This window comes from Narcine bancroftii, chromosome 3 (assembly GCF_036971445.1).
Source record: "Narcine bancroftii isolate sNarBan1 chromosome 3, sNarBan1.hap1, whole genome shotgun sequence".
Classification (NCBI taxonomy): Eukaryota; Metazoa; Chordata; class Chondrichthyes; order Torpediniformes; family Narcinidae; genus Narcine; species Narcine bancroftii.
Window position 1 is genome coordinate 183181383 of NC_091471.1, and position 72089 is coordinate 183253471.

Consider the following 72089-nt stretch of genomic DNA (forward strand, 5'->3'; position numbering starts at 1 on the left):
AGGATTGCAGGTACAACAGGTTATTAAGGAGGCAAATAGAATGTTGGCCTTCATCACTAGAGGAATTGAATTCAAGAGCAGGGAGGTCATGCTGAAACTGTACAAAGTACTGGTGAGGCCAAACCTGGAGTACTGTGTGCAGTTCTGGTCTTTATACGTGAGGAAGGATATACTGGCCTTGGAGGCAGCTCAGAAGAGGTTCACCTGGTTGATCCTGGAGATGAGGGGGTTGACCTTTGAGGAAAAATTAAATCATCTGGGATTATACTCACTCAAATTCAGAAGAATGAGAGGAAATCTTATAGAAACATAAAATTATGAAAGGGATGGAGAAGATAGAGGCAGGAAAATTGTTTTCACTGGTAGTTGAGACCAGAACTAGGGGACACAACCTCAAGATTCAGGGGAGTAGATTTAAGATGAAGATGAGGAAAAACTGTTTTTCCCAGAGAGTAGTGAATCTGTGGAAGTCTCGACCCAGGGAAGCGGTTGAGGTTATTTCATTAAACATATTGAAGATTCAGTTATATAGATTTTTACATAAAAATGAATTAAGGGATATGGGGAAAAGCCAGGTAGGTGGAGTTGAGTCAATGATCAGATCAGCCATGATCTTATTGAATGGTGGAGCAGGCTCGATGGGCCGGATGGCCTACTCTTGCTCCTATTTCTTATGTTCTTATGAAATCAGGAGAACACGAACAGTCCTCATCAAGGGATCAGCAGTGGATTAAGAGTTTTCAATTCCTGGGCGGGAACATTTCTGAAAATTTGTCAGGGGGCCTCCATGTCGCTGCAATCGTGCAGAAGACTCGCCATGGCTATACTGTGTTAAGATTTGGAGGAAATTTGGTACATCATCAAATACCATAGCAAATTTCTACAGATGTATCATGGTAACCTTCCTGACTGGTTGCATCAATTTCTGGAATGGAAGTACCAATTCACAGGACAGAGAGCTGTGAACTCAGCCAGTGCCATCATGGGCATCAGTCTTCTTTCCATTGAGGACATCTGCAAGAGGCAGTGTCTTAAGAAAGCAGCCTCTATCCTCAAGGACCCTAACCACCCAGGCCACGCCCTCTTCTCACTGCTACCATCAGGAATGAGGTACAAGAGTCTGAAGATGAACATCCAATGGTACAAGACAGCTCCTTCCTCTCTGCCTACGGGTTTTTGAATGGACAATGAACCACAGACAACCCCACTTCTCTTCTTTAATAATACTTTATTTATTTTTAAATGTAATTTATAGCAATATATTCACTGTAATGCTTCTGCAAAGCAACAAATTTCATGATGTATTCATGACAATAAATTCTGATTCTGTTCTCCACATGCACTATTCTCTCCTGCACTTCTCCCATCAACACTACTTTCTCCACACAGAACCCTTCTCAATGCTCCTCTTTCAACACTTCTCCCACTACTCTGCTCCCTTCCTCCATTCTACTGCCCCTTCCCCGTGATTCCATAATGCTAGCAGTTAGTGCAATGTTGCTCCAGCGCCAGTTATCAGGTTGGAATCTCACGCTGTCTGTAAGCAGTCTATATGTCCTCCCTGTGTCTGCCTGGGTTTCTTGGGGATTCCAGTTTCCTCCCACCATTTGAACTGTGCCAGGGGATTGTAGTTTAATTGGGTGTAATTGGGCAGCATGGGCTCATGGAGTGAAATGGCCTGTAACCATGCTATATGTCTAAAATTAAAATGAAAAAGAAATCCCTTTTACAGTTTCAGCAACATCATGATACACAAGGTAAACTATGTGTCTATTGTAAGCCTGAAGGCCATATGGTCTGCCCTTCCTTTGATTTGTATGCTCTTTCAAAGTTCTTACCTTCTCCACCCCCACCTCCTCAAAGCACAATCCATTATCCAACTCAATGTTTCCCATAATTACCAGTATTTGAAGTTCAAAGAATAAAAATGCCTTTGAACGTGTTTAAGCATGTAAAGCCTGTTGGTAATCTGCTCAATAGAATTTGTTGGATAAACATCAGAAGCTATCCCACTCCAAAATATTTCACACACATGGAACAATTTTTAGCTTGATAGGTTTAAATTAACAACAAATTAACTAATGAAAATACAGCTTTTTTGTCTCTTTGGGAAATTCCAAAAAAATTATCTTTTGTTAGGATGAGTTTGCTTGATGTAGCTTGTGTTATCAGTTCTAATCTTTGGCTTGGATTCGCGGATGAAGATTTATGGAGGGGGTAAATGTCCACGTCAGCTGCAGGCTCGTTTATGGCTGACAAGTCCGATGTGGGACAGGCAGACACGGTTGCAGCGGTTGCAGGGGAAAATTGGTTGGTTGGGGTTGGGTGTTGGGTTTTTCCTCCTTTGCCTTTTGTCAGTGAGGTGGGCTCTGCGGTCTTCTTCAAAGGAGGTTGCTGCCCGCTGAACTGTGAGGCGCCAAGATGCACGGTTTGAGGCGATATCAGCCCACTGGCGGTGGTCAATGTGGCAGGCACCAAGAGATTTCTTTAGGCAGTCCTTGTACCTTTTCTTTGGTGTACCTCTGTCACGGTGGCCAGTGGAGAGCTCGCCATATAACACGATCTTGGGAAGGCGATGGTCCTCCATTCTGGAGACGTGACACACCCAGCGCAGCTGGATCTTCAGCAGTGTGGACTCGATGCTGTCGACCTCTGCCATCTCAAGTACTTCGACGTTAGGGATGAAAGCGCTCCAATGAATGTTGAGGATGGAGCGGAGACAACGCTGGTGGAAGCGTTCTAGGAGCCGTAGGTGATGCCGGTAGAGGACCCATGATTCGGAGCCGAACAGGAAAGTGGGTATGACAACGGCTCTATATATGCTTATCTTTGTGAGGTTTTTCAGTTGGTTGTTTTTCCAGACTCTTTTGTGTAGTCTTCCAAAGGCGCTATTTGCCTTGGCGAGTCTGTTTTCTATCTCGTTGTCGATCCTTGCATCTGATGAAATGGTGCAGCCGAGATAGGTAAACTGGTTGACCGTTTTGAGTTTTGTGTGCCCGATGGAGATGTGGGGGGGCTGGTAGTCATGGTGGGGAGCTGGCTGATGGAGGACCTCAGTTTTTTTCAGGCTGACTTCCAGGCCAAATATTTTGGCAGTTTCCGCAAAACAGGACGTCAAGCGCTGAAGAGCTGGCTCTGAATGGGCAACTAAAGCGGCATCATCGGCAAACCTCAAAGCAAAGCTCGACGATGCAATCCGCCTCACGGACCCGTCCCCTGAAACCCTCTGGGATCAGTTGAAGACTACCATACTACAATCCACTGAAGAGGTACTGGGCTTCTCCTCCAGGAAAAACAAGGACTGGTTCAACGAAAACAGCCAGGAAATCCAGGAGCTGCTGGCAAAGAAGCGACCTGCCCACCAGGCTCACCTTACAAAGCCATCCTGTCCAGAGAAGAAACAAGCCTTCCGTCGTGCATGCAGCCATCTTCAGCGCAAACTCCGGGAGATCCAAAATGAGTGGTGGACTAGCCTCGCCAAGCGAACCCAGCTCAGTGCGGACATTGGCGACTTCAGGGGTTTCTACGAGGCTCTAAAGGCTGTGTACGGCCCCTCACCCCAAGTCCAAAGCCTGCTGCGCAGCTCAGATGGCAAAGTCCTCCTCAGCGACAAGATCTCCATCCTCAAACGATGGTCAGAACACTTCCAATCTCTTTTCAGTGCCAACCACTCAGTCCAAGATTCCGCCCTGCTCCAGCTCCCTCAACAGCCCCTAAGGCTAGAGCTGGATGAGGTCCTCACCCAGGATGAGACATATAAGGCAATTGAACAACTGAAAAGTGGCAAAGCAGCAGGTATGGATGGAATCCCCCCAGAGGTCTGGAAGGCTGGCGGCAAAACTCTGCATGTCAAACTGCATGAGTTTTTCAAGCTTTGTTGGGACCAAGGAAAATTGCCTCAGGACCTTCATGATGCCACCATCATCACCCTGTACAAAAACAAAGGCGAGAAATCAGACTGCTCAAACTACAGGGGAATCACGCTGCTCTCCATTGAAGGCAAAATCTTCGCTAGGATTCTCCTAAATAGAATAATACCTAGTGTCGCCGAGAATATTCTCCGAGAATCACAGTGCGGCTTTCGCGCAAACAGAGGAACTACTGACATGGTCTTTGCCCTCAGACAGCTCCAAGAAAAGTGCAGAGAACAAAACAAAGGACTCTACATCACCATTGTTGACCTCACCAAAGCCTTCGACACCGTGAGCAAATACTAGAGCACATCGGATGCCCCCCAAAGTTCCTCAACATGATTATTCAACTGCACGAAAACCAACAAGGTCGGGTCAGATACAGCAATGAGCTCTCTGAACCCTTCTCCATTAACAATGGTGTGAAGCAAGGCTGTGTTCTCGCACCAACCCACTTTTCAATCTTCTTCAGCATGATGCTGAACCAAGCCATGAAAGACCTCAACAATGAAGACGCTGTTTACATCCGGTACCGCACGGAGGGCAGTCTCTTCAATCTGAGGCGCCTGCAAGCTCACACCAAGACACAAGATAAGTTCTAATAACATTCTTTATATTATCATGCTTTTACATTAGAAATAATTGTCTGCAACAAACTTTTCTGAAAGATTCCAACATTTCCCAAACAATGAGCTTGTCTTAGTAACCAAATATACAATCCCACCCACCCCTCCTCCCCCTTCACCTTTTTGCCAGCTTTGTGTCTCTTTCTCTCCCTTTTCCCTCTATGTCCTTTCACTGAGCCAAAATCAATTAGCACCTTTTGGCTGTTGGGTCTGAACTCCTTCCCCTCCAATTCTTCCGAATTAATCTCCTGCCTTTAATTAAGATGCCTGGCTGTTTTAAGCCTACACCTTGAAGAAGGGCTCAGGCCTGAAACATTAGTACAGGAAGTCCCGAGGTTACGAACGAGATCAATTCCTTCATCGGTCTTTAAGTTGAATTTGTAGATAAATTGGAACAGATACATATGGGTCTTATTTAGCATCAGTCAAATGTTTGTCTTAGTATTGTAAAAAAAAATTAAAAAAACCGTTCTTAAAACAGTTTAGATTGAGAAAAAAGATAAAAGATCATGATTAAAAGTTAACATTTCCTCTCATTCCATCGATGTCTTCTTACAATGAGAACATAAATTGAAACAGGAGTAGGCGCTTGGACCTCTTGTGTCTGCTCTACTACTTAATAAGATCATGGCTGATCTTTTACCAGAGCCACTTTCCTGCATTTGTGAGGTAACATTATGCGCATGTGCGAATTGGGGACACAATTTGTTCGTAAGTACGAGTTGTCTGTAATTTGGACATTGGTAACCCAGGAACTGCCTGTAATATTCCTATCTAATGCTGGCCTGGGAAAGAGATGTTGGCTGTCCATCCTATCAATGCCTCTCATGATCCTATTCTCCTCTATTAAGTTGTCTCTCATCCTCCATTGCTCTAAAGAGAAAAGTCCTAGCTTGGTCAACCTTACTTGCAAAGTTGCACACTTTTACCATTTTTAATATACAATAGATGGGAGAACTGTTTCTTGCACTGGATTTTGACATTGCCTAATGTTTACACTATTCTCCAAAATTATGAGGTGCCTGCATAGAGTGGTTATCAGCTTGTGAAAGGACTGTGAAAGCAGCATTCAACATGTCCCCAGCACCTACCTGCACCTCCTTTCTCAGTTGGTTGATCTGTTAGTTTTAGCTATGTTTCTTGACATGCGCTAAAAACCACTCCCAGTTCAGCTCATGTTAAACAGCTGCTTATATTCAGAAATGGTGTGATGGAAATCAAAAGATAGAGTGGGCTCACTGAGGATGAAGGCCAAAACTAAGGTAGCCATTCCAAGGGAGGACATAGTCATAGGTTACCATATATAGACACTCACAGTATGTTTGCATTTGCTGTTTTTGCATGTTTAAATGTTTAATTCACACAGACTTGGAGAAACAACAAATGCAAACACACTGTATGTGTGTGTGTATGTATATATATATATATATATATATATATGAATGATCTGGTTGCTTTATTAGAGCAGGGAACTTATAGAATTCTTTATTAAATTGTATGAAACCTTTGTTTTGTGTGTTCTCTACAAAAGTCAACTCATTTAAGTATAGGAAGTAGTGGTGTAATGATTCAAATGACAGGGAAAAGTGAAGCTAAGAATGTGGGGAGTGGTATTATAAAAATAAAAGTGCAGGTTATAGAGAAAAGTAGAATTAGACAGTGCTGTGACATCATCTTTTATCAATGAGAGGTCTAATCAAGATTTTGACCACAACAGGAAAGAAATAGTCCTTGAACCTGGAGTTTGTATCAAACTCATGCATCTTCTGCCAGAGATAAGGGGATAAAAGAGAACACAATTGGGCTGGAATGGATCCTTTGATATATTAGCAGGTTTCCTGAGCCAGGTGGAGAGGAAAGTGGTTTACACTGTGTAATGGTATGGATTGCACATGCTAATTGGCTCAGGCTCCCCCCCCCCCCCCCCCCCCCCACCGATGACAATCTTACCTGGACTCCTACCCTTGGATCCAGGTTATAAAAGTTGGGCCAACTTTCCCTTCCCTGCACTTCCTAGTTTGGATCTGGGCCAGCTCAAGTCTTCTGTGCAATAAAGCCAACCGTTCCCCTCGAGTCTTTGTCATTGCAATTATTGGGGCAACTGATAGTGCCCAACTCACTGGCATTGTGTGAAAAAAAAAAATGATGAGTTGTTTAGCATCATATCATCCACCAGGAAGTTGACAATTTTCCAGGACATGTTTACATCCTGGAGCTCTGTTTCTCACTTATTGGCATAGATACTACTACAAATGGAAGAGTCAAAGGCAATAGTTGAACATGCTGGTTTCATAGGTTTTCAAAGAGATTTGATGCTTTGCATCCTGTTTGAAAAGAGAATCAGAAAGTATTTCTTCGATGATAAAGGATTCTCTTTTTCATGTTAAACAAATATGTATGAGATGCTGGTTGCAACTTAGAAACTGTAAAATTCAAATCCAAAAAGTATTTTGTATTTATGCTGTTTATTTTAGTTAGATTGGGAAATCAAGCTGAAATAATGTGACAATAGGATGGGTATATTTCATCAAAGTGAATGGAGCATTATACTGCACGCAAGTAAGTGTAGTTGTTTCTGTTATCTGGGCTTTAAAGGGAAAATTAAGGCAGATATGAGTTAATTTCCTGATCAGACACCCCATTAATAAACAACACACAGTTCTGCTCAGAAACTTGTGCATGTATGTTTGAGGACGTAAAATCAAGAGCTTTCTCTGCAAATTCCATTCCTCATTAATAAATTTAGTGCAGTGTACTTCAAAATTCTTCTTACAGCATTTTATACTTTTTTTTACAGGCCTATTCGCATCCTAGAATGTGTCGACTTTCCAAATGATCGAGCCTGCAGCTGTATTAGTGCATAAGATGATTCCATTTATTCTGATGGACATCCATCTTCTCTTGAAATAATTTTCTGGAAAACAATAATCCCCAATTGTATGATGTATTTTACGTGCACATTGATGTAATTGCCAATAAATTTCCTTTTGATGAATTGTGCTTGCTTATTCAACATTTCTAAAATTATATTTAAATAAAATCTGGACATATTTCTTTCATATTAATATAATTCTTGTTTAAAGGAGAATTCAGCAATCCCAGCTTCCCTTTAAAAAGCCATGCTCAAAAGAAACCCAAAAAAATTGAGGCACATTTCATGATCCCTTTATGGTTATGCACACAAATTACACATGATTTATTTCCTTTGTGTTCCCTGTAAAGGCACACACAGAGATACCACTAGGCCAGGTGCAAAAGGGAAGCAAAGGAGACTGACTTCAAAGATTTTGTGTCCGCGGATCCTACATCCTCCTCTAATATTTGCTGCCTCCTAATATCCTGAACATCCATAGCCACACAGTCTCCTGACTGTGAACCTGAGCTTGAGCTATCCAAGCCACACTCCATGATCCCTGGTTCCCCAATGGGATTAAGATTTTGACGGCTCTTTCCGAGATCTCTCTAAGCATCACTTGCTTGTTTCACTGACATTAACAATGCAAGACTTAAAATTGAGCACTTCTTATTGTTCTTCAAATTTCCCACACATTTGGACCAATAAGAGAGGCTGAAAATGAATCTCAAGTGCTAATGTTGCACAGGTAAGTGTAGGAAAGCACAGCATAACCCTTTCCTCTCTCCTCCACCAGAAAGTGCTTGCATCATCTCTAGCAGTGATTAATACTATGGCTTTGTGAATTAGAAATACTGTATACAGTGCATCTGGTCAATGAAAATGTCCTCATCACTACCAATGGTCTTATCATTAGATGCTGAAAGGGCATTTTATAGGGTGGAAAGGTGTTTTTTATAATTTAAAGTATTGTAAAAAAAAAACTTTGATTTGGACCAATGTTTATAAGTTGGATTAAGGCAATATATAAACAATATATAAGATAGAGTTGTGACAACTAGGCTTTTATCTAAATCTTTTAATTTAGAGAGATCTACTAGACAGGGTTGTCCTCTATCACCAGCATTATTTGCATTGGTGATTGAACCTTTATTGCAAATAATAAGATAGGGTAGGGATATAAAGACTATTGAGACAGAATTAGATGAATTTAAGATTAGTTTATTTGCGGATGATGTTTTGATATATTTAACGGAACCACAAGAGTCGTTAAAAGTTTTACAGGAGAAGTTTTTAAAATATGGAGAACTATCGGGGTATAAAGTGAATTGGAATAAAAGTGAACTTATACCATTGTCTGAAGCTGATTATTCTGTTTGTAGAGGAGTAGCACTGATCAAATTAAATATTTAGGTATTAAAATAAATAGATATATAAAGCATTTGTATGCTTTGAATTATTTACTGTTATTTTCCATAATTAAAGAGGATTTAATTAGATGGAAAGACTTGCCAATAACTTTAATTGGTAGAGTGAATTGTATAAAAAAGAATTTAATTCCTAGACTTGGGTATCTTTTTCAATCAATTCCTTGTAATATTACTAAAAAAGTTTTTAAAGAGTTGAATACAGTAGTTAGGAAATGTTTATGGAAAGGCAAAATGCCAAGAGTATCTATTCATAAGTTAACATGGAAATATGAATTAAAGGGATTACAACTTCCATGTTTTTAAAATTATTTTAAGGCCACTCAGCTAAAATTTATTAAGAGAATGTTCAATTGTAATAGTTCTTTGACTTGGGTGGATATAGAATTAAATTAAATTGGTGAGGATAGAATGGATCAATTTGTTTAGAAGTGGAATGTTAAATTGTTAAGTTCTTATAAGTCACCAATTTTATCTCATTTGATGGATATTTTGGATGGGATAAGTGATGAAATTGATACTCAAGGTAAAATATCTAGATGTACTCTTTTGTGTCAGAATAAACTTTTTCCTTTTATGGTTAATAATTATCTTCTTTAGATTTGGAATCAGAAAGGGATTAAGATAATAAAAAATTGCTATGAATTAAACTGATTTCTTTCATTCAAAAGAATGAAAGAAAGATATCAAGTAACAACTCAGACTCTTTTTTTTGTTATTATCAAATTAAATCGATGTATGATTCTTTTGGGAAGAATTTGTTTCTTTGCCGAAATTTGAAATGATAGTTCATGACAGAGGGAAGAAAGGATATCTATCTGAAATGTATAAATTAATGCAAAAGAAAATGTCTAAAATTGATTTGCAAAAAATAAAAGAATAAAGAGGAGAAAAAAAGCTAAACAAGAATTTTTTTTTTCTTTTCCAAAGGAATACAAGATCTTAATTCTGAATGCCATAAATCAAGACTAAAATAAGAGAAAGATTTGGAAGTTGATTTGGATAGAGATCATTGGAAAACTATTTGTAATGATAGTATGACAGAAATTATAATTGTCTGGTATAGACTTGTAAATTATAATTTTATACATCAATTATATTTAACTCCAGAATGTTTGAAAAGATGTAATTTAATTTTCTATGATTTGTGTTTTCGATGTAATAGATAGAGGGTACGTTTTTACATTCAGTATGGTCTTGTGATAACCATAACCATATAACCATTTACGGAGCGCAAACAGGCCATGTTGGCCTTTCGAGTCCGCACCAGTTCACTGATTTTTTGCGCCCTCTAATGTATACTGCACCATCCTATGTCTGGTGTTGAAGATTAAATCTTTTTGGTCTCGTGATAAGGATGGTTTCCAGGATGTTTTGAAAACCAAACTCTCTTTAGATTTAAATTTTTTAAAAATTGGTGATATAAGAGGAATTTGTTTGGTATATAGATTGGATAAATTTCAAATAGCTTTTCTGAGACCAGCATTAGCAGTGGTGAGGAAATGTATAGCAAGTACGTGGAAAGATCAGATAGAACTTAATTTACAGAGATGGCATTTAGAATTAAGATCTTGTATTCCTTTGGAAAAGATAATGTATAATTTGAGAGATAAACACTATATTTTTGGGAAGGTTTGGAGCTTTATCTGGATTATTTCAATTGGAAACTTTGAAGATTTTGATCTGATGTAGAGGGGTTCCCTTATTCCATGAGGTATTAATTCTTGTTTAACTTTTTTTCTCTTCTTTATTCTTTTATTTTTTCTATATCTTTATTCGGGCTTAGTTGGGGCAAGTAGGGGTGGAGATGGGAGGAGGAGTGTAGGGGTTAGGGGTGGATAGAGGGTCTTTTATTCATATATATATATATATATATATATATATATATACACACACATACATAAAGAATGTTTAATTTGAAGATATATAAGTATTATAACATTATTGGTGTCATGGTTGATTATATTTTAAATATATTCTGATGAGTTGGAACAAGTCAAAAGTCTATCTGGGTGTTAATTTTTTGAGCTGTTTCTGTGGAGAATTTAAAATTCAAGATTTCTTTTAAGTAAATTCAAAGAAAATCTGAAGATATTTTATAAATATGTAATGAAGAACAGGTAAGCAAAAGGAAGTGAGGTCCCATTAGGGACCAAAAGAGAAGATTTGTATGAAAACAAATGATATTATGTAGGCTGCTAGACTACACTATGCAGCTGCTTTCACTAATTGGCTGTTGTTGATGTTAGTTAAGGACATTTGTGAAATAATGGATGTGATTTACACAGCAGAACCATGGTGGTGGTGGGGGTGTAGTAATTAAATATATACTGTATATATTGTAAGGTCTGGATGAGGTCTTTCAAAGGCTATTAAAAGGAACAATGAACAAAAATGAATGAGCTGTAACTACAAATCGTCAATCGTCCCTGGGAAAAGGAATAATTACAAAAACTACTGATGCTGGAAACTTGAACCAACAATGAGAAGAAATTTAAAAGCCAAGGCAACATAAGTGAAGGGAAATAGTCAGTTAACATTCAAGGACCTGCACTCTGTGCATCTCAGCTAGAGCTCCTGGCAGCCAATTATTTATTTCAATTCCCAACATCATTCCCTTGACCTCATCCATTGCCAGACGGAGGCAAAATGTAAACCTATTCCTCATGGACAATCTTGAACCCAAAAGCCTAAACCAAATTTTTTTCATTTTAGGTAAGATCACCTCTTTTGGATTCCACTGTTTCCTTCTTTTCTTTACCTACTCCTGTTCTTACTTTGCTTTCTAAACTTCACCCCCTCCCCCACCCCCACCTCCGTCACCACGGTGGTGTCTCCTGTCACTTGACTCTCCAACTCTTCTACATTCTGACTAGTGCGTTATCACCTCAACCTCTCCACAACTTCTTAACCTTCCTCCACCCAATTTTATTTACCCCAGTACCCCAAGGTACTTTCATCTTTAATCTCGATAAAGGGTCCTGACACAAACATTGACTAGTCCCTACCATGGATGCTGCCTGAGCCATTGAATCCCTTCAGCTTCCCACTATTTTGTCAGTATGGGTGGTACCAGTGATCAGAGCACTGTTACGATGAGAACATAAATTGAAGCAGGAGTAGGAGCTTGGACCTCTTGTGTCTGCTCTACTACTTAATAAGATCATGGCTGATCTTTTACCAGAGCCACTTTCCTGCACCAACACCAACTTCCTTGATACCCAAAAGTCTGTATTCACACACTCAAAAATTCACAGATGCTAGAAGTTGAATTAGTCTCAGAGCAATGAGAATCATTTAAGAAGAAGCTTCAGAAGATGCAAGGTAAACTTGTTGCAATAAGAATTATAATATGACTGCCAATGTTGGAGTACTTGTAAATACTAAAATGAGTAGAAGGACGGAAAAAGAAATACTACATTCCCTGAACATAAGATATAGGTGCAGAAGGAAGGTCATTCAGTCCATTGTGACATCTCTGCCATTCCATTATGAGCTGTTCCATTCTCACGCTCAGCCCCAATACCCTTCCTTTTCCCCATAACCTTTGATACACAGATCATTCAAATACCTATCATTCTCTGCCTTAAATAGACACAACATGACCTGGCCTCCACAGCCGTCTGTGGTAACAAATTCCAAAGGTTTACCACTCTCCCACTAAAGAAATTCCTCTTCCTCTCTATTTTAAAATCATGCCCTTTAATCCTTAAATTGTGCCCTCTTGTCCTAGGCTCCCCTACCATGGGAAACAACCTTGCCATATCTACTCTGTCCAACCCTTTCAAAATTCAAAATGCTTCTATGAGGTCCCCTGCATTCTTCTGAACTCTAAGAGCCACCAAATTCCTCATATTCTAAACCCTTTATTCCAGGAATTATTTTTAAATAAGAAGCCCAAAACTGTACCCCATACTTCAAATGAGGCCTCACCAGTGCATTATAAAGCCTTAATATCACATCCCTGTTCTTGAATTCTATTCCTCTATATTTGAATGCCAACATTGTATTCTCCCTCTTCACCACTTACTCAACCTGGAGGTTAACCTTTAGGTATCCAGCCCGAAGACTCCCAAGTTCCCATTTGCACCTCTAAATTTTGAATTTTCTCAGCTGCCAAATAATAGTCTACCCTTTTATTCTTTCTTCCAAAGTGCATGACCAAACATTTCCAACATTGTATTTCATTTGGCCTTTTCTTTGCTCATTATCCTAATCCATCTAAGTCTCTGTGCAGCTTCCCCTTTCCTCCTCACTAGGTGCCCCTCCACCTAACATTGTATCGTCTGCCAACTCAACCACAAATCAAAATCATTAACATCGAAGGTAAAAAGAAGCAGCACTGCGGAACACCACTTGTCACTGGTAACCAGAATAGAATTCCTTTTTTCCCACTCTCTGTTTCCTGCCATTCAGCCAATGCTCTACCTAGTCCTGAATGTCCAACCCTAATTTTAAGACAGTGATCATCAATTCTTGATAGCTCAGTCAAGGAAAATCTTTTGCCTGCATCTTCTTTGTCAAACCCTATAAGAGTCTTAAATATTTCATTTGTCGAAACTCAAGGTTTGATCAGTTTAAATTTTCCTCAGATGACAATCTCCAAACAACGCTATAGACTGAAGTTGCAACCTTAAAAATAATCCAGCAGATTTGTCAAATATGGTTTCTGCTTCATGAATGCATACCAACTCTGCCCAAATCTATTCAAATTTTGTAAGTTTTTGTATGGTGGATTTGATTTTACCAGAGTTTAGGGGAGCGCGATAGTAACTGATTGTAAGATACAAGACCTGAGAAATAATGAGCAGAGGTGAAGACAACTTTTATTCTTGTGAGAGAATATAGAACTTCCAATCACTGTTTAAAAATAAGTTTTTCTGTTTCTGTGAGAGATGGGGAGGTGTTTTTTTTTTCTCTCTTAAAGAGACCGGTGTCTTAAGTAAGGCAATGGAAGCAGAGTATTTGAATATTTTCAGGCAGAGGTTAATGAATGACTGATAAGCAAGAGGTTGCCATTTAAAGAGTACTGCAAACTGAGTTAACTATCAGATCAGCCATGATCGTGTTGGATTGAATAGCCGGCTGGAAGGGCTCATGCTCCTACTTCTTAGGGTGGTGTATGGAGATAATACAGTGAAACCCCTACTATCCGGCACCAATAGGGATTGGTTGATGATGGATAAGTGAATTCTCTGGTTGCAAAAGATTGTGTGGTGTGTGATTGGTGGACTAATGGCGAGGCATGCCAATTTTAAACATCTGCATTTTGTACCTATTTATCTTCTGCGATTTCCCCCCTCCCCCAACCCACCCCCGATGCTTGAGGCCGCTAGTTGCTTGAATTCCAGATAACAAGGGTTTTACTGTAATTGGAATTGATAGAGAAGCAAGGGGTGGGACACATTGGAAAACTAAGTGAATCAAGGTCATTTGCCAAGAGTAGATTATGTCAACAATCAAATATATTATTGGTCTGTGAAGTTCTTAAAGAGGCTCTTAATCAATGATCTGTCTAAACAGCACACCAATTGAGTGCATTTGATCTTTTGTGACCACTCAACTTGAGTTTAGTTATTAAAACTAAGGAATGTGTGAGTTACCTGTTCTAAATCAAGCACCCTAAAATGTCAATTATGTGATCATCAGTGAATCTGTAATGAGAGTTCACCCCTTTTACTGTAACTTGGTTTCATTGAATGGCTGTTCTGTCTCGAGTGTGACTCTTGACAGTGGAAAGATAAATGATTGTGCAGGCTGTTGTTTTTAAGAGAATTGTCAGAGCTGTTTTTTAAGTTGAGTAGCAGGCTGGAGAGGATTTGCCAAGAGAGATTAAAAGTTCTAAAATAGTTATGGATTAAAAAAAAAACACTCTTTGAGCTATTACTAATTTATGCTGATTAATTCTGTCAATACTGGCTCAACCCACACTTTTACAATAACTGAGCGGCTTAAGAACTTCTGTTTGATTGGCCCACTTCTTTGCCCCATGATTGGCTAAAGTAAAAGATGCTTACGTACAGTTGTAGGAGGAGAATCCCAAGGGTATTTAATGCAGGATGATTGTGAAAGGGTGCCAATTCGGTCGTTGATTGTGTGTCAAATTAGAAATAGCCGCTTGAAGATGGTTTCTCTGATTAGTCTGCATCTTAGCTATAAAAGCAGGTTGAGACATGATGCAACAATGTGTGGTGAGTTGGTTTTGATTCAAATGTCAGTGAATTAGTTTGTTAATGCTATTATTTAATGAGAAACATCAAAATTACAGATGCTGGAATCTGAAAAAACAAATGAGAAACTGGAGGGATTGATTCAATGGGTTGGGCTACATCCATGGGTAGAACTGATCAGACAGTATTTTGGGATATTTCTTAAAGTCTCAATAAAGTGTTTCACCCAAAATATTAACTGCTCAGTTCTACGTATGGATGTACCTGCCCTGTTGAGTCCCTCCTGGTTCTCAGCACTATACATTTACAGGCTTCTACTTTGAACAATGATAACAGCCCCATCATACAATGCCTGAGTGGGGCAGAGGAGATTACATTTGGAATAATATGTGCATATCATTTTAGTTTCTGTGTTTGTATGTTCATAAGGGGATTAACATGCTAAAGAGCCTGTTATAAATATTGTTGCTGCACAGATAAATGTATCTACTTACATGACCAAGTAGGCAAGAGGTGACTAGCTACATAGTATTCCTTTACCCCAACTTTGCTTGTCCATTTCTCTTCTGTACTTATCTTTCTTCTTGCTCATTGTCTCTGTGGCAAACAGCAATTCAGCTCCACTTGAGATAGCCTGGAAGGGCTGACTTTGCTTGATTGTGTATGCTAATGGTCAGTAGGTTTCTTGTAACCCAGTGCGGTAACTCATGGTGTCCTCCGATCACCACCCCCACCCCCACCCCCACCTCCCCATGGACCTTGTCAAGTACCAGACCTTATAGATTTATTAGGAATGTTTTTTGTACTAAAGTTATTTGTAAATCATAATTCCCATATATCACTGAATGTAATGGGAATAGTAGTGAGATAAACAACTCGCAAAATTAAAATTCCACCTTTAAATTACAATATCAAAGTACAGCCGAAATGTATTTACATTTACATAGTTTCATGTGGTTGAGGTGAAAATTCAGTAAAACAATATAATTTGAAATAAAAATGCTTCAGAACAATATCAAAATTTTGTTGATTTTAATGTTAAACTTTATTGAAAATTTGACAAAAGCAGTGACTATAAAAACACCAGCAGTAACAAAAACAACAGTGCGTGCTTGTAATGGCAGCAGATGAAACCACGTGATTCAAAACGTCATTGTAATTGGGTAATAATGACAACTCTGACTGGAGCGCATTAGATGGTCCAAAAAGTAAATTAGCCTAGAGCTTTAGCCTTGTAGGTCTATTGAGGCATGTAGTCTGTGCTTTGCAAAAAATGTTTTTGTTGTTATAACTAACGAGAGGGATATTTTTATTAAAAATAATAAACTTCTGCTGAAACACTACACCTACATTTCATGGATAGTCATTTTGGGGTCACCCAGTGCAGTCCACACCCTGTGCAGCTCCCTAGTGATGCCAGTGCAGATGGTACTCTTCATTATTTCCAATGTTAATGTGTCTCTCCCTGTAAGCCAAATGTGCATAAATGCTTGGGTTAAAGACAAGAACATTTAACATATCAGAAGCAGAAAATTCTTATCACCCTATAATTGTTCATGGTGGATATCATGTTTAAATAGTTGGCAGTCAAATAATATTTAATGAGCATATGTACTAAATGAGAGTTTTCACCCTTTTAAAAATATATATACTTTATTGAGTTTGTATTAGCATTGAGTTACTACAGCTGACAAAGAAAGAATACCCTCACTCATTTCTTTCTGCCACCATGAAGTCGAATTTCTTTTACTATTCACTAGACACAACATTGCATTCTTCAACACCCCAAACACCAACTGGCTGAACTCCTCTGACCTTCTCATTGGCTCACCGCCACATGGGTGATCCTGACACTCTCACTCTTCTCCTCCTGCATCTGACATTAATCACCCGTATGCTGACACTTAACATACCTGCACATAAGCGCTATTACCCCCGCCCATTGCATCACTTGCATCATCACTGGTGGCCGGCCCTGCTCCTGACGAAGGTATGTATGTGACCGCAACAAGTTATGCTGAGAGAATACAGTTGAATCACTATTGAGAACATTAAATCATTTTGAAATGGTTATTTTTCACCTATCTTCTGTACAATCCAAGCTTCTCACATTAAAAAAAACTTGTTAATAGCTTATACTAACAATAATATCTAACTCTTTTCCATAGGTTTGGTTCTCCTTGGACTCATTGGTTTAAGTCTTGCAAACTCTGAAGTAGATGTCCCAAAAAAATGGAAAGGAAAAGGATCAACAACAAACTTGCAACAAATAATGATGGGGAGGTGCTTTGACTACCTTGAGATTGTAAATCCAAGCGCAGGGTATGTTGATATGTAATCCTCTGGCATGGCATCAAAGGCCATAATTATAAATTGTAATCTATAATTTTTCCAATGGCGTGCTCAACAATTTAGTTTTATCTAAAATAATACAAATATTCCGTTTCAAAATAAGTCTGTAAATCGTATACAGTCTGAGTCACAAACAGATATTGAAGTGCAAGTTAAACAAGAAGTCTGCACATGTCTGCACATGCAATTCACAAATAGGCTGGAGAAACTTGGCAGGTCACCCATTTATGGAGTTAAAGTAGAAAGTCTGTAGATGCACTTGACCCCAGAATTTGCAGACTTTCTTGTTGAACTCCACAATTGTTTTAGAAGTGAAAATTACCTTCTCAATTTGCTGAAGTATAATTAGATTTTTGCTTGTTGAAAACTTTCATTGCCTTCAAGCAAGCAAGATCCTGAAATGAGTGTAAACAAAGCCTTGAGATAGAGAGCAGACTGCAGTTGCTGCATTCTGAAGAGAGACAAACTTCTGGAAGAATTCAACAGGTTGAACAGCATCAGAGGGAGGAAAAAAATGGTTGATGTTTCGTGCTGAAACTCATTATAGATGGGAAAATGCGGGAGAGAAGCCTGTATAAAGAGGACAAGATGGGAGGAGTGGGACAGGGGTCTGATGTAGGACTGGTGAATCAGGTGGAGATGAAACGTACTGTACATAGGCAGTGAATTGACAAAGGGAGAGAGAGAGAGAGAGACAAGAAAGATAAGTCAGACAGGGTGGAGTGCATGATTGGAAGGCAAAGGCTGTCAGTGCTGGAATCTGCTGAAAAGATAACAATGGTGTTTCATAGAAACTCCAGGTGGAAGTAAGGTGGGGGTGAAAGAAAGGGCAGAAGAATCCAGTTGTGAGATGGTGGGGGTGGTGGTGAATGGAATCAAAGGATGATGAGACAAAAAGAAAGCGGATTCATTACCTGAAATTGTAAAAGTCTATGTTCTTAGCATTGGGTGTAGTCTACTTGGGTGGAATATAGTGTTCTTCCAGTTAACATTGGGCCTCACTCTGGAAGTGGAGACAACCCAGGACAGATAAGGGTGTGGGAATGGGAATGTCTCAACTGGTGCTCAGGCTAGCCATTGCAGATGCTTGTGGATGCTCTGTGAAATTAACCCAAACTAAGAGACATGGATATCTAATCGAGTGTGCAAATTTAGAGCATTAGTTGAGAAATGTCCCATTGTTTGATATGCATTCTGACTTTTAGGTACAATATTAAACAAGCCTTCAGGTCCTGGATCACGCAGGATCTGAACTCTGGAACTCCTCAATGATTAACTCTCGGCGGTTCCTTTGGTGGTAGACTCATGAAGGTATCTCATCATCACATTGTCAAGTGAAATCGGAGATGGGCAATAAATGTTGGCCATGCTAGAATTGTCCAAATTCCAAACATTAGTATGTATATTTAAGGAGTAAAACAAAGAAGTCTGCGAGGTTGAAGTAAAAACACAAAGCTGGAGAAACTCAGCAGGTCAAACAGTGTCCTTTATATAGGAAAGATAAAGATACATAACCAACTTTTCGGGCTTCATTAAGCCATGGACAAATGTCAAGAAGCATCTGAACAAAAAGGTGGGGGAGGAGTGGTGGGGATAGGACCACGGTCCCCAAGGCAGGAGATAACAGGTGGAGAAGGGAGGGAGGGCAAGCAGGGGGGTGGCTTAAATGTATATTTAAGAAAAATATATGTTTTTAAAGATGCTAAGGAACAAAATCGGCCAGAATTCTTCTGTTCCCATGCAACACTGTCATTAGACTATTTACATTCACATGAGGGGTCAGGGAGGATTTGTATCGAAAGGATAACTGATAATTTATTTTGATGCTGTTTTTAAAATCTTGCTGCTTGCAAATTGGATTCCATATTTCCCTGCCTTTGTTTTCAGAAAATATATTTGCTGTAAAGTATTTCAAGCTATTGTAAGGTAAATGTTGAATTTTGCAGGTGCATGAAAACAAGCTCAGATTGTCAGCATTAATGATGATTCTTAATCCTAACAGCAGTTTTTGTGTTTGGTTTTTTTCTGTCAGGAAGAAAGACTGTGTAAAGATTTGGGAAGAATTTCTCAAGGCATTTAGTGGCAAAGACCCATGCAATGTCAGAAAGGAGGATTATGAACAATTTTTGAAACTGACTGATCATGACATCCCAGTCAATCAGGTAAAAAAAAATATAATATAGAGTAGGAGTTCACGTTGGTAACCCAGAGTCAGATGCAGGAAAGCCACTGTAACTCCACCTTTTTAAAATGTTTTTTTTAATGATACAGCACACCAGAAAGAGCTTTCGGCCCATGAAATCTGTGCTGTCCATCTAATTATCCTACCAACCCCATATGTTTTTGGAGGGTGGGATAAAACTGGGGCACCTGGAGAAAACAAGCACTGGTCATGGGATGAATGGACAAACACTTCACAGACAGTGCCGGATTCAAACCAGGATTGCTGGTGTTGTAATAGCATTGTACTAACCTCCTCACCAATGTTTCTCAACCAGGGTTCTGCAAGAGGTTGCTAGGGTTTCCACAAGAAACAGTGATAAATAGGCTAATGCATCTATGAGTAATTTTTGTTTTATTTTATATTCGTAATTTTACTATGAACGGACGGCATATTGTTGGAAAATCCTTGGTTATTATAATAAGGGCTTCAACCTCTTATGTTATTTAAAATGAAAACCTTGGTGTGAGGTCTCATAAACGAGCAGTATGATTTTTTTTTGCATTGCCAATAAATTTGACAAAAAAGGGGTTAAATTTTCCTTAAACAAGTTATCCTAAAAAATATATTTACCACGTGAACCAAAAAAATATAAAAGAAATAGATATTAATAATGGTATATAATAATTTTTATGCAGGGGTTCCCTGAGACATGAAAACTATTTCAAGGGTTCCGCAAGGGTAAAAAGGTTGAGAAACACTGCTCTACGGTAACTGTATTGCCCTTCTGCATTTTCTGCTGCATTGTAATTTCTAAAACATTAAAAGTGGGTGGAGAAGGGTTCAGTGATGTGATTTTAAAGCCACGCACTTGCACTTTAGGACTGAGATTTCAAATGACAATTTAGTTCAACATTTATTTTTATTTGTACTAGTGCTGGGAGAAAAAGGCACGCTGTGGCAAATTGTTACAAATAAGTGTTTGATCATGTTCTTGTAAGGGGAAAAAAATCTATAATGCATGTGGTCTTGCAATACATCAGTAATATATAATCCAATCAGTTATCAGGCCAACTAGTTGGCATGTGTTTTTTATGGCCTTGTGAAATCTTGTAGTGTAACACTGAATTTGGTTAAAGAGCAGTAGTCAGCAGGTATGTAATAGTTTGTGCTACTCTTCAGCTATAGACTTTTAAACTGTTAGGCTTGACACAGGTCTTTCTCCGTCTGGTAAACCAAAAGCTGACAACATTTATGGTGCAGACTTCACATCGCGTTCTGAGACATAATATAGAAATGACAAATAATGTTTGAAGGAAAAATAACTTAAAATGCATACATTTCACTAACTGAGTGAAAGCTTTTCACAATTCCATTCGAAAATTTGAAAAACAAATGTAATATTCAGCAGGTGGCGTAGCTTCTGTACAGAGAAAATTAGCATTATTTCAGGTCAATGACCCTTTAAGTCATTGGAGGGGGGGGTGCGAATGTAAAAAAAGCATGATTTGCTTTTTCGAGAGGATGGTGAGAGGAAGGGGAATGTCTGTAGGTGAGTACAGGCATGATTATCCTTGTGACACAATGTTTTCAGAGGCGTGTGGCTGACAGATGAATATGGGAAGTTAAAGACACATGAAGAAACTGAAAATATGCAGGGATACAGTGTCCAGGAATTACTGGAAATCTGAACCAAAATTCATGTGAAAAATGCCTTGCAGATCAGTTGGCATCAATGAAGAGAAGAAAAACTGAATTAACGTTACAGGTGGATAGCCATTTGACACAAAAAAAGACAAATCTGTTGATTTGAAATTGAAATGAGACCATGTGAAGAGCTTGCATTGGAATGCAGGCTACATAATGCCAAAAGTCGCATTTCCTGATGGTATTACCTTAGATCAAAGTTGGTACCTACAGCAACAAGCAGGGAGCTTGTTTGGTAGACATCTTCAGGATTACAGAAGTAGTAACAAAATTATATCAGGATTGAAACTAATGAGTTCTAATTTAAGACTAGGCAGTTCAGTGGCACAGCCAGGAGAGATACTGCCTTGTAGCTTCAGAGCCCTAGGTTCAATGGTGACTTCGGGTACTCTGTGCGTGGAGTTTGCACATACTGCTGTGACGATATGATTTCTTCTGGTACTCTGGTTCTCTTTCAATCCCAAAGATGTGCAAATTGGTAGGTTAATTAGCTAATTTAAATTTCCCCATGTGCATTGATAGAATATGAGAGATGGGAGTCGATAGGCTTTTTTTTTTACACAGAAACTTCAGAATTATTCTGAAAAAATGAGCATACTTACCTCTGGTGTTTCCCGATATGGTTGTGGACACAGGGGCACTTTTACACAGCCTTCCTGTGATGCAGAGTTTGTCGGAGAGGTAATGTCGTATTCATTAGGCCTGTTTCTTACGGAGTGGCTGTTGTCAATTTACACTGCAGCTGCTCTGTAAAAATGTGTTGGGGTATGAGTGGAAAAATTACGGGATGGAATTAGCATTAAAAATTCTCTCCCGACATTTTTATACTGCCACTGGAACAGAAATTTTCTGCTGTTCAATGGCTGAGTAAAAGTGTCTAATGAGAATGTTGCAAAAATAAAATTCAGGATTAATGTGAGATTCATGTAAACAAGAGGGTTGATATTTGGTTCCGACTGAGCAGGTTGAAGGGTCTGTTTCTGTGGTGTATATTTCTGTGATGAAAAATTTATAAGGTTGGCTCAAAAGTCTCATTTTGAATAGCCACCATGTTCAGCAGTCAACTATCTGGAATGTAGAAAGAGCTGCAATATAGAAAGAGCTTGAATGCGACCCCTTTAAACTTCTGGATGCATTTCCTCACATTATTTAGAAAGTAAAACAAGTGACTACTGTAATGCGAATCGAAACCAAGGCTTTTATTAACTAAAAGACTGGAGCATATCACAAGTAGGTCAACCAGTCCAGAATGACCTGGTCTGGCTAGGAGCAATCCTTTAAGACCTGCCAGTAGGTGTGGCTACACTCTCAGCCAATCACAGTCATCCTACACTACCACCTGTACATATGTGCACATACACTATGGTGATAGAATCTGTACTATCACAACTACAATTTAAAATTGTAGCAAAATCCATAAATGTTTTTTTTGAAAAAAAGAGTCAAAAGCAGACCATGAAAAGATTAAGATGAGTGGGAGGAGAGAATTAATCAAACTGTCTCTTGAGGGTTTAAGTTTCAATGAAGATTTGATGGACTGAATGGGCTCTTTCAATAAAATATCAAACTCAGAATTTCACAGAGAGGGACCGTGTAAAACAGATGATAGTCAATCAATAATTTCAATTCCAGCTCCTGTATTTTTGTTACCAGTTGGAAATAATAATCGAGATATGTCATATGAGTTGCCAATCTGATTTGCTAGCAGTCATTTGAAACAATTGTTCATTTCTAACCCTTTGTTTGTGTGAGACACCTGGGGATTCTTTTTAAAAGCAGTTTCAGATTTTTAAAATCTGTCCTACCAGTAGCACACAACAGCTAAGAATAGTCACTGAGAATATGATGCATGTCAACTTTAAAGCATACATTGAGCAACGCAACGAATGGATGCCAATAAAGTTGCATAAAATCCCCATCCTTGGATTATTTTTTTTAATATAACTACTAAAGCTCTATAAACTCTTAAAAACAAAACTTTGACATTATTTTTCTTTATCTCCTTTTCTTCCATTTTAATAACATGGGTGTATATGTCCTTTATATACTGTTACTTGATATTTGTAATTTGATATTAATTTACTTTATTATTATTATCATTCATACCTATGTAATTTGCATATGTTAAAAGCAATAAAAAGACTGATAAAGAAGAAACAAAACTCCAAAAGCAGGAAATGCAATAATGTGAACTTCAATTTAAATGTTATTTTTCTCTAATTATGTTTGAATACAATTCCAGAGTTACAATTGTTCATATTTCCTAGTCAATCTTCTGGAGCCGGACCAAAGATCTCATCATTAAGTACACTGATGTTACACAGAAGTACATGCCTCTTGAGCGCACCTTGATTGGTTACTTGGTAGATGGCCTGAACTGGTGCGGGAAAAGTTGCAGCCAAGGTGAGTGAATCGATAAATACGTTACCACTTACAATAAATAGAGCTTCTCTTTTTCTTATAAAAATACAAAAAGTACAAATTACATTCATATATAGAACAAACCAATATAAAAATTCCAAAACAAAAACATTCCAGCCCATGCCCCCCGCCGCCGCCCCCGTTACCCCCTTCCCCTTAAATTAAACAAGATAAACAGATACAGAGTCTTTTTGTCTACCACCGAGGTTCACAGTCTATTTTACTGGTGAAAATAATAGTTCAAGGTTGAGGGCAGATCACGTATTTACAGCAGCAATATTACACTTGTGCCCCAATAAAGTTCAAATATGGTTGTCAGATCTTCAGGAATGTATAGTGTTTGTTTCTTAAATTATGTAATCTTTTCCATAGGATTGCAACTGTCCATTTCTGATATCCATCCCTTCAGAGAAATAGGAGTATCTGATTTCCACAGATGAAAACACAAGCTTAACATACTAAATGTAGAAAAACAATTAACATGATTTTCTCTTCAAGTCAATTACCATATATGTCATTATTTAAGTGGCCCTTCACAGACTGCAGAGACTGACTACTGCTATACTCTACAGCCAAAGGGAAAGGTCCTGTACGTAAAGTGCACCTTGGGCTTTTTGCTGAAGTCAAAAATTAAACCCCTAATTCTGTAATAAAGTACACTTTATTAAAAGTGGAAGATTGATATATTGCTGATCATGACGATTGATAAGTTGCTTTTGAATTTTTGTAATGTTCCGAAGTTTTTAGTAGTGCATTTTAAATATATTGGAGATGAAATTCCTCTCTTTGCTAATGTATCATTTTTGAGATCAATTGAGCCTGTCCTCCGAGATCTTTGCTGAATAAAGTATTTTTAAATTGAATCAAATATCAACCCGTATACATTACCCTTTATTTTTGTACAACAATTTGAATTGTTAATGATTAATTTGTTACAGGACTAGATTTTGAATCGTGCCCTCAATGGAATGATTGTGAAAACAATGCAATGCGTTCATTTTGGAGAGCAGCATCTAAGAACGTGAGTTTTTTCACTCTCTCTGAAACCATTCATGTGGTTTGATGCTTTGAGGTAACATAGGCGCTGCAACATTCAGTTGAAGATCCGGCCATCTGCTTCTCAGTGCTGCATGTCAGTTCATATCCTTGCATCTTGCATACTAAACCTTGTAATACCGTGAGATATGTGGCTCATATTAGAGCACCAGTCAAAATCTGGGACTCTGCCACCTTCCAAGCCCCCAGTTAAGACAAATGGAGGGAATCTTTAAAAGAAGTGTCATAATTATTTTGTTTGGTTCTTATGACCTTATTGAATTCATTTCTGTTTTTTTTTGTATATGTATAATTGGAAGGCAGATTTTGTCTCTTTTTTTCTATTTCCAGGCTTGATCAATACCCTTAATTATCCTTAATTAAGCACCACTTTCAACTTTTCCTAACATTTGAGACCATCTCGACTATGAAAATTATATTCACAGAGGATAAGGTAGTAGAATAAACAGTGGATTACACCTCTTCCCATCCCCACACCACCCTATTAACAATGTCAGTTTCATTCCAATTTAATAAGTGCCATTTTTATCATGAAGGCATGTTACACAGCAGGATATATGCTTATCTTATCTGATTCCTCTAATCTACTTTGGAGAACAAGCTTGTTTAAATAGGTGAGTGAACCACTGAAAAGTTATTTTCCAACAAATGGGAGTTGGAGCGAGAGTTCAAGAACAGACTTGTTTAAAAAGGTGAGGCAGAAGCAGAGTGGCCATCATGTGAGGGGCCAAAGTTACAGTGGGGAGTAGGAGCTTTGACTCAAGAGGCTTTGCTGAAGTGGTGATGCAGGATCTGAGATAAGGACAAACTTATTAAGGAACAAAAAGGATTCAGCAAGAAGGCACAGATAAGGGCAGGTTTTTTTCTTTGATTTTCTTTTTCTCTATTTCATAGACAGTAGGAATGACAGCGAAGGCTGCGACATGCCCCTCTTGCAGAATGTGAATAGTCCAGGAAGCCAACAGCATCCCCGATGATTTCATCTGTGAGAAGTGCATCCAGCTACAACTCCATACAAATTGTGTGAGGGAATTGTAGTTGGAATTGGATGAACTCTGGATCATTTGGTGTGGTGGTGGGGGGGGGGGGGGGGGCGTGGTTTGAGGAGATGATAGACAGGAGTTACAGAGATGCAATCACACCTAAGAGGCAGGATTAAGGTAGCTAGGTTACATTCAGGAGAGGGAAAGGGAACAGGCAGTTAGTACTGGGTACTCTTGTGGCTGTAATCTGTTGAGGGGGATGACCTACCAGGGACTAGCCACAACGATCAGGTCTCTGACCTGGAGTCTGGCCTTGAGATGGTAAGGAAGGGAAGAAACGAGCAGTTGTGATGGGGAATTCCATAGTTAGGGGAGAAGATAAGAGGTTCTGCAGAAGAGATCAAGATGGTATGTTGCCTTCCAGGTGCTAGGGTCTGGGAAATCTCTAATAGAGTTCACAGGATTCTCAAGAGGAAGGGTGATCAGCCAGGTGTTATGTTCCATGTAGGAACTAATGATATGGGTGGGAAGGATGATGAGTTCCTGCAAAGGGAGTTCAGGGAGTTGGGCACTAAGTTGAAGTCAAAACTTCCAAGGTAGTAATCTCAAGATTACTACCTGTGCTATGTGCTAGTGGGGTTCAAAATAGGAGGATAATGCAGCTTGACACATGGATTCAGATTTCTGGATCACTGGGATCTCTTCCAGAGAAGGTAGGACCTGTATTAGTAGGATGTATTGCATCTGACCTGGAGGGGACTAACCATCTTGCGGGAAGGTTTCCTAGTGCTGCTCTGAGGATTTGAACTAATTTGGCAAGGGGATGGGAACCAGAAGAAGGCAGCAGAGAATAGCGCAGAAGGTGGAAAGGTTGATGCAATATGTAGTGACTTTGAGGAAGGACAGGCAGTAGTGTGCGCATAAATGGATAGGTTTTGTCCCTCTGAGACAAGGAAAAGATGGCAAGATAAGGGAAACATGGTTGACAAAAGTAGTAAGACAGCTGGTTTGAAGGAGGAAGCATCAAAGGTACTTTGTTCTTGCTGCTGCCATCAGGGAAGAGGTGTAGGTGCCACAAGACTCGCACCACCAAGTTGAGGAGCAGCTGCTAGCCCTCCACCATCAGACTCCTCAACACCCAACTCAATCAGGGACTAATTAAGGACCCTTACTTTTGCACTTCATTGCTTTTTTTATTCTCTCTGTATGATGCAGTCTGTTTACATTTGTTACATTTCCTATTCTTTATTTATTTACATGTGTACAGTCTTTTTTTGCTCTTCCAAAAAGTGGCAATTCTGCCTCACATGCAGGAAAAATTCTCAGGGTTTTATGAACTCTGACAATAAATCCAAAATAAAAATCTAAGATTTACAAAGCAAAAGTCAGGAAGGGCACATTGGAATTGTATGGAACTTTAGAAAGGACTTGGGAGAGCTAGAAGGGGGCATGAGAAGGCCTTGGAAAGTATGATTAGGAAAACCTCAGGGCATTCTAAGCATGCTTAAAGAGCAGTGGATGATAAGAGTGGAGGTAAGACCACTGAAGGATAAAGGAGGCAACATGGAGGCAGAGGAGGTAAGGGAGGTCTTAATTGAATACTTAGCTTCAATGTTCACCAGAGAGGGACCTTGGTAAATTTGAGGTCGGTATAGAACAAGGTTGTATGCTGGAGCATGTTGAGGTTAAGGAGGAGGAAGTGTTGGGTGTTCTTAAAAACATTCAGATTGGTAAGTCCCCAGGACCAGAAAAGATATACCCCAGGTTACTGCAGGAGATGAGAGAAGAGATTGCTGGGACTTTGGCAATGATCTTTGTAACCTCCCTGGCAAGAATGGAAATACTGTAGGATTGGAGAACTGCAAATACTATCCCTTGTTTTTTTAAAAAAAAATAGTAATCTGGAGGATCTTGGGAATTATAGACCAGTGATTCTTGCATTAGTGGTGGGCAAAATATTGAAGAGGATCTGAAGGACTGGAGTTATGTACATTTAGAAAAATAGCCTTCTTGGGGGATAGTATAACTTTGTGAAGGTTAGGTCATGCCTCATTAAGGCTAATTGAATTTTTTGAGAAAGTAACAAAAGAAATAGATGAAGATAGAATGGTAGATGTGATGTAAATGGATTTTAGTAAGACATTTGAAAAGGTCCCCCATGGTTATCTCATTCAGAAAGCCATGAGGCATAGGGTCCACGGAATCTTGGCTGAGTGGATTCAGAATGGACTTGCCTGCAGAAAGCAAATGGTAGTAATAGATGAAACATATTCTGACTGGAGGTTAGTGACAAGCGGATTTCTGCAGGGATCTGTTTTTGGAGTTCTGCTCCTTGTGGTTTTTATAAATGACTTAGATAAAGAAGCAGAAGGATGAGTCAGTATGTTTTCTGATGATACGAAGATTGGTGTGGTGGATAGTGTATAAAGCTGTCATAGAGACAACAGGATATAGACAGGATGCAGAGTTCAGCAGAAAAGTGGCAGATGGAGTTCAATTGAATAAGTGTGAAATTATGCATTTTGAAAGGTTAATGGCAGAATTGTTAACAGTGTGGAAGAACGGGGGACTTTGGGGATCCAAATCCAAAGCTCTATCAATGATGCCACGCAGGTTGATGGGTAGGAGAAAAGGCTTAAAATATGCTGGATTGAGGTCAAGAGTTATGAGGTAATGTTGTAGCTCTATAATACTCTGGTTAGTCCACATTTTGAATATTGTGTTCAGTTCTGGTTGCATCATTGCAGGAAGGATGTGGAAGCTTTGGAGAAGGTGCATAGGAGATTTACCAGAATGATGCCTGGATTGGAGAACGCTTCTTATTAGGCAAGATTAACAGAGCCAGGGCTTTTCTCTTTTGCATGAAGAAGGATGAGGGTGATTTCATAGAGATCTACAAATTATGAGAGGTATAGATAGGGTGGACAGCAAGCACTTTTTTTCCTAGGGAAAGGGTAGGAAAGTTTATGGGAGATGTCAGGGGTACTATTTTTTTAAAAACGTGTGATAAGTGCTTGGAATGCATTACCAGGGATGGTGGCGGGGGCTTATACAATGGGACTTTTAAAAGTATCTTGGAATCAAGAAAATGGAGGGTATGGGTGTAAGGTAGGGGAAGGTTTCGTTTGTTGAGTAGATTTTTATTGGTGAGCACAACATAAGCCAAAGGGCCAGTACTGTGCTGTTAGACTCTATGACAGTCAATGACTCAGTTCAATTTAAGTTTTTGCTTGGTGGGCACTCCATTATTGGAACACACAGTCTTATGTAGTGCATAGCTTTGGGCCAACTTAATTCAATTACCCTTCCATAAACCATTTCAACTTGTTCACTGCAAGAAATTGACATTTGGGATGGCTCCATGGTAATCAGAGAGGACCAGGAATTATTGAGAAGTCATGAGTTGCATGGGAGAATTAGGACAGGTATGAACGGAAAAGCTGGTGCAAGGGAGATAAAAGAGCTTTTTCCATAACAGGAGTGAGCAATCCAGAAGCATGAATAGCTCTCTCTGTGTCTGACTTTAGTGAGGAAATAGATGGTTGAGGTTTAACACCATATGGCTCCCTGTTCTTGAAATATCACCATGATATTTGTATCACAGCATTAATGGGTTCATTGGCATGAATCTCTGCACCTGATGCAGACCCCTGCATAGCAAAGTGGCATGGCTAGCATAGTGGCTGGCATAACACCATGACAATGCCAGAAATCTGGGTTCAGATCCATTGCTATCTGTAAGGAGTTTGTACCTTCTCCCTGTGACCTGCATAAGATTCCCCTGGCTGCTACAGTTTCCTCTCACCCTCCAAAAAAGGATTGTGTTGAGGGTATTATTTGAGGGTAATTAAGTGGTGCAGGTTTCAATGGCTGGAATAAGCTTCTACCATGTTGTAAATAAAATATTTTCCTCCTTTGCAACACTAAGGTGTCAGCCGGTGGGAAGACTCCATAACCAAGCTGACCACCATTTCCAACTGTCCTTCATAGCTTGACTGAGAAGACAGGACTTCATTGCTTAAATAAAGTGAAAAATTATGGTGGTTTTTATTTAATTGAGTCTGAATGACAGGAGGCAATAATTGTGCATCTCTTCTGCAGTACGCAGCCAAGGCCCATGGAATGGTAACAGTGATGTTGAATGGATCCACAAATGGCAACGCCTTCAGAAATGGCAGGTAATAATTGGCATCAATGTGACGGAATGACAATGAGCTGAGGTTACTGTCGGCCTTGGGAAAGTTCGATGGATAAAGCAGCGGAATGGAGGTCAGTTTCCCGCCACCTCTGGCACGAAGATCCAGTATGGGTATTACTGTCCTTCACTTACCATAAACATTCTGCTGTGAAGCACAGTATAATGGTAAGGAACAGTAACAGCAATGTTTAAGGTACAATCAGACTTCAGAATGAAGGATTACTTCTGACCCAGAGTAGCTGCTGAGCCTTCACCTCAGCAAAGCCCTGGGCATTTTACTCTCTGGCTGACAGCAAAAGTAAAGTGAGAACCAGAGGAAATACTCACATTGGATATGCAATTGTTTGACCAAAGCAAGTGATAGGACAGGAACATTGCTTACCTATTACATTAGGTCCTTGGCCCATCTGATTTTGCTGACTCCCAGCAGAGTAATCCAGTTTCCGATTTCTCTCTTCTTCCTTTCCTGTACCCATGCAGATTCCCTATGATTCTTTGGTCACTTACCTGCACCCAGGATCATTTACAGGAGCCGATTGATTTACCTCATGTCTCTGAGGAATGTACCACAGCACACAATGGAAACCCACAAGGTTACATGTAAAGCACCCAATGAAAGGATAGGACCAGAGTTCTTCAGGCAATGGTGTAGCAGCACTAACTGCTGCACCATGATCGTCCTGGCAGAATATCACCAGGCGGTTCCCTGAGGCATTCGGTTTTCAGTCTTGAAAAACACAAGAAATGCAAATGCGGAAATCTTGAGCAGACAAAGAATTGCTGAAGGAACTCAACAGGCCAGACAGCATCCATTGGTAGTAATGGTCAGGCAAAGCTTTGAGTGTAGATTGTTTATCAAGACTAATATAGAACAGATAAAATTAAATACATAAAGGGGAATAGAGATGGAAGGTGGGCCCAGAGGTGATAGAGTTTAGGAGAGAAGGTGTGAGAGGTGGAGAGACAGATGGAGGGGGAAAACCATCAAGAAGGGAAGGCAGAAGAAAAGAAAGAGGGAGGAAAAATAAGTACAGGAGTAGGTAAAGAAGAGATGGGAACAGGGGAATCAGATAAGAGTGTGGGATACCTAAAATTCGAGAAATTGGTGTTTATGCCATTAGGTTCAAAGCGTACTTTGTTTAATTTCCTCATAAATGACCCAGTTGGAGTTAATTTAAGATGATACAGTGCCAGTGTTGGCAGTAGCTGCAAGGTTGGATAGGACTGGCTACAGGAAATTTTAAATGCAGTTGTGATTTGAACAGGCAGCTGACAGATTAAATTAATTGCAAGGAAATGGAACAAGATTCCCATGGGAACAAAAATCTCAGAAAGGATGAGAACTCAAATGGGGATGAAATAAATTTTGCAGGTCCAGCTTGGCAATAAAGTGAAGCCATCACAATTGTCTGAGTCAAGAGGGAAAAAATAATCTAGTTTATTAAAAATCATTTATATGTGGGATGTGCAACATCGATGCATAACTATGAGGAATTTCCTTGTACTTTACAAATGATTGAGCCCTGACAGTTGCAATAGTGTGAACTCTTCTTCTTACCAGTGTACAAAAGGAAATGATTAAATCAGAGTGAGACAGTGGAAGAATTGGATTATGTACAGTGTGCATGTTCTCGCTGAAAACAGAAGGCTGAGGTTAAAAGATTTGACTTTTGCTTCAAGAGAGTCTCCCTAACAAAGATCATGATGAGCCTGTTCACAGAATCAGAAACAGAGAACTTGAGGTTGCAAGAAGAAAGTTCAAAGATAATCTGCAAAAGAAAATGTTTTTTGCAGATTAAAACCTTTTGAACACATTGAAGATGCATCCCTCATGAAACAAGGACATGGTTTGATATAGAACACAAATCAGTAATTTCTACATAAATATCTAAAGATAACCTTGCACTCAATGTCATCAAAACTTAAAAGAACTGATTGTTGACTTCAGGAAAGCCAGAGATTTACAATCCAGTGATCATTGGGGGATCAGAGGGTGAGGAAATTTTAAGCTCCTGGGAATCACAATCTTGGAGGATCTTTCCTGGACTCAACACCAATGGCATCGAGAAGAAAGCACATCAGTGCCTCTACTTCCTCAGGAGTTTGCGGAGGTTTGGTATGACAACAGAAAAACTGGCAAATTTCTACAGAGAAATGTGTGATGGAATGTGTGCTGAATGACTGCATCACATTCTGGTATGGGAACCTCCAAAAGGTAGTGGATGCAGCCCCTGACATTACAGGCAAAACCCTTCCCACTATTGAGTGCATCTACAGGGAACACTGCCGTCGGAGGGCAACAGCAATCATCAAAAGCCCACACCACTCAGCACACGTTCTGTTCTCATTAGGAAAGAGGTACAGGTTCCACAAGACTCACATCACTAGGTTCAGGAACAACTGCTACCCCCACCAGACTCCTCAAAGACAAACTCAATTAGAGACTCATTTAAGGACTCTTACTTGTGCACTTTATTGATTCTTTCTTGTCCTCTCTGTATTACACAGCTTGTTTATATTTGATGTGTTTACAGTTCTTTATTTGTTTACATGTTTACACCACGCAGAGTTTATTTTTTGCACTACCAATTAGTAGTAATTCTGTTGTGCCCGCAGGAAAAAGAGCCTCAGGGTTGTATTGATGTCATATATGTTCTCTGACCATAAATCTGAGATGTGAATCTGGTAAGGTTATGATATGCATCTTTGAATTGAGACTCAAGAAACTGGAGGTGCTATGATCTGAGAGTAAGAGGGAACATAACTAGAATAAAGAGAGAGGGATGGATGAGACAGGGTCAGTTCACCTGTCACTTACCAAGTCACTTACCCTGTCTCTCCCCTTTGCTGGCTACCTTCCATTCATGCTGATGCTGAGTTTCGACCTGAAACATCGATAATTCCTTTCTCTTCAAGGTTCTGCTTGACCTGAATTTCTCCAGCAGGTTTTTTTTGTTGTCCTTAAACTGATTTGAGGATACAGTCATGGGTTTATTGATACTCATTAGTTATCAAGTTGATATCAAAAATTTATAAAAGAAACTGCAACCCACTTGAAGGCCGTTTCCACTTGAACCAGTTTGGTTGATTGTGTTATTTATTATCTCTACTGATTATATTTTCTTTTCTCTCCTCTCTCTCTAGTATTTTTCGTGAAATCGAACTTGAAAATTTAGATAAGAAAGTGACCTCAGTTCGCCTCTGGATCATCGACAGTATCGACGGGCTTGATATGTGAGAGATTATGCTTTTGTTGTCTTCTGTACTTATCCCATTTTAATTTTGCCCTTTTAGAATGGTAATGCCTGTTGATTTCAAAGGTGAAACAATTGAGAGATGGCATATATGCTCTAAATGGAGAGATAAAGGCTAAATTGTTGTAGGAGGGGGACTGCCAGATTAAGATATTGTGGAGCCTGTAGCAAATATTTTAAAGGAGCCCTAAATAGTGCCGGCTGGTGCATGCACAGTGAGAGGGTAAGCACTTACACTGAAATCGCCCTTACACTAAAATCCTCTCCCTTCCCAAAACTTAATTACACATTTTGTTAAAACAAAATTTACAGCAGCAGATGGCTGGCAGCATACAGGATCAATGCCCGTCTTCGTTCCCCTTAATTCCCCATGCAGCTTGAACTGCTCTGCCAATATCAGCACCAGGAAATACAGTGTGGTTCCAGCTGCGTGGGGAATTATAGGTAATGAAGATAGCCATTGATCCCGTATACTGCCAGCCAATTTGGACTCCGGCCATTTCTAACCTTTCATAATATATAGTCTGGACTGTGTCCATGGGTAAACTATAGTACAAACCAGATGGTGGTGGGGTATGAAATCAGTCCCTGAACACTGGGACACAGAATGGATGTGCTTGTTGGTAGTCCCTGGAGTCCAAATGGAATTACAAAGGCATGAATGGAGGTGACTTGAAATATATAGAAAACAGAATCCTGTTCAAAATTACTGCAGTCATTTGCCCCCAGAATGTTGGAGCCACCTCAATGGTTGAATGTCTGTGCTTGTTCTGACTGAAATAATGAAAGCCACGTTAAATGTAGTCAAAACTTCTTTCTATAGAAGACACGTTTACTTCTACATTTTTAAAGGGAAACAATTAGCATGTGTATAAAGCCTTTCACAAATTCAAGAGGTCCAGAGTTTTTGCCAGTCAAGCCCTTTTGAAATGCACTTACTGATATAATTTAGTAAATGACCTTAGCCAACTTGAGCATGAGCCAATCAAACTGCAATATGTTAACGACAGTCTGTGCTGATTGGGAATCCATTCTTTTTGGGGATGTGTAATTGCATCCAGGGTTTCACTGCCCTTGCCCCCTGTATGGGATCAATGGCTGTTTTCGTTACCCATAATCCCTTATGCAGCTGGAACCACTGCGTTTCCCTGGCGCTGACATTGGCAGAGCGGTTCCAGCTGCATGGGGGACAATGGCCATTGCTCCCACAGCGAGCTGCCGAGGTTAAGCCATGTTCATAACCATGATTAAATTTAAGGTTGTTTAAAAGACAGGTACATGATCATTAGAGGGATATGGGCTGAAGGAAGGCAAATGGGATGATCTTCGCAGACAATTTGGTTGGCAGTGAAAGTTTTGGCTGAAGCTCCAGTGTCAGTGCAATGAAATACTTTGATTCTGCAAGATTTATCAGGAACTTTTCCAATCTTTTTATTATTATTATAATTTATAAACACATACAGTTCAAAGAGATATGAAAAATACATAGTAAATAACGAATTAATACAGAGATATTAAACAATAATATTGCAGAATAAAAATATATCATAAAAAAAATTTTAGATCAGTTTAGAGTATGAACTATCTCTAAAAAAAATGATATAATTAATAAAAATATATTAAAAAAAGAGAGGAAAAAACCCCAAAAAGGAAGAAAAAACAAATCTGAATTAAAAACTTAAAAAAAAACCTACCGATATAGCTAAATCACGCCGATCACTCCGATCTCATCTAACAGCCCAATTATCATACATAATCATAAAAAGGAAACAGAGCCAGATCAACTCACCACAAATGAAAATATTGAATAAATGGTCGCCAGGTTAACTCAAACTTAGAAGGGGATTCATAGACAGAGTTTCTAATTTTCTCTAAATTTAAACATAGTATAGTTTGGGTAAACCATTGGAAAGAGATTGGGAAAGAGAACTCAACCTTCATATTTCCAATGAAAATTGGAATAAAATTCTGCGACTGGTAAACTCCTCTTCTCTATGTGCAAAACATTCACTGATACAGTTTAAAGTTGTTCATAGAGCTCATATGTCTAAAGATAAACTCCATCGTTTTTATTTTCATATCGATCCTATATGTGATAAATGTCAATTGGAAATAGCTTCCCTTACACATATGTTTTGGTCCTGTCCCTCTTTACAGAATTATTGGAAGGAAATTTTTTCCATTATATCTACCGTTTTGAATATTGATTTACAACCACATCCCATTACTGCAATTTTTGGATTACCTATGATAGATTTGACTTATTTATCTCTTCCTGCGGATCGTATGATTGCTTTTCTTACACTAATGGCTAGAAGATCTATACTATTGAATTGGATTTATCAGGAACTAAAACAGAAAAGGAAATATGAGAAAAATCTTGCACTTTCCCACAGTCTCTTCCATTTCCTCTGTTTCTTAATGAAATTGCATTGATTTAGTGACTTTGAGAATGGAGTGAGCCTGAGAGGGGACAGAGAAACAGCTGGAAAGTCAGGCAAGAAAAGTTGTTGGATAAATTGGCTACTTTCTAAAGCATGATCATTTGATTCATTGTCTGAATTACAGGAGTACAAATCCAGATTAAAAAGTGGCAACTTTGCCTCTTTCCATGCCTGAGAAGGTGCCTGTAATGAAATCTTTGATTTGTTTTAGTTTTGCCATGCCAGATAATGAAGTTAAGAAGATAACTGCATAAATTAATATTAAACTAAATGTCTTAGTAGGACTAGGAGACCTGTGTCACATCTGGTTAAAAAGGCAATCTAGGAATCCACATGCTTTATAGTGACTGCAAAAAAAAAATCTAAGAACCATTGAAAGCATAATAGCAGCCTGGTTACAAGTTTTAAAGCAATGTCCTTTCTCAGTCCTGCCCCAAATATGATTGTGTAATATTAAAAATCTTCATCTTGCATCTTTTCAGTCCCTTTTTCAGTTACAATTTACAAGCCAGTGGGAATGAATTGGGATTTATCCTTTGTCCTGCATTCAGCCTTAATATTTGATTTACAGGGAATCCTGTGGTATTAGCAGCGTGGCAGAATTAGAATCGATTCTGAAGAAGAAAAATATAATATACACTTGCAAAGATAACTATAGGTGTGTACCGCATGTTTATATTTCAAGCTTAAAACATCTCAAAATGTCATTCTGAGTGTGCATTAAGCCATTCTATATATTCTCACTGAATTGAACCAAAGGTATTCACTCCTTCACCAAATCATTCCAATTTTGGAAACCATTCTCCATCAGACTACAAGTATATTCAGAAGTAAAATGGAATTCTGGTCTTATTCTAAAGAGGTTTTGAATATAACGAGACACATCAGTTTTACAAAACATTGCTAAAATGTAAACTCGATATCATGTTCTTCTTTGATCACTAAACCACAGGATGGATATATTGACCTTGGTGGTTGTGCGATGTAGATTTAAGAGAGCAATATGGATGACTAAAAATGGGGGAGAAGTGAATAAAATTTGCTTGAGTTTCTTGGCATAGTGAATAAGGATGGAAGGGAAACAAATGGAAGTGTCATGGGACATATGGAGTTTAAGGAGAAGGAGGGGCTTGCTGTCTTGCAATGAATAAAGGTAGACAAATTCCCATGATCAGATATGATATTCCCCCGAACCTTGAGGGAGGCAATTGCTGAAATTGCAGGGCCCCTGGCGGATATATTCAAAATGTCCTTAGTCATAGGAGAGGTGATGGAGGATTGGAGAGTAGCTCATGTTGTCCCGCTGTTAATAAGGGCTCCAAAAGTAAACCAGGCAATTATAGGCCAGTGAGCCTGACTTCAGTTGTATGTAAATTATTTGAAGGTTTTCTAAGAGATGGGATATATAGCTATTTGGACCATCATCAGCTGCTTAAGGACAGGCAGCATGGATTTGTCATGTTTTACAAAACTTGTAGAGTTTTTTGAGGAAGTTACCAAGAAGGTTGATGAGGGAAAGGCTGTGGATGTTGATTATATGGACTTTAGTAAGGACTTTGACAAAGTTCCACATAATAGGTTGGTTTAGGATACTAAGTATACATAGAGGTTGCAAAATGGATTTGAAATTGGCTTAGTGGAAGAAAACAGAGAGTGGTGGTGGATGGTTACATCTCAGACTAGAGGTCTGTGTTGAGTGGAGTGCTTCAGGGAATTGTGTTAGGACCATTATTGTTTGTTATCTATATGAATGAACTAGATGATAACACGATGAATTGGATCAGCAAGTTTGCTGATGACCCAAATATATGAGGCAACGTGGACTGTGAGGAAGATTTTCAAAGCTTGCAGAGGGATCTGGATCAGCTGAGAAACTGGGCCAGTAAATGGCTGATGGAATTTAATGCAGATAATTGTGAGGCTTTGCACTTTGGAACAGTGTATTAGTGTAGGATCCACACAGTAGATAGGCCATTGAGTAGGGCGGAGGAGCAGAGAGATCTGAGAATACATATACATTGTTCCCTGAAGGTGGCATCGCATGTGGACAGAATTGTAAAGTAAGCATTTGGCATCTTAGATTTTATAAATCAAAGTACTGAGTATAGAAGTTGGGATGTTATGTTGAAGTTATTCAAGTCATTGATGAGGCCAAATTTAGAATATTATATAGAGTTCTGGTTGCCCAGCAGCAGGAAAGATAGCAATAAGTCTGAAAGAGTGCAGAGAAGATTTACTAAGATCTTTCTGGGTATTCAGGAGTTGAGTTACTGGGAAAGATTAAACAGGTTAGAACTATACTCTTTGGAACAAAGAAGAATGAGATTTATAAGATTATGAGGAGTATAGACAGAGTAGATATGAATAGGATGCTTCTATTTAGAATGGGGGAGATAAATACGAGAGGTCATAACTTTAGGCTGAAAGGGGAAAGGTATAAGGGGAACATTAGGGGAAAGTTTTTCACTCAGAGAGTAGTAGGAGTGTGGAATGAGCTGCCATCTGATGTGGTGAATGAAAATTCAATCTTGAATTTTAAAAATAAATTGGATAAATAAATGGATAGGAGGGGTCTGGAGGGTTATGGAATGAGAGCAGGTCAATGCTAGTTTAATTGGTCGGCACAGACCAGAAGGGTCGAATGTCCTATTTTCTGTGCTGTAACGTTCTATGGTTCTAAGGAACAAACTATTTGAACAATTTATAATGGATCAGATTTTGCTGGCATAAATGTAGAAAAATGACTCCCTCTTTCAGGGGAATAAAAGAAAAAATATCATCTCCACAAAATTTGAGCATAGGTCATTTGGGAGATAAAGCAAAAAAACAATTTATTGTGCACAGTGAAATGGAACTCATGACCTCAAAAGCCTGTGGACAGACCAAAGCTCCCGGCAACTGGGAGGACTGATCATGTTATGCACGTTCTGAAATAATCACAGGAGAGATTGTGTTAAACTCATGCCAAAGCATGAACAGCTAATTGTCCTTGAGTCACACAAGCCAGTGAAAGTGTGAAGATGAGTGCATGAAAAGACAAGTTTCTTCCTTGTGTAATTTTTAGATCTCTCTCGCTTCTCTTTTTGAATATTTTATTTAGAATTTTTCAGATGTATAAAATAGCCCCATCCTCCCACCATCTCCTTCCTACCCAATAACCCTAAAAAGAAAGGAGATTTAAAGAAACACAAATGCAATCATCTGCCAATAATCAGAGTGACATCACCACAATGAGCCACGAGAGATTCAAATTTTTAAACCCATTTGATCTAAATAAGGGCTCTGTACTTTCTGGGGAAAAAAAATAATTGTCACATAAATTATACGTTATTTATTTCCAGTGGAATACAAGATTTCATTTCCATATGCCATCTCTCCAATCCCAAATCAACCCCATTTTTCCAAGTCATAGCTCTCTCTGCCTCTGGCACATCCACATTGAAACTAAAGGTTACCTCAAGCCATTTGGGGTATGAATCAGCCCCCTTTCTTGATTAATAAGAGACACTTTTAAATAACCTTTAACCAACAGAAGACTCATTTCAACTCCTTCCCATGTGCTCAGAGTCCTCAGAAGAACCAGTGATTGTCTGATTGCCAGTGTAAACAAAAAACACATTTGCCGGGGTGGGGGGCTTTCTGTCCATTATGACACAAGTCCCAGGTTCACTTGGAAGTTCTTTGTGTTCCAGCACACTTTATAAATTTCCACAGAGAGTGGGTAAAATGTAAAGAGTTGTGGGTAGTTACTGAAATACATTACTGGGGTTAACTGAGTATCTGGAAAAAATGAGTGAATTTGAGCTAAATTTGGAAGTTTAAAGACATAAATAACTGGGTTGAAAAATGTGATCCTGTAACTAAAGTAGTAGATCAAAGAATGTCTAGAGAGCAGTAAAAACACAATGCTGGACAAATTCAGCAGGTCAAACAGTGTATTTTAAACAGCAAATATAAAGATACATAACTGAAGTTTTGGGCTTGAACCCTTCATTGAGTTATGGAAAAATGTCAGCAGACATCCAAACAAAATGGGGGACAGGGGAAGGAGTACAGTCCAAAATGCAGGAAGTAATAGGTGGATAGAGGAGGGAGGGCACTAGGGGAATGAGGGATGGCTCTGTGAATGGAGAGGGAAGGGAGTGGGGAGCTAAAGGAAAGAAGACAAGGAAGGGAGAATGGAGAGCAGGTTAGCAGAAACCAGAGAAGTTGGTGTTGATGCCATCTGCAGGAGATGGAAAATCAAGTGTTGTTCCTCCAATTTATGGGTGGTCTTGGTGAGATAGTACATGAGGCCATGGACAGACACGTGAGTATTGGAGTGGGACACAAAATTGAAATGGTTGGTCACTGGGAGATCCCTGTCACTGATGCAGGTAGAGTGAAAGTGCTCAGCGAAGTGATCTCCCAGTCTACCACCAGTCTCTCTGATATGGAAAAGACCACAAAGGGAGCACCGGATGCAATAGATCATTTTTGCAGATACACAAGTGAAGTGTTGCTTCACTTGAAAAGCCTTTTGAGGACCCTGAACTATGGTGCAGGAGAAGGTGTGGGCACATTTTGCACTTCCAGCAGCCATAGGAGAAGATGCCAGGGGTGTGTTTGGTGGGGAGGGATGAGTGCATGAGGGAATCATGGAGGGAGTGGTCTCTACAGAAGAAAGAGAGGGGAAGATGTGTCTGGTAATGGGATCATATTGTAGGTGCTACAAATTACGGAGGATAATGTGTTAGATGTGGAGGCTGGTGGGGTGGTAGGTAAGGAATCCTGTGTTTGTTGTGTCTGGGGCAGAGGAGCAGGAAATTGAGGAAATGTGGGTAAGGGCTGAGTTGATGGTGGTGGAGGGGAAGCCACATTTGAGGAACAAGATAGACATTTCAGATGATCTGGATTGGAAGACTTCATCTTGGGAACAGATGCAGAGGAGACAGAGAAATTACAAGAAGGGAATAGAATCCTTGTAGGAGACAGGGTCTGATGAAGTGGAGACGAGGTAGTTGTGGGAGTTGGTAGGTTTGAAAAACATCGGTGGAAAGTTTGCCTTCTGAGATGGATACAGAGATTTAGAAATGTGAAAGTGTTGCTGGAGATGGACCAGGTGAGTTTGAGATCGGGGAAGAAGTTGGCAGTGAAGTGAATGAAGTTGATGAGCTCATCAATTGGTGCATGAGGCAGCCCTGATGTACTTGTCAATATAGAGGAGGAAAAGTTGAGGGGCTTGTACCATGGATTTCTCCACAAAGCCCACAAACATTCAGGCATAGGTGTGGCCCATGGCTACTCCTTTGATTTGAAGGAAATGAGATGAGTCAAAGGAGAAGTTATTAAGAGTGAGAACAAGTTCTGCCATGCAGAGGAGGGTGGTGATGGGTGACTGGTTCTATCTCTTGTTCAGAAAGAAATGAAGTGCTTTGAGACTTGGATAAATGGCTTGACATCCATAGTAAAAATGAGGTGGTCTAGTTCAGGGAATTTGAAGTAATTGAAGAGAAGGAGAAAACATAGAAAATAGGTGTAGGAGTAGGCCATTTGGCCCTTCAAGCCTACACCGCCATTCATTTTGATCATGGCTGATCATCCACTCAGTACCCTGTTCCAGTTCTCTCTCCATACCCTCTGATCCCCCTAGTCACAAGTACTAAATCTAACTCTCTCTTAAATATTAGCTATGGAACCGGGGTCAATCACTTGCTGTGGCAGAGAATTCCATAAATTCACCAACCTCTGAGTGAAAAAATTCTTCCTTATCTCAGTCCTAAAGGACTTCCCCTTTATCCTTAAACTGTGACCCCTGGTTCTAGACTTGCTCAACATTGGGAACAATCTTCCTGCATCTAGCCTGTCAAATCCCTTAAGAATTTTGAGCGTTTCTATTAAATCTCCTCTTCATTGTCTAAACTCCAGCGAGTACAAGCCCAGTCGTTCTAGCCTTTCTTCATATGAAAGTCCCGCCATCCCTGGTATCAATCTGGTCAACCTTTTCTGCACTCTCTCCGTGGCAATGATGTCCTTCCTCAGATAAGGAGACCAAAACTGAACACAATACTCCAGGTGAGGTCTCACCAAGGCCCTATACAACTGCATCAATACCTCTCTGCTCCTGTACTCGAATCCTCTTGATATGAATGCCAACATACCATTTGCCTTTTTTACTGCTTGCTGTACCTGCCTGCCCACTTTTAATGACTGATGCACAGTGACACCCAAGTCTCTTTGCATCTCCTCTTTTCCTAATTGGATACCATTAAGGTAGTACTCAGCCCTCCTATTGTTTCCTCCAAAGTGGATAACCACACACTTATCCACATTATATTGCATCTGCCATGCATTTGCCCACTCACCCAACCTGTCCAAGTCTCCTTGCACACTCTTAACAGTCTCTACACAGCTTACAATCCCACCCAGCTTCGTGTCATCTGCAAACTTGGAAGTGCTGTTTTCTATTTCCTCATCTAAATCATTAATATATATCATAAATAACTGAGGTCCCAGCACTGAGCCTTGTGGTACCCCACTAGTAACTGACTGCCGTTCTGAAAAGAACCCGTTTATTCCTACTCTTTGCTTCCTATCTGTCAACCAATTCTCTATCCACCTCAATACCATATCCCCTATATCATGTGCCTTAAGTTTGTATTTCCTGTGTGGGACCTTATCAAAATCCTTCTGAAAATCCAGGTAAACCACATCCACTGGTTCTCCCCTATCCACTCTACGAGTTTCATCCTCAAAAAATTCAATAAGATTAGTCAGACACGATTTTCCTTTCATAAAACCATTCTGGCTTGACCAATGAATTCACCACTTTCCAGATGTGCTGCAATCACATTTTTAATAACTGACTCTAACATTTTCCCCACTATTGATGTCAAGCTAACCAGTCTATAATTCCCTGGTTTCCCTTTCCCTCCCTTTTAAAAAAGTGGAGTTACATTAGCCACCCTCCAGTCCTCAGGAACTACTCCAGAATCTAAAGAGATTTGAAAAATTATCAACAATAGATCCACTATTTCATGGGCTACTTCCTTTAGCACTCTGGGATGCAGACCATCTGGCCCTGGGGACTTGTCTGCCTTTAATCCCTTCAATTTATCAAACACAACCTCATAACTTACACTTATTTTCCCCAGTCCTTTCATCACATTAGCCCCATGGTCCCCTATTATTTCCTGAAGATTATTCATATTTTTCCTAGTGAAGACCGAACTAAAGTAGTTATTTAATTGGTCTGCCATGTTCTTGTTCCCCATGACCAACTCATCTGTTTCTGACTGCAAGGGACCCACATTTGTCTTTACTAGTCTCTTTCTCTTTACATATCTATAAAACTTTTGCAGTCAATTTTTATGTTCCCTGCCAACTTTCTCTCATAATCTCTTTTGCCTTTCCTGATTAATCCCTTTGTCTTCCTCTGTAGAACTCTGAATTTCTCCCAATCCTCTGGTATTCTGTCTTTACACTTGATACTCTCCCTGATTTCCCTTGTTATTCTTTTTCCAAACCAGGATGAACAAACGCTGTATTTCATCCAGGTGATCCTTAAATGCTTGCCATTGCCTTTCTACAGTTAATCCTTTAAGTAACATTTGCCAATCTAACTTAATCAATTCGCGTCTCATTCCCTCAAAGTCACCCTTATTTAAGTTCAGAACCTGAGTTACAGAATTAACCCTGTCACTTTCCATCTTAATGTAAAATTCCACCATGTTGTAGTCACTCTTGCCAAAAGGGCTTCGCACAACAAGATTGTTAACTAACCCTTCCTCATTACTCAGAACTCAGTCTAGATAGGCCTGTTCCCTCATTGGTTCTTCAACATACTGGTTTAGAAAATTATCACATATACCTTCTAAGATAGGGATGTCAAACTCAAATTCACGGAGTGCCAAAATTAAAAACTTGGACTAAGTCGAGGGCCAAACTAAATATTTATTGAAAATTTTCAACAACATCTGCATGTTTTCTCTTCTTTCAACATATGTAATGTTAAACTTTTTCTTATTAAAATAAATGTTTAATAATAGTTTTGGATAAACTCTTTCCAGAAGCATTAACAAATGAGAAATAAAATATTCAATAAATAATATTTCTCTATAGAGGATTTGTCAAATGTTGCTAGTGTGCTGTCGAATAGTAAAATCTGAGGGCTATTGAGAATGTGGGAGAATAACATGATTCCTGAAACAATCAAATGGGTGACTGATTGTGGGCATGAACTCTAGCAGGGTTATTTGCCATGCCCTTTTTCCATTGGTACAGATATCCTTTGATTTACACACTTTTCAAGTTTTATGCCTAATGAGCTTGTATCCAGGTGCAGGACCATTTTTAACCAGGAATATATTGATCACTGTGACATGAAACTATTGGAAGATCGTTTTATCCTGAGATTAAAGTTCATAATCCTTACTCAGGCCTGTGTGCGGGAGGGCAGGGTTTGCGGGCGCTCGGGTTGGACAACGACAGTGCGGGGGCATCGGCTCTCGCTGCAGGGCGGCATCTCGGCGGATCAGCGGCCCCGTCAGCGTGAGTCGCGGGTCGGCCTGCGGCAGGGAGGGGGAGTGGGCAACGGTCCTCGCGAGGTCAGGCCCCCCCTGAGTTTCTGCCAGACCCCCCTTGACCTGCTGAGTTTCTCCCGGACCCCCCTTGACCTGCTGAGTTTCTGCCGGACCCCCCTTGACCTGCTGAGTTTCTCCCGGACCTCCCTTGACCTGCTGAGTTTCTCCCGGACCTCCCTTGACCTGCTGAGTTTCTCCCGGACCCCCCTTGACCTGCTGAGTTTCTCCCGGACCCCCCTTGACCTGCTGAGTTTCTCCCGGACCCCCCTTGACCTGCTGAGTTTCTCCCGGACCTCCCTTGACCTGCTGAGTTTCTCCCAGACCTCCCTTGACCTGCTGAGTTTCTCCCAGACTCCCTCCCCTTGACCGTCTGAGTTTCTCCTGGACCCCTCCCCCTTGACATGCTGAGTTTCTCTCGGACCCCCCCTTTGACCTGCTGACTTTCTCCCGGACCCCCCTTGATCTGCTGAGTTTCTCCTGGACCTCCCTTGACCTTCTGAGTTTCTCCCGGACCCCTCCCCCTTGACCTGCTGAGTTTCTCTCGGACCCCCCTTTGACCTGCTGAGTTTCTCCCGGATCCCCCTTTGACCTGCTGAGTTTCTCCCGCATCCCCCTTTGACTGCTGAGTTTCTCCCGGACCCCCCTTGACCTGCTGAGTTTCTCCCGGACCTCCCTTGACCTGCTCAGTTTCTCCTGGACCACCCTTGACCTGCTGAGTTTCTCCTAGACCCCCTTTTCTTTCCATGCCGGTGTCCCAGGACCTTTCCAGGGCAGTCTCCGCGCTCAGGACCACGCTGGGATCCCGGTCAGCGGTGGAGGAGCAGGTGAGCGCGGCTAATCCCGATCCAGCCCACGCCACTCCCGAGATTGGCGGGGGGTTCCACCCTACCTGCCCGACCAGCCTCGCTCTCCACGTGTACTCCAGGCACCCTCCGCTGGTCTGGCGGGAATGCGCAGGGCAGCCGGCGGCCGGCGCCCCCATCGCCCGGCGGGGAGCCCCAATCTTCCCTCCGGCGTCCCGACTCCATCTGCAGCTCCAAGAAACGCTGTGCCACTGGGGTTCCGAGCGCTGGGAAGCGGCCTTGGCTTCCCCTGACACCGGCCAGGCCGCGCTGCGGTGGGGGGGTGGGCGGGGGGACATGACAGCATGTTTATAAGACCACCCACCACTACTTTTCAAGGACCAGGATTTTTCTCTCTCTCTCTCACCTTGGGATACAGCGGTTACTGTGCATGTGCTATACTGGTGCGGCGGCCAGCGGGCCACCTCTAATACATTTTTGATATGATCTTGCGGGCCAAATATGGCCCGCAGGCCAGAGTTTGACATGTGTGTTCTAAGAAATCGTCCTCATCAGTACCCTTACCAATTTGATTCATCCAGTCTATATGGAGATTAAAGTCACCCATTATAACTGCCTTGCCTTTGTTGCACGCATTTTCAATTTCCTGTTTAATGACATCCCCAACCTCTACTACTGTTAGGTGGTCTATATACAACTCACACTAACGTCTTCAGCCCCCTTGCATTTTGCAGCTCTACCCACATTGATTCCACATCATTCAAGCTAACATCCTTCCTTTCTATTGCTTTTAACTCCTCTCTAACCAACAATGCTATCCCACCCCCTTTTCCTTTCTGTCTGTCCCTCCTGAATATTGAAAATCCATGAATGTTAAGTTCCCAGCCTTGGTCCCCTTGAAGCCATGTCTCTGTGATCCCAACTATATCATAGTCATTTACAGCTATCTGCCCGTTCAAATCATCCACCTCATTACAAATACTCTTTGCATTAAGACACAAGGCCTTCAAGCTTGTTTTTACCAGACCCTTAAACCTATCACCATTATGCTGTAAAGTGACCCTTTTACATTTTTGCCCTGAGGTTACCTGCCTGCCTCTTTTGCTTTTCACCCTCCTATCTCCCTCATGCTAAACCCTTCCGTCTCTCTACTCCTGATCCCATTCCCCTGTCACATTAGTTTAAACATTCCCCGGCAGCACTACCAAATGCTCTCCCGAGGGCATTGATCCCAACCCTGCCCAGATGAAGACCATCCTGTTTGAACTGATCCCATCTGCCCCAGAACCGATTCCAATGCCCCAAGAATCTGAACCCTTCCCTTCCACACCACTGTTCAAGCCACATATTCATTTTATCTATCCTGCAAATTCCTACTCTGACTAGCTCGTGGCACTGGCAATAATCCAGAGATTATTACCCTAGAGGTCCTACTCCTTAACTTCCTTCCAAGCTCCCTGAATTCTGCTTGTAGGACCTCATCCCGCTTTTTTCCCATGTTGTTGGTACCAACATGGACCACAACAGTTGGCTGTTCACTCTCCCCACCAGGTGTACCGAGATGCAGTTACTAAGGGAGCGAATTAGGGATATGGAGTTGCAGATTGATGACCTGTGGCTTGTAAGGGAGAGTGAGAAACCATCAGGGGAGGAAAGAAAAAAGCGAGAAAAACGGAGAGCACAACAGTGACTATCCCACTCAACAACAGTTATATGGTGTTGGATTCTGTTGAGGGAGATGAGTGGACAGAAGATGGCCACGGGCACCAGGTCAATGGCAATGAGCCTGGCAGAGTGGTGCAAACGAAAAGGATAAATGCAGTATTTATTGTGGACTCCATTGTCAGGAGTATAGACAGGAGGTTCTGTGAGCCAGATAAGTATACCCGCATGGTGTGCTGTCTCCCTGGTGCAAGGGTACGAGATATCACAAATCAGGTCCAAAATATTCTGAGAGGAGAGGGAGAGCAGCCTGATGTCTTGGTGCATGTGGGTACAAATAACATTGGCAAGAAAAGTGAGGAGGTAATGAAAAGGGATTAGAGTGAGCTGGGACGAAAGCTGAAAGACAGGAATGCTAGGGTGGTGATCTCGGGATTACTACCTGTTCCAAATGCAAGTGATGAAAAGAATGTAAGGATAAGGAAAATGAATGTGTGGCTGAGATGCTGGTGTACAAGGCAAGGATTTGGTTTCTTGGATCATTGGGATCTCTTTTGGGGAAGGCATGATCTTTACAAGAGGGACGGGTTGCACCTAAATCCAAAAGGTGTCAACATTTTGGCAAGTATGTTTGGTACAGCAGTGGGGCAAGGTTTAAACTAATTTGGCAGGGGTATGGGAACCAGAGTGATAGGGAAAAGGGTAGGGAAGATAAAGTAATGGCCAGGAAAAGTAAAATAGGAAAATAAATGTTGGGAGGAGAAAGTAAAAATTAGATGGTGCAGTGAGTTTTTGGGTCAATGATAGTGTTAAGAAAATTACAAAGGAAAATAGTGGGCAGAAAAATCAAAAGAAAAGGTTACAGAAGTCACTAGATATTAAAAGGACAAAGAGCATAAGGGCACTTTATCTGAATGCCTGCAGCATTAGATATAAGGTTAGTGAACTTGAGGCGCAAATCGGTACCCATGCCTATGATTTGGTTGCCATCACGGAAACATGGCTACAAGGTGACCCTAAATGGGAATTAAACTTTCAAGGGTATCAGGTGGTGCAAAGAGATAGACAGGATGGTAAGGGAGGTAGAGTTGCACTCTTAATCAAAGATGAGCTCCAGTCAGTAGTGAGGGATGATATAAGATCTAAAGAGCATAATGTTGAGTCCATTTGGGTAGAGATAAAGAATAACAAATGGAAAAAATTATTGGTGGTGGTTATCTATCGCCCACCAAATAACAATAGTTTAGTGGCACGGGAATTAAATAGAGAGATAAGTGAGGCATGTAATAATGATATGGCAGTAGTCATGGGGGACTTTAACTTACACATAGATTGGGAAAATCAAGTTGGTCGTGGGAGTCTGGAAGAGGACTTCATAGAATGCATCCGTGATAACTTTCTTGAGCAGCATGTTAAGGAACCAACAAGAGAAAATGCTCTCCTGGATCTAGTGTTGTGCAATGAGATAGGTAGAGTAAATGATGTAATAGTCAGAGACCATCTGGGAAATAGCGATCATAGTATGATTGAATTTCTCATTCAGATGGAAGGGGAAATAGTTATATCTAAAACTAATATATTATGCTTAAACAGGGGTGACTGCAATAGGATGAGGGAGGAATTGGGCAGAGTGGACTGGGAGCACAGGCTAATTGATGAAACAGTTGAGGAACAGAGGAAGATTTTCAAAGTAATATTTTGTAATGCTCAACAAAAATTTATTCCGGTCAGGAAAAAGGGCAGCAAGGGAGGGAAAAATCAACCATGGTTAACAAAGGAAATAAAGGAGAGTATAAAATTGAAGGCGCAAGTGTACAAAGCTGCAAAGAGCAGTGGAAAACTGGAAGACTGGGAAAACTTTAAGAGACAAGGGGTTACAAAGTGGGTAATAAGAAATGGGAAAAAGGATTATGAAAGTAAATTGGCACAGAATATAAAAACAGAAAGCAAAAAATTTTATAAATATAAAATGGAAGAGGGTGGCCAGAGTTAACATAGGACCCTTGGAGGATGAGAAAGGAAAACTGTTAGCAAAAAATGAGGAAATGACTGAGGCATTAAACAAATATTTTGTGTCAGTCTTCACGGTGGAAGACACATCCAGCATGCCCAAATGTAGAGTTAAGGATGCGAATGTTGGGGAGGGCCTTGATAAAATAGTTGTTACAAAGGAAGTAGTGATGGAGAAACTAATGGGACTAAAGCCAGACAAATCACCTGGTTCTGATGATATGCATCCAAGGGTTCTGAAGGAAATGGCAGAAGTTATAGTTGATGCATTGGTGGTCATATACCAAAATTCCTTGGATTCTGGGCAGGTCCCGGCAGACTGGAAGACAGCAAATATCACGCCACTTTTTAAGAAGGGATGTAGGCAGAAAATTGGAAATTATTGGCCAATTAGCTTGACGTCTGTAGTTGGAAAAATGCTTGAAGCCGTCATTAAAGATGAAATAGTGAAACTTTTGGAACGTAAGGGTTCAATCAGGCAGATGCAGCATGGTTTTAGAAAGGGAAGACCTTGTTTGACAAACTTGTTAGGATTCTTTAAGGATATAATGGGTGCGGTGGATAGAGGGGAACAGGTTGATGTTGTATATTTGGATTTCCAGAAAGCGTTTGATAAGGTGCCGCACAAGAGACTTATCAGTAAGTTACAGGAAAGTGAAGTCCGGGTAAGTATATTGGCCTGGATTGAAAATTGGTTGTCTGACAGGAGGCAGAGAGTCGGGATAAATGGGAGTTTTTCAGGTTGGCAGAGAGTGGTAAGTGGGGTTCTGCAGGGGGTCGGTGCTAGGCCCACAACTGTACTTCATTTACATTGATGACTTGGAGGAGGGGACAAAATGTGGTGTAGCCAAGTTTGCGGATGACACCAAATTGAGTGGAAGAGCAAATTGTAATGAGGATGTGGAGAGTCTGCAGAGGGATATAGTTAAGCTGGATGAGTGGGCAAAGGTCTGGCAGATGGAGTACAATGTTAGTAAGTGTGAGGTTATCCACTTTGCCAAGAAAAATAAAAGAGCTGAATATTATTGAAAGGGTGAAAAACTACAGCATGCTGTTGTGCAGAGGGACTTGGGAGTGCTTGTGCATGAATCGCAAAAAGTTAGGTTGCAGGTGCAGCAGGTTATTAAGAAGGCAAATGGAATGTTGGGCTTCATCGCTAGAGGAATTGAATTCAGGAGTAGGGAGGTAATGTTACAACTGTATAAGGTACTGGTAAGACCGCACCTGGAGTACTGTGTCCAGTTCTGGTCTCCATATTTGAGGAAGGATATACTGGCTTTGGAGACGGTCCAGAGGAGGTTTACTAGGTTGATCCCTGGGATGAAGGGGTTAACTTATGATGAAAGATTAAATCGTCTAGGATTGTATTCGCTCGAGTTCAGAAGAATGAGAGGAGATCTTATAGAAACATATAGGATTATGAAGGGTATGGATAGGATAGATGTAAGAAGGTTTTTGAACTGGCCGGGGAAACTAAAACGAGAGGACACAGTCTCAAGATTCGGGGGAGTAGATTTAGGACAGAGATGAGGAAAAATATTTTTTCCCAGAGAGTAGTGAATGTTTGGAATTTTCTAACCAGGGAAGTGGTTGAGGCTGCCTCATTAAACATATTTAAAATTCGGTTAGATAAATTTTTACATGATAGATGAATTAGGGGATATGGGGAGAAGGCAGGTAGGTGGAGTTAGGTCATAAATTAGATCAGCCATGATCATATTGAATCGCAGAGCAGGCTCGATGGGCCTTTTTTGGCCTACTCCTGTTCCTATTTCCTATGTTCCTAGAATGCCCTGACCCTTGCACCCGGGAGGCAACACACCAACCGGAAGTCCTGTTTACAGCCACAGAAGCTCCCTTACAATTGAATCCCCTGTGACTATTGTCCTACCACTCTTTTTCTGGCCCTCTTGCACAGCAGAGCCACTCATTCAGACCCTGGCTACTGCTGCCTTTTCCTGATGGGCCATCTCCCCCAACAACATCCAAAGCGGAATATCTGTTTTTTAGGGAGATGACCACAAGAGATTCCTGCACTACTTTCCTGTTCTTACTCTTACCTTTGGTCACCTAGTCCCTCTCTCCCTCAACTCTATGAAGCTGTGGTGTGACCAACTCGCTAAAGATGCTAAAGGGAATGTAAGGTATTGCAAATGCAGGTGAAGAGGGAATGGACTAGGGAAGAAAAGATGGTCAAGGTGAGATGAAACTATAGCAGATCAAGGACAAAGTGGTCTCGCTGATTGTTACATAATCCTTTACTTTGATGAAAGATTAAATCGTCTAGGATTTCCTTCTTCCATTGCCAATGCACTCGAGTTAGCTTTGTGGCATAGAGGGATGGTTTATATGAAGGTGGAAGAGATCACCAGTTTCTTTGTCAATTTCTCCAATGTTCACTAGCACTCTTTATGCTCCGGATCTCACTCACACCCTATTGCCTCAACAACACCAGCCTGCAGCACCTGGGGCTCATGATGTGTCATTTTTCTCCTTCAGAAGAAGGTGGTGTGTCACTTAAGTGTTTTTCTATCTGTGTGGAATAAGGAAGATGTGAGTACCAGCCTTGGAATTGTAGATGAGGAAATGCAGACAGGTCCAACAGTATCCACTGGTAGAAAAGGTTGGCCAATGTTTCGGGTCAGGTCGCTTTATCAATAGCGGTGTATGTGTTGTAGTAACATCTAATGGTTATGTAGAAGATCTGTTTGAAAGAGATTCATGTGAGGTAATCAATAGAACAGAATGTTGAGTGGGATAGTTTTAAGCTTTAATTTGTTCTGATCACATGTGTGAGGCCATGTAACTTTATATATATCCTGGACATTTCCCTCTTGGGGCTGATCATATTGGTTTGTCTAGCCATGTACTTAGATATATATATGGTGAAGGGGGAATTTTCAAGATGAGCACGGGGCATTTATTTTTAACATAGGGTGGTGGTGGACGCTTGGAATGGATGACCAGAGGTAATGGTGGAAACAAAAGATAGTTATGTTAGAGGCTTCTGGATGGACATGAATCATCTGAAAGCAGCAGAGTTTTAGTTTAATTTGACATCTCATTGGCACAGTCATTTGTGCTGAGAGCCTGTAACTGGGCTGTACTCTTCTATGTTATTTAGATAGATTTTCAGTTTGCTTTTAACACACAACAGAACTCTGAATATACAGAAATGGAGCAACCCATTGGCTTATAACCAGAACTGATTGAGGGAGATTGAAGTCTAAAATCTCATTGTGAAGCTTTCAGATGATTAATTCCAAAAAGTTAAAACTCTTTCTGTTTCTTGGCAGGCCTCTTCAACTGCTGCAGTGTGTTGAAAATTCAGACAATCCAGTCTGCAAATGAAACATCGATCTAAAATTCTAATGTTGAGTTGACAACCGGTACTGTTGTGAAGCTTCTAAAACTGCTTGCCTCTGTGTGGATCCAGTGTGTAGAAAATGTAATAACAATAACCCTATGAAATTCATCCTTTGTACACCAACCACTTCACCATGTCTTTTCCCAAGCTAAAAAAATCAAAATTTCTTCCAGGTGATACCTTCCAGGATGTAATCTATTATTTCTGAGAACATTAACCTCAGTCTCTGCAGACTGGTAGTAGTCTCTAAGGCACTCATCCCCCATTTTCCCTTCTTTATACCACCCTGACCATCACCTCAGCTATTAAACTTCATGGTGTGCTTTTCTAACACTTCTGGATTGTGTAAGACTTACTTCATCCAGCAATGAGTCAACTCTCAATTCTCCCTGCTGATAAGAAGGCAACCTTCCTGGAAAATGAAAATAAAACAAAGCACATTTGAACTTGAATAAAGGAAATCAGAAATATTACATGGTTCTTACATTACTACTTATTGTTTTTGCAATTCAACAACTGCAAATCTCAACTGGGAGCAGTTCAACTGATAGCTAACAACTGCCAATCAATCTACTCCACCAAGTAGAGCGAATTCCACTCATTTTGGGTTTAGAGAGTGATGCTCTCTCAAGGGTTCATTTGGGAGAGTCACAGTCCAATCTGAGACCCCAACTGAGAGACTGCTTTACAAGGACTATTGTAGGCCCAGTCTTAGAGTGGTGGTGCAGTGGGAGGCCACATTGGTTGATCAGCAGTTGGGCATTTGCCATAATTATTCATCCCATCACTCAAATGTCCCATTACTCACTTTATTTTCTTGGCAACACCTTGCTTCCAACTTGGTGGATGTCACCCCCTTCTGGTACACTAAATCTATGCTGTACGTAACATTAACTCCCTCAGGTATCCAAATGAGATTTGTAAAATTGAGCGACCACTTTCCAAAGTTAACATAATGGTACACAAGCTCTAAAATGGACTCCCATCCAAAGCAAAGATTACAATTGGAGCATTGTTACCACACTGCTTGCTGAGGAATGATTTGAGTTTCCTGGAGATGGAGTCAGACAGCACAGAAAAGGCCTGTGGTGATACCACTGTGTTACATCTGTGTGGATGGCTGGCACGCCTCCATGCTGACTGTACCAGAGACACCGCCCCTTGGAATCCCCTAATACAGGCTGTTTCACCCAGACCCCCTCCCCCAGTACGAGCTCTGGACTTGGGCCAAGCAACATGAGTGTACATACATTTTTAAGCAATTAAAATCCTGTCATTGTGGCAACTTAAAATCTTTGAAGTTGTTGATGGTCCCTTTTAGCACAACTTGTCCATGCCCACCACTTTGGCATCTCAGCCTGGTCTCACTTGCTTGCATTTGGTCCATAACTTTCTAAATCTTTCCTATTCATATATCTATGCAAATAACTTTTGAATGTTGTAATTGTACCCGCTTCTATTACCTTCCTCGAGAAAGCTTGTCCCAGATACAGGACCACACTCTGATTGAAAATGTTACTCCTCAGTTCCCTCTTAAATCTCTGCCTTTTCATCTTAAGCTTTTGGTTCTCTAGTCATCCATCCTGGGGAAAACGACCATGAGTATTCACTTTCTCCATGTTTTGGATTCTGTCTTTTTGGCAGCCTCCATTCAACAGAACCGGCAATTCTTTTTCTTTAGGCAGCTTCCAAATGTCAAACCTGGTCCAATGGACTCCCATGTGCAAGTGCACCCGATCCACTCAATGTGCAGATTACTGTATATATACATGTAATAGTGAATTTTGTGGACCAATTTTTAGGGTAAAATTTAAAGGGTCATCTATTACCCGCATACTATTTTTGACTGTGGTAAGTACCTGTGTCATCCGGGGTGTCGGAAGCTAAGATGGGCAGCTGGGACCAGGTGGTAAGTCCAAATTTGGTGCTTTGTGAACTTGGATGGGTGGGCAGCCAGGGCCTTGGACGAGAGACAATGGTCGGGGCATTGAGAGCTCGGATGGGATTTGGGCTGGGGGCATCAGAAGCTCAAATGGGAGGGTGGCTGAGGCGTTGGTAGCTGAGTCTGCAGTCGAAGAGTTGGGGAGCGCTGGAGGCACTGGGGCTTGGGTGAGAGTCACCAATTGGGGCAACCAGGGCTAAAAATGGTGGGGGTGGAGGTGGGGGTGGGGCGTTCAACTTTCACATGGTTTTAACTATTACACACTCATGGTAAATCTGATTTTTTTAAAAATGACGATGAACAAAAGGTCATTGTTTAACTTCCATAGTGTCCATTATTGGGAACTGATGTTGACAGCTGTTGGGTGCAGTGCAGTGAGGTCACAGGGCAGAAATTAGTATTGTCTGGTCATTCCCAAACTCTGCACTATATGCTCCCAGTTAATCTGTGAGTGAACAGTATAGAATCATAACAGTTCAGAAAAAGGCCTTCCAACTCATCAAGTCTACACTGATCATGAAGCACCCATTTTCACTAATCACTTACCCTATTGTATTCTCAACAACCTCTCCCAGATTCCACCACTAACCTATACACTGGAGACTAATTCATCTACCAAACTGCACATCTCTGTGACGTGGGAGAAAATTGGAGCACCCAGAACCAATGTGCAGACCCAGAGGAAAACGTGTAAACTTCACAGACTCCAAGATTAGGATTGTACTTGAATTACTGGAGATGTAAGGCAGCAGCTCCACTCACTGCACCACCATGGTAAAAGATGAGGTCTTTCCACTGAAGGTCCAATCCCAGCCACCAATAGATGAAACCTGTGCCGCATGATTAATGACATCAGTGGATGCCTGACTAATGCTGGGCAGATATTCCTCATACAAGTTCCTATTTTGTCCATACACAACTGCTAACATGATTGAACCAAGCCAAAATCGCTTTTGAGCACAGTACTTGCTTAATAGATATTCACATGTACACTCAGCCCTCCACTACACTCCAATAGTACAGCCTAATATCCTTCCAACTCCATCTTTAAGTTCAATTTTAAAACCACAGTCATACTCTGAGTTTCGAACAATGATAAGATAGAAAACTGAAAGCAGATTGAGAGCCTGATGCCACTATTACAACCTTTCTCTTGATGTCAGAGAGACAAAGGAGCAGATTGTAGACTTCAGGAGAAAGGGTAGATAACACACCATATCACATCCATGCTACTGAGTGGAGACAGTAGATAGCTTCATGTTCCTGGGATTAAACACTTTCAGTAATCTGACCTGGACCAGCCACGTTAACAAGATGGCCAAGAAAGTTCACCTGCTTAGAAGATCCCCATGTTCCTCGACAACATCTATACCAAGGCTTCCCAAACCTTTACCTTATGAAACACTTCTGGGGAGCACTTGGAAATCGTAGAACCCCAATCGTCAATTACAGTTTAAAAGACCTGGCATATACACAAGCATAGTAAGAAATAAATAAACTCACCATTCTCCACGTTGAAATAATTTGTTTCCTCTAATTTACATTCAATAGGATTCTTGTCCTCACAGATTTTCTTCAAGTTGAGCACAATATTAAATAGCTGAATCCTTATGTCAGGAGCGGCATCGTTGGTTTCAGTATTTTCATTGCTGCATAATATGAAAATTGAGCATCTGGTGCCTCTTTTATTCCCGGCTGAGGTGAATCCAAGTGACAAATAATTTCCATCATACCTTTGTTTCTTTATAGCACTTGATTTTTCTGAAATAGGTGTAATTGAAGAATCTTCATGAAAAAACCTTGGCACCTCATTACTTTCTTCAGACGAATTATCCTGTCTCCTAGTTTCTTTTTTTTTTAAAAACCAATGATCCTTGGTTCTTAATATTGCACACATGGAATATCTTTAAAATATGGCCAGCTTCACACCAAAAAAAATTGGATTCTGACTGATTGAAAATGCACTGCTGACATCAGGCCTCATACCATTTTGCTTTCTTAGGGTGGAGTGCACTATTTGCTGCCATCCCAGAAACAAATTGAATTAAAGACAGAGGTAATAAGTGATTCAAAGAAAGACAGGTAGATCATTATTACTCCCTGTCATTTCTTTTGTGGAACCCCTATGCCAATGGTACTCATTCTTTTTCTTTCCACTCAGATACCTCTATTCCTTATCCCTTAGGTGCTCTGTGATTAGTAAGGGATTGTTTAAGGCAGTACGTGGGTGGGAAGAAAAGGTTTGAAACCACTGTTTTAATTGTACCTAATTGATTCGTTAATGCAGTTTCATAACTCCAAAGGAAAAGGGCCAATGACAAGTTTTCTCAACCAAATTATTTCAGTAACAATTGGGTCTAGAAGATTGATTCTCAGCCTTCCCTTCCCACCCACATACCACCTTAAGCAATCCCTTATTAATCACAGAGCACCAATGGCACAGGGATTGCTTAAAGTGAAATGTGAGTGGAAAGAAAAAGGTTGATAACCACTGCCATATGCCTTTCCATGGAATCCAGTTTGGTAAACCCTCATCTGCACCATTGGAAGCATCCTACCAGGATGCATAACAATGTGGTATGGGAGCTGCTTTGCCCAGGATTGCAAGAAGGTGATGAATGCAGTTCAGAACATCATGTAGACCATCAACAGCAGAGGTTGCAATTTTAACTCGAAATTTATTAATGACTATTAACAATACATCTTCTTAACCCAATTAACCCTACTATTCTTCTCTTCTTTGGCTTGGCTTCGTGGACGAAGATTTATGGAGGGGGTAATCTCCACGTCAGCTGCAGGCTCGTTTGTGGCTGACAAGTCCGATGCGCGACAGGCAGACACGGTTGCAGCGGTTACAAGGAAAAATTGGTTGGTTGGGGTTGGGTGTTGGGTTTTTCCTCCTTTGCCTTTTGTCAATGAGGTGGGCTCTGCGGTCTTCTTCAAAGGAGGTTGCTGCCCGCCAAACTGTAAGGCGCCAAGATGCACGGTTTGAGGCAATATCAGCCCACTGGCGGTGGTCAATGTGGCAGGCACCAAGAGATTTCTTTAGGCAGTCCTTGTACCTCTTCTTTGGTGCACCTCTGTCTTGGTGGCCAGTGGAGAGCTCACCATCTTGGGAAGGCGATGGACCTCCATTCTGGAGACGTGACCTGCCCAGCGCAGTTAGATCTTCAGCAGCATGGATTCGATGCTGTCGGCCTCTGCCATATCGAGTACTTTGATGTTAGGGATGAAGTCGCTCCAATGAATGTTGAGGATGGAGCGGAGACAACGCTGGTAGAAGCGTTCTAGGAGCCGTAGGTGATGCTGGTAGAGGACCCATGATTTGGAGCTGAACAGGAGTGAGGGTATGACAACGGCTCTGTATACGCTTATCTTTGTGAGGTTTTTCAGTTGATTGTTTTTCCAGACTCTTTTGTGTAGTCTTCCAAAGGCACTATTTGCCTTGGCGAGTCAGTTGTCTATCTCGTTGTCGATCCTTGCATCCGATGAAATGGTGCAGCGAGATACGTAAACTGGTTGACCGTTTTGAGTTTTGTGTGCCCGATGGAAATGTGGGGGGACTGGTAGTCATGGTGGGGAGCTGGCTGATGGAGGACCTCAGTTTTCTTCAGGCTGACTTCCAGGCCAAACATTTTGGCAGTTTCCGCAAAACAGGACATCAAGCGCTGAAGAGCTGGCTCTGAATGGGCAACTAAAGCAGCATCGTCTGCAAAGAGTCATTCACGGACAAGTTGCTCTTGTATCTTGGTGTGAGCTTGCAGGCGTCTCAGATTGAAGAGACTGCCATCCGTGCGATACCGGATGTAAACAGCATCTTCATTGTTGAGGTCTTTCATGGCTTGTTTCAGCATCATGCTGAAGAAGATTGAAAAGAGGGTTGGTGCGAGAACGCAGCCTTGCTTCACGCCATTGTTAATGGAGAAGGGTTCAGAGAGCTCATTGCTGTATCTGACCCAACCTTGTTGGTTTTCATGCAGTTGGATAACCAACCACATTGTCATATACAGTTTGTGTGTAAAAAATAACCTAGACTATTTCAGTCTGTGCCCGATATTCAAAATGATAAACCCCCCCCCCCTCAAAATCCAGATCAGTTAGTCAAGTTCTCCCAACTGAATAACAAAAGGATGTTGTATTGAACGTTGGAAAGTCGAGTTGCCGTAAGCTTACATATCCTTTTGCAAAGCTTCCTTAGATGACTTCCCTCAACTCTCAAATTGTGGATTTTAACCCTTCATTATCTTATGAGGCACGTGCCTTTCACACAGCTCTCCTGGAGGGTCTCCATCACTCAAACTGCCATTCTGCACATTCCATGCTCCCTCTCTCTGCACAAATCAACCCAGCGACACCACAAGTCAGAGTTCCCAGCAGAAGGGGGCGTGGCAAGATGGCGTAAGGATCAGACGTGCCTTCCAGTCCTCTCCTGACTATCTTATTGTTTTGTCTAGAAATGCCCGTTAAAATTCTTTAAAAGTTTAGATAATTTCAGTGCTGTTAATTTAACTTATGATGGTACAATTGGTGAAAAAGAGCAAAAACAAACGACAACAGATCATCAAAAAACTACATTTTCCAAAAGTTCAAGTTTTGGAGCCTTCCTACAGGAAAGACACCGGGACTCAGCGTGAAATGGATCCGAGGAGAGAGGTACAGTGTTCGGATGTAGAGTTCTCTGTTACATCGGTAGAGCCCCCTAAAGAGGGCGCCAAACAACCTTTAGAACAAAGAGTTACTCAAAGGCATTTGTGAACTGTAGAGGTGGCGCTGCAAACTGCATCTCATGAGATAGAAGTACCTATACAACTTGATGTACTGGGAGAACTTAATACATTATGGACTGGGGAAAACCCCGGCCAGTGTCCTCCTGTCACTGCTGGAGAGGCTGTGGCTGGGGTTTCCACATGCAGTCATACTACAAGGAAGGCAACCAGAATGAAGGAAGGAACAGAAGATCCTTTGGTTATGCAGAAGAAGCAGGAATCTGTTGAGCCAAAATCTCTTCCAATTGAAAAGATTTTTGTGAATCTTGAATCTAAATTATCTTATACAATGCAGGGATTATCCAAGATTATGACTGAACTTGGTACTAGGTTTAATACTCTGGTGAAAATACATTCTCAACAGATGGCTGAGTTTGGAGCTTTTACGCTTGAAGTGAGAGATAAATTGAATTCATGTGAAGAAGATATAGACGAAATACGGGATCAAGTTTTTGATGTGACCAAAATGGTCGAAGACTTACAAACTCAAAATAAAAATTTGGTGAAAAAGATTGATTATTTGGAAAACCAATCCAGGTGGAACAATATAAAGATTATTGGTTTGCCGGAAGGTATGGAGGGACCAGACCCAAGAAAATGTTTTACTGAATGGATTCCGCAGGTGCTGGGTCAAGAACATTTCCCAGAATGTATAATACTGGAAAGTGTTCACAGAGCCTTGCGTAGAAGACCTATTTCAGGTCAAAGACCAAGACCTGTTTTGGTTCGTTGTTTGAATTATTACGACAGAGAAATAATTTTACGAATGGCTATTAGAAATGCACAACAGAGAAAATCACCCTTGATGATTCAAAATAATCGAGTTTTCTTCTATGCGAATCTGAGTCAAGAAGTTATGTTCCAACGACGGGAATTCAATCCTGCTAAAGAGTTGTTGTGGAAGAAAGGTTACAAGGCAACCTTTAGATATCCAGCTGTTTTGAAGGTTTTTCAAGATGGTTACTAACCAAAGTTCTTTGATTCTCCAAAGGAAGCTATAGCATTTGCTCAAGAGCTGCCAATTACTCAGTTTCAACAGAGACATAGTCCGCCGCGATCTCTAAGGAGACAAGAGATGGAAGAAAAGAGCCGTGCTCCAAGAAGGAATGGTTGTAATGGTGACTCGGCAGTTGGAGCTGATTAAAAGAAGAGTTGTCCTTTTTTTTTCTAATGTTTTTTTTTTAAAAAAGGGATATTAAATAATGATGATGTTAGTTTAAGATGAAGTGAGAGTTGGGGGAGAGAACTGGATAGGCACTATTTCCTGAAAGTCATCTGCTACGTGTGAGTTATCTCACACCCATTTTTTTTTGGGGAGTTACCACATTGCACGGTTTAGATGGGAGGGGGCATTTTTAACCTCCTACCCGTTTTTTTTCCTTTTTTTTGTATTATTAGATTAAAGAGTGAAGTATTTTTTTTGGTTAAATATAAAAAAAGCATAAGAAAGTATTTGATTGTTTAAAAAACTAAAAATTGATGTGGTTTTTTTTGTAAAGTTTATTCAGTAGATAAGGAATATCTGAAATTTAAATGTGAATGGGATGGATAAGTTTTTTTTATATTTTTTCTTTAACTTTAAGGTGAAAGGAGTGGTAATTCTGGTGTATATTATTTTGCTATTTTAGTTATAGAACGAAGGGAATAATGGTGAAAGTTATAAATTGAATTGTACAATTCTTAATGAGGCTTGAATTTTGTTTGTGGTTTATGCTCCATTTGTTGAAGATATAGATTTTGTTGTAGATGTGTTTTTATTATTTGGATATCTGAATTTTAACGTAATGATTGGGGATATTTAAATGTGGTATTGGAGCTTTTATTGGATAACTATTCAAGAGTAAAAGGGAAAAATGGTGGAAGAGTACTAAAATTGAATTGTACAATGCTTAATGAGGTTTGAATTTTGTTTAAGATGATGGTTTATGTGACTAATATGATGATAGATGTGAAGTTAGTTGATATTTGGTGAAGGTTTATCTCTATAGAGAAAGTTTTTTTTCATCTTTTTTTTCATGCTACAATTTTTTTTAAATAATTGATTATTGTTTAAGAATTTTTGATAGATAATGTTACTAACTTTTATTTTTTATATTAAGTTTGAGTTAAATATATGTTTCATCTTAACTCCGTTTGTTAAATATATGAATTTAAGTTTGATTTAAATATGTTTTTTAAGTCTGATATTTTAGTATTAATTACTTTTCTTTTTGTTAGTATTTTAATCGGTTATGTTTTTGTTTTTTTTGTAAGTAGGTTTTTTTTCTCACATATTATTAACTTTATTAATTCTTCACTCTTTATTTTGGGGGGAAAGGGGGGTTTGGACTAATTTGAGTTGGGTTATTAATGTGTAATAATTATTGGGGAGGGTATAGTTTATTTAGATTACTGATATTGTATTGTAATTTTATTATTTTATTCTTAATTTTTAAAAATGTAATCCTATATGTTATTCATGTTATAAAATCTTAAATAAAGTTTTTAAAAAAAAGAGTTCCCAGCAGAATTCCATCCTTAATGATGACAGTCCACAGTCCAAAAGGTCAGTCCATGGCCCATAACAAAACCCCCTTCCCCTCCAATTACAAATTACTGCCAAGGAAAGGCAGCCAACATAATGAAGGACCACACTCTCTTCTCCCATCAGGAAGAAGGTTCAAGTGTATGAAATCATAGCACCAAAAGATTGAAAGACAGTTCCTTTCCTGCAGCCAACAGGCTCCTCAATAAAACAACAATTGTTCCAGTCCCCATGAAGAGTGTGATAACCTGCCTGAATGACAATCAACCAGTGGCACTCACTTCAACGGTGATGAAGTGTTTTAAAAAGCTGGTTTGAAGCATATCAGCTCCTGTCTGACCAGCACATGAATCCCTTCCAATTTTCCTGTCATTGCCCCTACATAAAGCCTTGAAACACCTGGACAGCAAAGATGCAAACATCAGGATACTGTTTGTTGACTACAGTTCGGCATTTAACACCATCATCCCCTGAAAACTGATCAGCAAACTCCATAACCTGGGACTCAACACCCCACTGTGTAATTTCCTCACCTCCAGATCACAATCAGTGAGGATCAGTAAAAACATCTTCACAATCTCCATCTGTACTGGAGCACCATAGGGCTGCATTCTTAGCCCCTTATTTGACTTGCTTTACACCCACGACTGTGTGCCTCAGTACGACAATGCCACCATCTACAAATCTGCTGATGATGTAGTGGGCTGCATAAAAAGGGATGATGAGTCAGCGCACAGGAGGGAGATTGAAAACTTGGCAGAGTGGTGCACCAACAACAACCTCACCCTCACTGTCACCTAAACTAAAGAGCTGATTGTTGATTTCAGGAAGGGGAAACCAGTTGTGTATGATCCAGTGATCATTGCGGGAACAGAGGTGGAGAGGGTGAGTAGATTTAAGTTCTTGGGAGTCATTATCTCAGAGGATTTTTCCTGGACCCAATATGCTAATAGCATCGTGAGGAAAAAACATCAGTGCCTCTACTTCCTCGAGTTTGCAGAGGTTTGGTATTGACACCAGAAACCCTGGCAAATATCCACAGATGTGTGGTGGAAAGTGCGCTGATTGGCTGCATCACAGTCTGGTATGGGGACACCAAAACCCTTGAGCATAAAGGCCTGCAAAAGGCAGTGTATACGACTCAGGACATGACAGGCAAAACCCTCCCCATCATTGAGAAAATCTACGGACAACGCTGCATTTGGAGAGCAGCAGCAATCATCAAGGATCCACACCACCCAGCACATGCCCTTTTCTTGTTGTTACCATTAGGAAAGAGGCATCAGTGCCACAAGACTTGCACCATCACGTTCAGGAACAGCTGATACCCCTCCAGCATCAGACTCCTCATCAATTAACTCAAGAATTCATCAAAGAACACTTTTTTCTCTCTATATTGCACAGTCATTTGTTTACATATATATATTTTGTGCATTTTTTTTGCACTGCTAATAAGTGGTAATTCTGCCTGGCCCACAGGATAAAGAATCTCAGGGTTGCATGTGGTCATGTATATACGCTAACAATACTGTAAATCTGATATCTTAATCAACAGTGATCACATGCTCTCCTTGCCATGTACTAACCGATCAATCATTGGAACATTGCATGCTGCAGTATGCACTTGCTCTTCTACTTTTCACTGTTGTATGCATGTCAAGTTGATCTGGTGGACTGGTCATGAAATGGACCCTTCTCATTGTACCAGGTACAAGGTGACAATAAACAAATTTGAGTTTGTTCAATGGTGGAATGGGGGTGGGGGGGGGGAGGGGAAGAGGATGAATTCAAAAATAGAATTGTTCACTTCTTAAAATAATTCAGTCATACCTATTCAGGATTTCTAGTTTTCAAGGCTGTAACATTCTTTTTGCAATTGTAGAATATTTTTTGACGGATTTCTAAATACCAGTTGAATTTCACGTTGCCAAACCTACTTTGGCCACTAGAGGTCACTGTTTATCAGCAAAAGGCAAGAAATCATCTTGGATGGTAAAGTCCAAGAGTAGCGTTGCTAAGATATCACTATGCTGCCATTCATAGCATTTGGATAAGATTTACACTGTTATGAATTACAATTGAACTGCAGATATTTTTCAGTTGTCATGGTGGGGAACAGTTTGGTCAGTAGCCTTTGTCCTGCTTACAATTTATCTTCATACTCCCGTAGAGTGTGGTGGAAGTGTTTATAGAAATTTTATAGAATACAAGTTGTAAAAATTTATGCAGATTGCTGAAATGCAATAAAAAGCATTCAGTGTTTGAATACTCTGAGAATTCTGTAAGTTGCCCTGGAAACTCCATCTCCCCTCCATCCAGCACTACCCCTTTCCTCGTATCTTTTTTGAAGACTTTGACAAAAGATGGTAGGAAGATCTACAACTCCTCATGGAAAATCACTCTAAAACTTCTTCCAATATTAAAAAGCAACAACTTTGGTTTGGCCAAAACCAAGAAATTTACTTAACACAGCTTTCTGGTGTTAATAGCACCGTTGGAAAATTACATCAGGAACTTATAACAAACTGTTGATTAAAATTAAACAGCAAGGTTTCTCTTGACTTAGAATCATATTTGTTGTTATTTAGGAAAGCATGTTTGGTCAGTTTTGAAGAGATAAGAGAATAATCATACTCTCTCATTCTTCGTTTCCAGAAGCCATAGGGGTCGATGCAATCTTTTCACTTCTGTAAGTTGAGAATCTAGACCAATCCCTTTGCTTACTAAAGACATAATTATACTATTGATAGAAATGTGTAATCAACTGACCAACTTATTTGGTTGTCACTAGAAATAGTGTTCGCTGTAGTTCCTTTGACACCCATCTCTGAGAAGATGAAACAACCACATCAGTAAAGAGGCTTGGCTGAATGAAATAAATTAAACCTTACACTTACAGTGCAAAGTATTTGTTTTTCCAGATTCGTTTGTCTGGAAGTGAAGGACACAGCACTGATTTTTTTTTTCTTTCATTGTGCTTCAAATTTTAATGCAACCCTGATGCGACCTGGTTTGCTTCCACATCTGCAGCAATTTACACCGATTGGGAAACTCAGTTGCCCTTGGCCTGCTGCCCAAAACAACATTTCTACATTGGGATTCCCATGATAAGATCATTCCCACAGAGTCCCATTTTGATCACTACCGGGGAACATGGTTCACGTTATTCAGGGCACATGGCACAAGTAGGTAAAAACAAATAAGGTAAATAGGCTATTTGGCTTTTCTTGCTTGTCCCACCCTCCATGTACAACTAACCTTCAACAACCTGGATCTTCAACCCTGACCTGCACTTCTCCCCATACCTTCCCTGCTCTTTCAAACTCTATGCAAGCCTCATTTAACATTCTCTTCAGCAGGAACATCCAAGTTCAAGATAAATCCCGCCCCCCCCCCCAAACACCAATATCACCATGCCCACTTTGATATCCAATCTTTCCCCAAATCTCTATCCCAGTCTTCACTAGCACACCATCTCCCTAATATCTCCATGGCTAACTGTCCCTGAGCTCCCCAGAACTATATCCCAGCATCATCTACAATTTCCCCCGAGCCTCTGTCTGCAGAGTTCACCCATATCTCCATAACTGATTTTGTCCCTCTGCCATCTATATAATGTCCTTCAATCAGAATTGTTAATATGTTAAATACTGTCTATTGGAGGTTAGAGGAGTTCTTCCAGCAGATTGTGATTAGCTTTAGATTCTGGGATCCACAGTCTCTTGAGTCTCCAGTTAACACCATTCTCATCTCCTTTATGTCAAACCATCACCATACATCCCAGCATTTTGCACCTGACAATGTTCAGAACTACCCCTGTGCAGGAAATGTTCTACTTTCATCCACACCTCCTCCCTCACCTCCATCCAGGACCCCAATTAGTCCTTCCAAGTTAAGCAATGTTGTGAATCTGCAGGGGTCATCTACTGTATCCGGTTCTCCCATTATGGCCTCTTCTACATCAGAGAGACTGGATGTAGACTCAGGGATTATTTCAGAGAAAATGGAATGTTAATGCACAGTATAGACCCTTTGGCCCTAGGTGTTGTGCCGACCTATATAAACCTTGTATTGACAATAGCCACATCAGCAGTGCAAGTACAAGACTGCTTTAATAAACTAATATGTACACTAAGAGGTCTTGTCTCTCTACATGATGAACCTGGAAGGATAGACTGTAGCTCTGGACAGCTTTATATACAAGGTCACCGGGATGTCCCCTGGTGACCTAGTGGTTTAATAAAATATCACCACATTCACCCTCCCTTAAAAAAATTGATATTCCCTCAGCGCCCCCCCCCCCCCAACCATTGTTTGTAAGTTCATAAGTCCAAAATTTTTTGTGGCTTCCATTGCCTTCTGAACCTCCTTGGTAGTGGTATAGGGGTGGGAAATGTGGTCTGCCTTTTGGCCTTTCTTGGTGGAGGTGTGGGAGTGGGAAGTACTAGATGGCCATAAGGCCATGTGGGCTGGGGATCCTCGTATGGGATTAGGTCCTGCCATCAAGTCTAGGGTGGTGATATTTTGTGGGGCGGACATACCCAAGGTCCTGATTTCCGGAGTGGGTGGTATAGTCCTCTGGGGTGACTCAGTGGATGACTGTTCTAGTGACTGCTGCTGTGCTCCTTGTTGATCTGTAGACATCTGTGTTTCCTCCACATTGTTCACACATCTGGCCGGCGCGAGATAATTGGTGGCCATCGAGTCTTCTCTTCTATCTGGGAATGTGACAAAGGCATACTGAGGGTTCACGTGCCTCAACTCCACTTGATCCACCAGCGAATCCACTTTGTGGGGTCTGTAGTGCTTCCAGAGGAGAACAGGTCCCAGTGTCATCATCCATTTAGGCAGCACTGTGACCATCATGGCTTTCCTTGTGAAAGAAAAGGTACGGTCATGTGGGGTCATGTTAGTGGCAGTACACAACAAAGAGCGTATAGAGTGTAGGGCTTCTGGCAACACTTCTTGCCATCTAGTAACAGGTAGGTCTTTTGCTTTTAAGGTCAAGAGGACCGTTTTTCAGATAGTGGCATTTTCCCCTTCGACTTGTCCATTCCCCCTGGGATTGTAACTTGTAGTGTGGCTGGTAGCAATCCCTCTCTCGTGCAGGTACTGCTGTACTTCTACACTCATGAATGCAGCACCCCTGTCTGTGTGCATGTAGTCCGGGTATCCAAATATGCTGAAGATGGGTCGGAGGCATTTTATAACAGTGGCTGCTGATACATCAGAACACGGGATTGCAAAGGGGAAACAGGAATATTAATCTATTACGTTTAGGAAATTGAAATTTCTATTATTGGACAGGAGCAGGCCTTTAAAATCGAGGCTGAGGCGCTCAAAAGGTTTCGTAGCTTTTAACAGGGTGGCTTTGTCTGGCCGGTAAAATTGCGGTTTGCATTTTGCACAGATGGGGCAGCTCTTGTTCACTGACCTCACTTCCTCTACCAACAATGGGAGGTTTTGGGTTTTAATGAAGTGAAACAGTCTAGCGACTCCTGGGTGGCCCAGCTCATTGTGTAAGCTCTGCAACTGGGATGTGTGGTTAATGATGGGACAAGTGCCTCTGGACAGCGCATCCGGGGTCTCGTTGAGTCTCCCGGGGCGGTATAGAATGTCGTAGTTAAATGTAGACAATTCTATCTGCCAGCGCAGGATTTTGTCTTTCTTAATTCTCCCCCTGTTCTGGTTATCGATCATAAAAGCCACAGACTATTGGTCAACAACATTGCGCAGTATAAGGTATTCACCATAGACCTGAAAGCAGCATACCAGCAATTGCCCATTAGAAACAGTGATCACATTTATATGGCATTTGAGGCAGATGGCAGGCTGTATCAGTTTCTGCGACTCCCCTTCGGTGTCACCAATGGAGTGTCCCTGTTTCAGAGAGAAATGGACCGAATAGTAGATGAGTTCCAACTGAAAGCGGTGTTCACCTACTTAGACAAGGTGACAATCTGTGGCCACACTCAGGAGGATCATGACACGAATTTAAAATGCTTCTTCCAGGCAGCCGAGGAAAGGAACCTAATGTACAACAGGGACAAATGCATCTTTAGCGCCAGGAAGTTGCCAATCCTGGGCTACATAGTGCAGAACAGGGAAATCAGCCCAGACCCAGCCTGTAGGCACCCTCTCCTGGTGTTTGCACACCAGATAATGTCACCAGTGCCTTAATGCTTCCACAATGGGTAGGGCCTCCTTCTCTACTGCTGAGTGTCTTACCTCTGACTCCTGTAGGGTTCGCAAGAAAAAGGCCATCGGTCGTCCGTCTTGGTTTAGGGTGGCAGCTTTACTTTTCTACTTGAAATGGAATCGACTCATCTATGGACCGCATGGTAGCTTTAGCAATATGGTCCCTAATGTCCCTGAATGCTCTGGTGGCTATTGGGCACAGTGGGAAAACTGAGGCTTTTATAAGTGGGCGGGCCTTGTCGGCATAGTTGGGGACCCATTGGGCATAGTAAGCGAACAGTCCCAAACACCTTTTTAGTGCTTTCAGCATGTGTGGCACTGGGAGGTCTAGGAGAGTACTATCAGATGGAAGGACTGTGGATCCTTGTGAGCCAGCATACTTTTCTTTTCGTGGGGCTAGAGAGTCCAGCAGTGTGACGTTTGTCCCAGCCCCAGAGTCCTGCAAGTACTCCTCCAATTCTTTCCTGGTACTTTCTAAAGCTTCTGCAATAGTTTCTGCCTCATCTAGCCCCACCTTTCCTTTTTCCAGCAATCAATGTCTCATCTCAGTGGACCATATGCCCGCAACAATTCTGTCCCTAATAAGGTCCTCCGCCTGCTCCTTTTTTTTTTTAAACTTTATTTAAAGGTTTTATCACAGGAATAAAAAGAAAGATTACATTTAAAGAAAAGATATAAAATAAAATAATTACAATACAACATTAATAACCTAACTTAATTCAATCTAACCCCCCCCTACATATACAACTAAAAATCTCTATATAAAAAAAACCCACCCATCCCCTCCCCCAAAATAAAGAGTGAAGAATTAGTAAAATTAATAATATTATGTATTCAAAAAAAACACACAAAAAAGGAAAATATGACAAATAAAAATAATTAAAAAAAAGATTTATCAGATCTAAAATATCACATCTAAGAGCATACTTAAATCAAACTTAATTGCATATACTTAACAAATGGAGTCCACTTCAACTTATAAAAAGACATCTTATCTTGGATTGAAAAAGATATCCTTTCCATAATTAAACAAAACTTCATCTCTAAATACCACCTGTCCAAAGTTAGTATATTTCTATCTTTCCAAGTAAGCGCTATACATTTCTTGGCCACTGCTAAAGCTAAATAGATAAAAGAAATCTGATAATTATTTAATCCTAAATCAATTAATGATTGCATATTCCCTAATAAAAATATATCAGGTTCTAATACAACACAAATATTATTTAATCTATTAAATATAGATTGAATACCTTTCCAAAACTGTTGCAATCGGTCACAGAATCAGACAATATGTAAAAAAGTACTGGCTGTCTAGTCACAACAAAAACAACAATCTGACTTACTAAGACCAAATTTTTTAAATTTTTCTGGTGTTAAATATAATTGATGTATAAAATTATAATTAATCATCGCTAATCTAGCATTAATCAATTTCCGAATACTGTTTTGACAAATTTCCATCCAAGCTTCTTCAGCTATTGTAGAACCTAAATCTTTTTCCCATTTCAACTTATCTTTATCCCAATCTTTCTTACTTTCATTTTCTTGTAGAAATCAGATATATACCCCTTTTTTGGTATTGAAAGTACATATTTCTCAAAGCTAGTTTCGGGCAATAAAGTCATTTGCTGACCACATATCTATTTTACAAATGATCTTAACTGATAGTACACAAATACAGAATTTCCACTAATTTCAAATTTCCTTTGTAATTCTTCAAAAGAACAAAAATATCCTTCAAAAAAACAATCAGATAAGTTTTTTATTCCTTTCCTTTCCCATTGTTTCAAAGTGATATTAGAGACCGTAAAAGGAACAAGTTGATTATTATATAATGGCAATCGCCCAGACCATTTATTTTTAAGCCCCATTTTATCAAGTTTACTCGTCCATAGATTCAATAAATGTTTCAATATTGGTACATCATAAGTTCGTAACAAATTTTTATTCCATCGAAACAAAAATTCATGTGGAAATTTTTCTAAAATAACTGCCATTTCTATCTTTGCCCAACTGGGTGAATCCTCCATATTCATTAGTGCACTAAGAAATTTAAATTGAGCTGCCTCATAATAATATTGAAAATTAGGTAATCTCAAACCTCCAAATTGAAAGTCCCACATCAATTTTTTCATTGCTACCCTGGGAAATTTTCCCTTCCATAAAAATTCTCTAACTGCTTTGTATAAATCCTTAAAAAAACTTTTTTCAAAAAAATAAGGAATTGATTGAAATAAATATTGCATCTGAGGAAAAATATTCATTTTTATAGTATTAATCCTCCCCAGTAAACCTAAAGGTAAGTCCTTCCACCTAATCAAGTCTAATTTAATCTTTTTTTTATTAAAGGAAGGTAATTAATTGAATATAAATCTTGATATTCTGTATTGACATTAATTCCCAAATATTTAATTTGTTTTGACCACTTCAATTTCGTAATATTTTTATATATTGAATAATCATCTTTACAAATTGACAAAATTTCACTTTTAGCCCAATTTACCTTATAGCCAGATAATTGACCATAATTTTCTAAAGATTCTTGAATTGCTGGTAAAGAAATATCAGGGTCCACCAGGTATAATAAAACATCATCTGCAAATAAATTAATCTTATGTTCCTCATTCAAAACTGTCATACCCTTAACATTTTTATTTTGATGTATTAACTGTACCAAAGGTTCAATAGCTTTAGCAAATAAAGCAGGTGACAATGGACATCCTTGTCTAGTAGACTTTGTTAAATCAAAAGATTCTGAGATCTGTCCATGAGTAGCAACTCTAGCCTTCGGACTATTATATAAAGCCTTTATCAATCCAATAAACGAAGAACCAAAACAAAATTTCTCAAGTACTTTAAATAAAAACTTCCATTCCACTCTATCAAAAGCCTTTTCTGCATCTAATGAAACCACTATTGGATAATTCATTTGAAATTTAAATTTATTTATCAAAGTAATTAGTTGCAAAATATTATCAGACGCATATCTGTTTTTTAAAAAATCCTGTTTGATCTTTATGTATTATTTTAGGTAAATATTGAGCCAATATATTAGCCATAACTTTAGCTACAATTTTATAGTCTACGTTTAACAACGATATTGGTCGATAAGAAGAAACCTGTAAAGGATCTTTATCTTTTTTTAGTATAACCGTAATTATTGCATTAGAACAAGATTCAGGTAATTGAAAAGTTTTATAAATTTGCTCTATTACATTCTTATAAATAGAAGATATATCAACATAAAAAGTTTTATAAAATTCTATAGAAAACCCATCTTCACCGGGTGCCTTTCCATTTGGCATATCTCTTATGGCCATTTCAATTTCATTTTCTGTAAAAGATTTATCCAACTCTTGTCTATCTTCTTGATTCAGCTGTGGCAAATTAATATTTTTCAAAAAAGAATCTATTGCATCTTCACTTACATCTTTACACTCAGACGTATATAATTTTTAATAAAAATTGCAAAATTCCTCATTAATTTTTTTTGTCTAAAAGTAATACCCAATTTTTTTCTAATTACTGGTATAATCCTGGATAATTGTTCTTTTTTTAACTGCCATGATAAAACTTTATGAGCTTTCTCACCCCATTCATAAAACTTATGTTTAGTTCGATTCATTAAACATTCAAATCGATATGTTTGTAATTCATTATATTTTAATTTTAAATTAATTAACTGGTTCTTTTGCATTTCAGTAGCATTTTTTTGAAATTCTTTTTCACTAACAGTTATCTTTTTCTCTAAATCTTCAATCTCTCTAATTCTCTCTTTCTTTACTTTGGATGCATAACTAATAATTTGACCTCATAAAAAAGCTTTCATTGCGTCCCATAAAACAAAATGACTGGAAACAGAGTTAACATTATTACTAATAAAATCCTCAATTTGTTTTTTTAAATAACTAATAAATTCTGGTTTTTGTAATAACATAGTGTTAAATCTCCATCTTGGGGTTCTCTGAACATCTTGTGAACTCTGATATTCTAATAATAATAATGAATGATCTGAGACCAACCTTGCCTTATAATCCAAAGATATAACCTTATCCTGCAAATGTGTTGAGATTAAAAAATAATCAATTCTTGAAAAGGAATTATGACGTGAAGAATAAAAAGAAAAATCTTTCTCTGTAGGGTTAAGTCTTTGCCAAATGTCAACTAAATTCAAATCTTTCATCATATTAGTCACTTGAACTGCCATCTTAGATTTCTTAATTACTCTTGGATACTTGTTCAATAAAGTCTCCAATACCACATTTAAATCTCCCCCAATCATCACATTAGAATTTGCTTGTCCAAGTAATAAAGACATGTCCACAACAAAAGCTGTATCTTCAACATTTGGAGCATAAACATCAAGCAGAGTCCAAGCCTCATTAAGAATTGTACAATTCAGTTTTAATAATCTTCCTCCATTTTTCTCTTCATTCTGTAACTGAAATAGTAAATTCTTATGCACCAGAATTGCCACTCCTTTCGCCTTTGAATTAAATGAAGAATAGAAAACTTGTCCAACCCATTCCTGTTTAAGTTTCAAATGTTCCTTATCTGTTAAATGAGTTTCCTGCAAAAAAGCCACATCAACTTTTAATTTTTTTAAGTAAGCAAGTACGTTCTTATGCTTAATAGGATTATTTAAACCCTGAACATTAAGAGAGGCAAACTTAAGTTTAGACATTACTT

The 72089-nt window shown here is 40.0% G+C and overlaps 1 protein-coding gene across 2 annotated transcripts; it reads left to right on the forward strand.

The window, feature by feature from the left end:
* The first annotated feature begins 14888 nt into the window (after positions 1-14888).
* Positions 14889-52440, forward strand: LOC138757916 (ADP-ribosyl cyclase/cyclic ADP-ribose hydrolase 1). 2 transcript variants are annotated; one of them, XM_069926031.1, is made up of 9 exons: positions 14889-15009; positions 17157-17310; positions 19373-19502; positions 23476-23611; positions 24568-24650; positions 29770-29846; positions 33011-33100; positions 36136-36222; positions 51897-52440. In XM_069926031.1, the coding sequence occupies exons 1-9, from the start codon at positions 14943-14945 to the stop codon at positions 51949-51951; spliced, it is 879 nt and encodes a 292-aa protein (XP_069782132.1). In that variant the 5' UTR covers positions 14889-14942; the 3' UTR covers positions 51952-52440. The 2 variants fall into 2 exon arrangements, with proteins under 2 accessions (XP_069782132.1, XP_069782133.1); XM_069926032.1 differs by lacking the exon at positions 36136-36222.
* Positions 52441-72089: the final 19649 nt, after the last annotated feature.

Excerpts from the sequence above, each read along its gene's own strand:
- LOC138757916 (XM_069926031.1), top strand. The coding sequence starts at position 14,943 with ATGGTTTCTCTGATTAGTCTGCATCTTAGCTATAAAAGCAGGTTGAGA. Across the intron at positions 23,612-24,567 it reads CGGGAAAAGTTGCAGCCAAG|GACTAGATTTTGAATCGTGC; the intron begins GTGAGTGAATCG and ends AATTTGTTACAG. Across the intron at positions 29,847-33,010 it reads AACGCCTTCAGAAATGGCAG|TATTTTTCGTGAAATCGAAC; the intron begins GTAATAATTGGC and ends CTCTCTCTCTAG.